The sequence below is a fragment of the Nothoprocta perdicaria genome, unplaced genomic scaffold (genome assembly GCF_003342845.1).
Source record: "Nothoprocta perdicaria isolate Ctin4 unplaced genomic scaffold, notPer1 scaffold_58, whole genome shotgun sequence".
In the NCBI taxonomy this organism is placed as follows: Eukaryota; Metazoa; Chordata; class Aves; order Tinamiformes; family Tinamidae; genus Nothoprocta; species Nothoprocta perdicaria.
The window spans coordinates 3,650,104-3,716,760 of record NW_020455843.1 but is presented as its reverse complement, the minus strand read 5'-3'; the positions used below and the strand labels follow the sequence as shown (position 1 = coordinate 3,716,760).

General features: G+C 45.3%; 1 long non-coding RNA gene across 2 annotated transcripts; it reads right to left on the bottom strand.

Annotated features, from left to right (window-relative positions):
* Positions 1-18,757: 18,757 nt before the first annotated feature.
* On the bottom strand, positions 18,758-23,182 carry LOC112955557. Of its 2 annotated transcripts, XR_003250905.1 has the most exons (5): positions 22,950-23,182; positions 22,723-22,821; positions 20,322-20,421; positions 19,592-19,703; positions 18,758-18,773 (listed from the first exon to the last, which is right to left on the bottom strand). It is a non-coding gene; the product is annotated as an uncharacterized LOC112955557 (long non-coding RNA). The 2 variants fall into 2 exon arrangements; XR_003250906.1 differs by lacking the exon at positions 20,322-20,421.
* Positions 23,183-66,657: the final 43,475 nt, after the last annotated feature.

The following is a 66,657-nucleotide window of genomic DNA, read 5'->3' as shown; positions in this document are numbered from 1 at the left end:
TTCCTTTCCTTTCCTTTCCTTTCCTTTCCTTTCCTTTCCTTTCCTTTCCTTTCCTTTCCTTTCCTTTCCTTTCCTTTCCTTTCCTTTCCTTGTAGGAGTCTGATAGCAAAACCTCTGATTAAGTGCTAGCAGACCTCAAGCTCTCCAGGCTGATCTCAGCCACCAAATCAGCACTAATTCCCGGGGTGAGAATGCAAACCAGACAGTGCACAAATAGGTAAAACAACTGCAGCTGCTTCAGATGCTACAAGGTCAACCCCCTCCTGCTCTGTTCATTGGGCTGCTTAGCCATGGCTGGGGAGAGGATGTGTGTCCTTCTGCCCCTCCACACATGGCTCGCATCTCTGCCCATCAACAAAACCGGAGCACGTTGGTGGCTGACGTGATTGCAAGAAATCAGCTATTCTGTACAGGTTTTGAGTGATCCCTGTAGTTTGGGCTTGGGGCAGCGCTTCCTGGTAATTCCCATCACATCTCAGGGGATGGCACGAGGCAAGGATTGTCCCGGTAGGATATTTGGCTGTAGCCTGGTTGTTCGAGAGGAAAAGATAATTTAAGGAAATGGCTGAGATCTGGGACATGCCACTTGACTTCAGACAATAGGCCCTGACCAGCTTTATGGAGTGCCAAGGGTGTTCCAATACCAAACCTAAGCAGGTCAAGCTAGAACCCTCCCTGACACATCATCGTCATGGGATGCCCATGGTGTCAATTGGTCCTGTTCCTATGCAGGCAGTCTAAAGCACGGCCGTCTATAAAACCCTTGTGTGTCTTACGAGGTTTTTCAAGAAAGAACTGGCCGTATGTGAGCTGCAGTGATTGCTCACCTGCAAGACCTCAGGTGCATTCCTGAGCTTGTGCTTAAGGGCAGTCAGAGCTCTTGAACTGCCCCTTCATGATGTGACCAGCCCCATAGACCCCTTCTCAGCTCTAGCTCAATTCTCATGGCTGAGCTAGGTGCCCATACCCGTTTCTTCTTAGGCTGTGATCTTAACCACATAGCAGTCAACAGGAATACCATCGTGCTGCCCATGCCTTCAGAGTAGATGACTTCTATTAAAGGAATTGAAATGTATTAGACCTGCATAGATCTATGGGGAGACACATCTTACTCTTGGAGGTGCTTCTCTTAATCTGATCTCTCCCACCATTCTTTGGAAATTATGATTGTATCATAATCATGTTTCCCAGTTTCTCCTGGCAGTCCCCATTCTAGATAAACCCTTTCAAAGTTCAAACTGAGGAAGCTGGCACTGCTCTAAAACATCCCGCAAATGGGCTGAAAATCCCCAGGCCTCTTTATTCTCATACTCGGTGAGCATTTTGTGCTAAACAGTCATAAAATGAAGAAAAAAGAGAAAGTTTTCTGAGATGTCTTGCAGGGATTACTGGAGTGCAACAGAAATCAAGGCGATCTCTGCAGCCCATAACCACTTGCTGAGGGGAGGTTAAGGTTGCTGAAAATCCTATTTGACCTTCTCAATGGAGTTAATGAGTCAGAAGACTTCCTGTGGATAATCCAATGAGGTGGATAAAAAGGTCCTGAACTTCTTGGCATGAAGCCAATGCTGGAGAATTTCCTTGCCCTCTAATCCCCACTAGGAGAACAGCAGAGTCCCGTCTTCTCCCAGGATTTTATGATGTTCTCATCATTGCCTTTGAGTTTTCCACATGGACTTTTTTTTTTTTTTTTTTTTTTTTTTTTATGGTACAACGCAAATATTTAAGAAATCAGTCTCTGGAGAGGCCAGCATCATTCTGCTGACTTCTTCAGGGAGGAAGATGACTGACTTCTTAGACAGTCTTGGATGGTTATGGTGATATGAGTTGAGCCCTGTCTTAACTGACTTTTGATTAATTATTGTGTGCAAGTGGCCTTTATCACATAGCCCAGCTCTTAAGGTTGAGGGCCCCATTTAGATAAAAGTTACTGACAAGTTTATAGGTCTTGCAGCCCTCTAGATTTATGGACTCTGATAACATTCAGAATTTCCTAATCCTTTAGCTTTTGTTCAGATGACAAACCTGCATTGACACCATCTTATTCATGAGCATTCATGGACTCTTCTTGACCAGTGTCATTCGTTTCAAATGTTGGGCGTCTCATCCCATATATAGGCTTCTACACATTTTTGAGGTGTAATGAGTTTCCATTTACTCCGATTGCACTCAGAGGAAAGATAAAATCTCATTTCAGAGGAGAAAACTAAAACTAGAGCTTCGTTACTGAGTTCTGCAGCAAGTTAACTAATGCTGACAAGATAGTTCCTAGAACTGATGCAGAAAAAGGCTGCTAAGATCATCAGGAGAGTGGAGAGCTGGTCTGATGAGAGGTGAATAGAATAGCTCGGCCGGTTTAGCTTAGCAAATGAAGGGTAAGAAGGGTTCTAATTGGTGACCAGAACTACATCTGGGAGTAATACGCCAAGGGGGAGACAGCTATTAAAGCTAAAGGCCAGTGTTGGCACAAGAACAAAGGGATGGGAAACTGGCCATGGATAGAAATCAGGCAGTTTAAGCATCAGAGAAGAGAAATCCTGGAAAACCTTCTTACAAGGGCAGCCTGCAAAGCAAAGAGCTGGATTTGCTGGCTGGGCCATACAAGACCACCTGATTTCTAATTATAGCAGAATCAGGTAAACATCATTGGTCACTGACACAGACTGAAGGTGCTAACCCACTGTACACCTTCTCCTGGATATTGACAAAGAAAGGACCGTCTCCACCCTTCCAGGTCTCTGGAAAGCTTGATGCCAACTTGAGCCTGTGCCCTGAAACCATGTGAAGCTACTGCTCCTCTGATTAATCTTTTCTCTGTTGTCAGGTTTCCAGAAGCTTTGGGATCATTATCATCATTCATTGGTGTCGTTAATAGTGAGCAATAAAAGCTTCAAGTTATGAGACTTTGTCCTTACAAGAACTCTGGAATTACGAATCTCACTCCCAAAGCCCCTCCTCACCTCCCCATCCCTAGCTGTTCCTTACAAAGTCAAAGAACTATTTATGCAGAAAATGGACATGAGGAGACTGTAGAAGCTTGGCACTGGCCTTCAGACAAATGCAATCCTTTCTCTTCCCTTCCTTCTTCAACTCGGAATTTGCTCCACCGAAGCAACGCTCAGCTCTGCCTAATCCATCCCTGACAGACGTGTATTTAACTGCTCTCAAAGATCTCTTGAGAAGGACAGCCCACTCTCCCCCTAGGCCAGAAGTCCCCATTTTTTTAACCATCTTTACTGTTAAAAGGTTTTCCTTTATCTCAATGTCTCGCCTGGATTTTCCTTGCCACAGTATAGGCTGGGACTGTTTCATTCTGCCCTCAGTGAATGTGGAAATCAGTCTGGTTTCTCCTTGTCTGCACTCCGTTTCTACGTGTTATAGTATGCCCATGTCCTACAGACTTGGTTTCAAATGCTGATATCACCAATATCTCAAAAATTCAGTTGCGGAATATTCTTTAGCCTGTAATTCATGACATTTTATTTATACATTTTCCTTCTAGCTTGATTTCTTTTTCCTTTTTGGTGATCCTTCCCCCTGCCTTGCCTTGCCTTTTTCTTTACAGCACACTCAGGTCACATATTCAAGCTTTCCTAAGCGGCTTCAAGGGCTCAAGACTTCTCTAATGAAAGCTGGAATCTTTGCACAACCACTTGCTTCCAGATGCCGGGGATTACAGTAAAACACTAAATATTGCAGGACTTACGGTACTATTGCAAGAGTTGGCAGTGCTGAAGAAGCAGGTCAGGACTGAGAGAAAGGGAAAAAAAAATGGGAGAAAATTAAGAAAAGGGCTAATTAGGGTGAATACCAGGAAAGGAATTTCAGGAAACAATACTTTCCAATAAATTCTCTAAAGCTATGGTGAAGTCTGAAGAGAGAAAGATGGGATCAGTGTGACCAAAGCCCTGCAAATGTGCTGTCAGGAACATTCCTGTCATTGGGCTTTAGCAAGAAATGCCTTTTCTTGTCCTGTTTTCCATTGATCTTTCTCCCTTTCTTTCTGATTACTGGATTTTTTTTTTTAACATTTTTTTTTCTCTCTTTTTTTTTCCCTATATATAAAAAAGTTGCCAGAGCATGATCTAATCTACATGTTTGCTAATCCTATCACTTCACACATTAGCCTGGAGATCAGGATGTCTGCAGAGGATCCTCAGGGTATCAGAGAGCCAGCATTTGTTCACACCAGTGGAGCACATCCAGCACAACAAAACAACAGCTACTGGAAATAATCGGAGCCCCGTTCCAAATGGTTGTTTGAAAGCTTATTTGGAAATCTCATTCCATTCTTCAGTGATCATAAGAACAACACTAGACAGGTCAGACCAATGGTCCATCTTACTTAGTGGCTTCTCTCTATTGGAGGTCCATAGCAGATGATTAAGAAAGAATATAAAAATAGGACAAGCGTAGAAGGATAGTTTCCATGGAAAAGCCCTATAGCTCAGAGACCTCTGAACAGGGCTCAGATTTTCTTTTTGTATTTAATATGGTGCATTATTATATCACAAAATTCATATTTTTTAATAATTTTCAGCTAATGGAGACTTGAGAGACTTTGTTGACCTCTTGTTTCTTCTTTTAGTCTTTCAGGCTTTGGCTAATGAAGGGGCACGGTTTAACGACGGTAAATTCACCTCGGCAGTAAACACATGCATGAGAAGTGAGCATGCAAGCAAGGGAACTGCTCCTATGATATCCAGAGCCCGCTAAGCCCTGAACAACAATTGACCTCCGGTTTTGGAATTCCATGGTTAATAATCTATCATTTCCTCCTCCTTAACTGATGTCAAAGAGAGTCACCAAGGAGCAAGTGCCCCTTCAGGGGTCCTTAGCATGTTACTCAAGGGTGGCTACACAATGTGCATCTCTGCCAGCATCCGTGACCATGCCAGGAACCCCCTGAAACCAAAAGACCTCCTACCACGAGGTCTCAGAGACAGGTGTGGAGGCGGCCAGAGGGTATTTTACCTCTCTCAACACCACCGAAGTCTCAGCACAATAGGGGCAGGGTTCAAGGTCAGTTCTTTCTTATTTGAGATCTGATTAGGCAGCTCCTCAGCATGGGTCCCAATTTAACTCCGTTTCAAGGCAAGGAATCAAGCAGGGGAGATTTTTTAAGCTAAATGATCACTGGCCCAGAAGTTGTTCCGCCTCAACATATGTTTTTTGGAGAGCCATGGGAGCGCAGGTCATTAGAGGGTGACCTGTCAAGTTAAATCATTCATTGATAGTACCAACCAGTCAGATATCACACAGCAATATTGTCTTTTACAACTGAATTGAGGTGCTGCATTTTCTGCATTGTTATTTTGGTGGCCTTGCTTAGATGCTAAGGTGGGTTTGGAGATATCTATCTGCCTTCTAGTGTAGAGATGCTATAGATGCAGAGGTGCAAACTTCTTCCTTCCCCTGTTTCCAAGGGGAAGGAAGAAATTCCCACTTTGTCCTAGGAAAGTAAAGGAAAGTCAATGCTCTCAGTCTCGCCCATCCTACCTGATGTGCCTTGGTGTATGTTGGCACTGCCTTAATGTCCATTCACACACTTCTGGGACAAACCCATCAGCTTTTTCTGAGATGAAACACGGTTTTTACTCATCCTAGAATCTCAATCCGCTCCAACAGCCAGGACATGCTGAGATCCAGGGCTGGTCTGAGTGCAACACGGTGTGCACACAACAGGTCTGCTCTAGAAGAGACTTGTTCGGGCAGCAATGCTCCAGGACACTCCATGCTCCTTAGGGCACGTCAGTAATCCAGTTGCTTCCTGAACTCTGCTGAAGCTACTCAATACATTGGCAATTGGGAAGGGACAAGGTTTTGGTGTTTGGTTCATGCAAACTGTGAGATTCTAGTGAGACTGAACAAAAAAGACTTCAATTTTACTCCAAAATGTATTGACGACCTGCAAACAAAGAGCTTCTCTGCAGCTGTTTCCAGAACCCATGGGAGACTTCACTAGTCCTTAGAGACACTGATGGTTGGTTTCTTTGGTGGGTGTGCATCGGCCCCCAAAGCTTCTGTTTTTAACACATCAGAGCAAAGCCCTTATTTACCTGCAGAAGTGGCCTAGACTAGCATCCTGTTTTCCATCTGGAGACAAACCATCTGCAGGCCTATAGTGCTATAACTGCGTGATAAACGAAGCCTCATTTTGCTGCACAGGTCTGGCATGAATCTGTAGCAGGTTCTATTCTATTTCCTTGTAAACAGGAGGTTTTTGAAAAGCGAGGAAAGCTAAGACACACCGAATCGGGACTATATCCACAGAGGAGCCAAGGAAGGTCTGTCCTGCAGACCCACTGACAGGGAAATCTAAAAGCCCAGCTTGACACATAACACCAAGAAAGCTGTATTATCCAGGAGATAGGCCCTGCTTCCAGGAATTCCACACAGTCCCTGTGCAGGAGCACAGCAAGGAGAATACACATTTTATGAGCAACTCACATTTTCATTCTGTGGGCTCTTCAGAGCTGGTTCCTGTGCACAAAACCCTTTGTTCTCGCAATGTGAACTTTTGTTCCCCGAGGATGAGTCAATTAAACAAACACAAAAGAATGCTGGCTAAAGGGCTTCGGGGACTGAAGAACCTACCACAAGTTCAGCTAGAGCTAAGGGCGGGTTATATACGGGCTAAATTTGACTCGAGAATTTCTTGGTGAAATACAGTTTTCTAAGACTTTCTCTTTCAGCTGTAAATCGACATGACTGCATCAGAAAATGCATCCACACTAATTTTAAATGGAAAAAGGGTCATCATATCTCTCTCTTTCCCTGTCTGTAATGGACGAGGGCAAGAAATCAAGATTACATTACAGAAGGGAACATCTAGATAACACGCACGAGGAAAGAAGATGCTTCTTCCTGGGAAGTGGGAATTCCCAGGTCAAAGTCTGAAGGGGGCCATCTCCAAAAGTGGAAATTTGTAAGATGAATTTTGCAGAAGATCTGCCATTTTAATCTTGGCATAAAGGAGAAGCTTTAAATTATATTTAAATATGTGTCTTCCAGTAGTTTTCCAGTAGTGTCTTATGTAGTCTTCCAGTACTACTTTATACAAGCATCTGATAAATCCTAACAAATACATTTATCCTTTTAAAATAATAATTATTCTTCACAAAGATAATTTTTCTTCTCTAAAACATGACCGCTGTAGATTTCTGTTTGCACATCCACAACTGAAGAAGCCCAGATACATAGAAGAACTACTTAATATTGCTTGACTTTCAACTTGCTGAAGTTACACAGTATGAAATCCAGCTTTCCTCTCAGTGTGGACACCCAGCAGCACATGACATGAGCTCCAGATCAATAACGTGTCATGATGGTGAGCATATTGCAAGGACGCAAGACCTAATTCTTCAATAGTTATGTCAGGAGGCCAGCAGTAAATCAGAGGTAGGGTGTAACAGACCCAGTCTCACAGAAGACATACAACATCTCTAGAATCACATCCTATTCCTCGGTGTATCCTTTATTTCCCATTTGGTTGGTCACTGGACCCTCTTTAGTAAGAGTTGCCTTCAGATGGTGCCCATAATTGTGCCCCACGGGAAGGTTTTGAAAAGAATGCTCTTCACCCAGGTTGACTAGTCTTTGCCTAAAAAAAATAAGAAAAAAACCCATACACACGTGCTCACAAATACTTTATGTATGGAGGGGTTAAAAATCAAGTTGAAGGCAAAATCCTCTTTCTTCAATGGGCCCTCACTGCTTACCCAAGTTATTTATCATTTCTGATTGGCTTTTCTATTCGCCCCAGAATTGTACCTTTGATGTCCTTTGTGGTAGCATTAATGCCTTCAGTGTCAGCACTCTGCTTTGTCCCAGTTTGTGATATTCTAGGTATGTGGTTTAAGAAAATCTGAGAATATGGCTGATTTGTTTCACAGCACCATGAAGACACAGACAGAAGTTTTCTGTTGCTTTTGTCTTTAGTGCAGCAAAAGCTTTGGATCGGGACCACGGTAAAATCAGTCCAAATGGAAGATGACAGACAGCATCTCTCTGGGTGACTGCTGCAGCGTCTCCCTTCCATCCAGACTTGACACAATTATAAAAGCAGGAGGCTGAAGACAGAGTGGTTTGGTTCTTAGGCATTTTTGTGGGCCCTTATTCCTTTTAACTCGAAACTTTAATCCATTGCTGAGGCCTCTGGGTTCTCCTCCCGCTGCTCCTCATGTTCCATGGGATGAGTCAGGGTTGAACAGTGCAAACACTCAGAGCTGCAATTGCCAAAGATAGACTTGGATTTGGGTTGCGAATCATGGCACACGGAGTGCCTTTCACCACAGGATCCAACCAGTCTCTGAGGCTTGCATGAACGCAAGGCAGACCGTCTTGGTCCAAGACTAGTTTTCCAAGGGAACCCAACACTAAACTGTTTCTGAATACCTGCAACCTCCAGAGCTCTGCTTTGCAGGTGCTATTCATACGAGTTAGTCCCTACACGAAGTACTTGTACACAAAGTACTTAGCGTCTAGAAAGGCCAGAGGTGAAAACAAATGCCGATGTCCTCAAACTGACAGGAGGTGAATGCAAAAAAAACCTTCTATGGGCTACTAATCCATCTCTTGAGACACCTAAATATGAAGAGGGGGGCTGACTAAGAGCCTCCCTGGGCTAGTCTGCCTCCCTGGAGAGCTGATATTTCCTCAAAGGAGAAAAGGAAAACGTCCACATCCAGTGTCCATGTCTGACCTGTGAGAAACAGATTTTCCCAGCTGTTTCTCTAACAGAAGTACCAGTGATTACTGAATTTTGCAGCCAAAATTACACTGACAATTAAAAATGCATGCTTTCATAACCAACTACCAAAAATCTTTTGTCTATCTGTCTTTAACTTGTGTGGCATCTATGCTTCTGAGATGTCAGGACCAGCGATCTAGATTCTTTTGTGGAAGGGGATATCTGACGTAGCATGTCGCTGCATTGACCTGCCACGTCTTTGCTGACACTTATATTATCTGTCCTATCAGCCAAGCAATGCTGTGAGAAGCCATAAAGAAGAGAAAGAAATGTCATTTGGTCTGCTGCCAAAATCTCCATGTTTCTCAGAGTGTCATATAAGAAATCTGGTGCAGTGCTCCTTGTCTGGTCCCCAAGCCCCTGAGGATGGAGATGTCTAGGAGGCAAGTTGTCCCTCCATGGCTGAGGAAGCTTGGTGGGGTGCAGAAAGAACCTCTGCCTTGCTCCCAGAGAGCTCTGAGAAACAGATGCTGGAAAAATGTGTGACAAAGTCGTGCCCTGGAAAATTATGAATGTTGGGGGAAAAAAAAAAGAAATAAATAAAAGGAAAATGAGCTCAAGCCGTTCCAGATTTTGCGGTAGCAGAAGTCCGTGGGAGGATTCCAGAGGAGCTGCAAGGCTTGGTAGATAGCTCCCTCAGGCAGTGTGCGGCCGGGCAAAGCTGCCGTGCTTCTTCACGCACTGCTGTGTCCTCGAGCTGCTCCACCACTCAACAGCAATGGGATCAGACAACCCTTTCCCCTTTGAGGGCTACGGGCAGGTCATTTGGCTGGTTGCATAACAGGCAGCCAGGCTGCTAAAGCCAGTGCTCATATCTCGTCCCACCCATCAATTTGGGCTGTTGGTGAGTGATGTCAGCTACAGATACGCCACTTCCCTCCTGGAATTTCCCCCTTTGAAAAATAGTCTCCTGCTTTCATGTGGTTTTGATCTGGATGCTGAACTGTCCCACTGATTTCTGTCATTTCACCCGTTCTCCAGTTGCTGATTACAATTCAAGACAGCTTTGGAAGAACATCTGCACTCTGCTTGCCACAGTAGGACTCTAAGCTGGACCAAATCAATTCACCAGCATTTCTGTGCACTTGAAGGAACTTTGCCTTTTTCCATACAGGACATTTCACTACCCCTTCTCCACTGTCAGAGGGAAATAATTTGATGGATGCAAAGTGCTTCAGCCAGTGACTTGGCAATCCCATGGACTCCGTGACTGCTGGTAGTGCTGAATCTGGAATTTAGGTTCGTCTTGCTTATAGACAACCTCTTTTACCTAAACTGGTCCTCTGGATCTGAATCTCACATGCCCAGTGTCTGGTTTCAAAACATTCCTTTGGGAATGCCACTGGCACAGAGTGCTTTAAGTGAAATTTAGGTTAAAAACAAAAACTTTACAGCAATTTCTCTGATCCTTGTCTGTAGCTCTCTGTTCAAGCTCTTCCTGCAAGGAGAAGCCGATGACCTACAGCTACGGAATAATCTTGATGATGAGAGCAATTCAGCAAAAAAAGACAAAGGATTTATGATATAATAGTCTCTTACTTTCACTTTCATTTTCCCTTCCATTCATGGTTCCTCTGCTCTACACCCTTCCTTTTTCTTCCTTCTCTCTCTCTCTGTTCATCCCTCTATCCAACTGAACTGTCTGTCATCCTCATTTCATAACTATCTGGAGCACTGGTTCCCTCTCTAGAAGTTAGTCTACATCCTCCCTTTAAAGTCCCTTTTTAAATACCCAGAGAAACCAGCATTTTGATGAAGTAATTTGCCATGTCCTAAAACTGGTCACCTGAGATAAAATCGTGTGGATTAAGCATTTCTCTGGAGAAAGAAATGAGACTAGTAGCATAAAGTTGACACCCAAATTTCAAGTGGTTGGAGGCAGTGAGGCAAAGCCTATCCTAGGTACCTTCTTTAATTGAGTCCTAAAAAATTAAAAGATATTTACTATAAGTGACTTCACTGTGACATTTTGACATCTTGAAACCTGGCCATGAGTTTGAATAGAAAGGCATAAAACATATACTTTTAAATGTTTTTAAAAAGCAGCCAATAAGAAAGAGGTTTGAAAGCTTGAAGACCACATCCTGAGTTTGCAATAGTGACATTTTAAAAGTGATTTTTAAAATAAATTGTTAGTTACTAGTCACGATTAGTGCCATAGTGCCCATGATACCAAGGTTGGGAACAGAACCCTGTGGCATTGATAAGGATTTCAAGAATCATGAAAATAAAGAAAACACTGAATTATGTCTGCATTTATAAATATATAGCATGAGCACATATAAGGAAGAAATAGGATACAAATGGGACTAAGCTTGCAGACCATAGCTGTTTAGTCTAGAGCTTGGAAGACGTAGGAGACAAATGATATCAGTACCCAAATACATGAAAGCCAGCTGCAAAGAGGGGAATAATCTTGTCTATATGTCAGCTGGGGACAGAATAAGAAGTCATGGCGTTAAATCACAGAAAGGCAGGTTTAAGTCTGACAGCAAAGAGAGAAGAAAATAAAAGAGATTTTTTAATGATAAGTGATGACTGAGTTGGGTTGTCTGAAGAGATTTGGCTGGAGTTTTCTACATGCATGCTAGACAGGCAGATATCCGTCGGGAATTGCTGAGATATTCCTGCACAAGTTGCATCAAAGAGGAGCTAGATTAGGCAGTTTACTGATGTCTCTCCCAGCCCCACGCTCCTATGCTATAATATCATTTTTAACAGCAAATTATGCACTTCCACATGTCTGGAGTGCAGCCTTGTGCCCACCCCAGACAAGCAAGGCCCACGTTTCTGAGCGCCCTGTTTCACAGAAGCTGCTTGCCATCCATGTGGACTTTGAGCTATTAAGCACCCCAGAGAGGAATCCAAAATCTCCCTTGACGCAGCTTCCGCGGTGCCGTTGTTAGTGTTATTCCATCTGCAGATCATTCCTGAAGGTCTCTCTCGCGCTCTCCCTTCGGCCTCCCGAGCTTTGTGCCAAAGGGGATCAGGGCAGCAGTACAATTCCCATTCACAAAATCCTCCTCCTCCAGCTCTAATGGCAGCCTCCACCTTGCCAAGAAAGCTCTTTAGAGCCCTGGGAGCCGGCTTTGCCTTTATTAAAGACATTTGTCACAGCCGGATCAGAGTGTTTTCATTTAAGTTCATCTGCAAATTTCGTTGATCCAAATCAATTTCTTCTCCCCCCACACACTACTTGACTCATGAGGAAGGCTTCTTAATGTCAGGCATGTGATAAGGAAATATGGTAGAGACTGACAAGATTTCTGCAGGCTGAAAGGACCCTGGAAAATAGTTTTAGCTAGCATCAATTAGGTTCCTTGCACAAAATTCAATGAAACTTTTTTTACTGCTTTTTTTTGCTGCAGTTTTGGAAACTTCTGTGGATAAGTATGTTAATGCCGTGATTTCCAGCTTGTGGTCCATGTACTCCCAGGGGTCCATCAGTAACTTCTAAGGGGCCTAGAAAAGAAACTTAAGCATCTTTTCAGTATGCTGAGATTTATGTAGAGGGCAACGCATTCACATTGGATTAAAACAGAGTATGTATTTTGAAGAAGAAACAGTAAAGATGGATGGTTGTATGGATGATTGGATGGATGGATCAATGGATCTATTCATAATGCATCTCAACCATAGCCCAAGTGAAAAATGTGAAAAGTACAGTCCTGTTCTTGGGTCATGCTGACGAAAGGGCTGGAGGAGAAATGAGATGGTTTACATGACAGATAGAAGAGAATGTACTGGACGGACTGGACACAGGCCGTTACTCCCATCTACTTTATGGAAAAGCCTTCACAACCACAACTCTCTAGGTCTCCCTCATTTACTGCACAAGCCTTGCCTCCTCTACAGCCATATAGAGACTGGTGGAAGAAAGAAGATGCTGTGGTATGAAGTCAGCCTTTAGACTGACAAGTCACCAAAGCCCCTTGCTAGTGTTTGCCTTTGTGGCTTCTTCTCCCGGCAGTGACCTGCCTAGACCACGTTGGATGGGCCCAAGAAAATAGCATGTCCTACTCGGGGGCTAACTACGTGCAACCTTCCCATCCTTTTCGCTTCATGCTTGCTTGGTTGTTTATTTGTCTTCCAATTGCCTCCTTGAAGTTTTTTAAACCAACCTAAGGAGGGTTAAGTCCTGGGATGAAGGAAGGAAAATAAACTTGGGTAGAGTTTAATAGCCATTGCTAAGGGCAATCAACTGATGAGTGTAAACAACACTCTTGACCTGAAAACCTCCATCTATTTCAAAAGGAAAACATCACTCATTTGACCATATGAGGGCACAATCTCCTTATTTTTAGGATTCGCAGCTTAATCTACAATGCATATTGTTTGAAGTCTGTCTCAGCGCATTTGCTCATAGTAACTCCTGCAGCACACTGTGCAACCGCAGCAGCTGCTGCTGGTGAGCAGCAAAGCCCACACGGGCAGCACAGGAGGGCTGCAAGAGAAGTTCAGATGTGGGCAACGTGATGGGCCTCATCCTCCCTTGGTCTGGTAGAAGGAGGTCCCTTAATCTTGCTGTGTAGTCACATCCTGTTAGAGCAAAAGTACGTTGCCCCGGGTAAAGGTGCAGGGATGATGAGCAGAAAGGAGAGCAGACAGGTTCCCTACAAACCTCATCAGGAGGGAATGTGGAAAAAAAAAAAAAAAAAACCCCAAGCTCAAACTGCTTAGGAAAGGACTCTTCAAGGGGGCTGGGGTTGTCTTTAGAAGACACCAGTTCAGTGCTTGACCTGTTCAGATGAGGACCATTACGAATCCTTGGTGTAGCCCTGAAGACAACAGGCAAATGCCGCTCCGGAGCTCTGTGCCGTCAGCAAGGGATCCCAATCAACAGTGCCTTCAAGCAGGCAGGAGATCGCCCGTGAAGCAGCAGAGCTGCCCTTGTCCCTGTCGGCCTCTTCCTGGCAGCCCCCTGCTCCATCCCCAGGCGGTTCTTCCTCTGTTCTCTCCTCACTGCCATGAAGCACCAGCATTCCCCATTCCCTTCTTTTGCTCCCAACATCTGGAACGTCTGGCACGTCTGCCTGTGGAGAGGGCATCGCTTCGGGGTCGCCTCCAAGCCCTCCCCTCTGCGCCGCTTGTCCACCTCTCCAGCTGCCCCGTCCAGCTCCATTTGAAGGCAGTTTTCCCCAAAGATGCGATATTAAATAGAACCAGCTAGCTTTATCCCAAGCAGTTCTCAGTAATTGTACAGATACTTTCTTTTTTCTTTTTTTTTTCTCCTATGATGTATTTTGAAGGGAAGAAGCAATAGTGCAAGTGATTTACAGGATCAAGAATCCTCTGCTGGAAACAGGAGACACACGTGTGGATCATTTCACTGGGGCCATTTACTTCACTATCACTGACAGTTGCCGTCCCCAGAATGACCTTTTCATTCCTCCCTCCCTCCCCCCCCATGCTTTTTTTTTTTTTATATGGGTCAAAAAGGAACAAGGGAATAGAAACATAAGGAATAAATCAGAAAAAAAATATCCTTCCCAGCTTTTCCACTGTGCCTGTGGAGTTAGGTCTGATTTTTTTTTTTTTCCCTTGGAAACAGAACTATTAAATTTGAATAAATATTCTTTTTTTGGGGGGTTGTTGTTCATCTTTCTCAGTAAGGATGGTTTGCACTGCTCTGTTAACACCAACACCCCTCCGCTTCATCCCGGATCGCCCCTTGGGTTGGAAGGTCTGGGTTTTGGTGGCACTTTGACAGCTTCACAAGACAAGCGTCGGAAAGGTCACCGGGGACTGGAACAGTGAGTCAGGCAGGGAGAGGGGGTAGCGAGAGGAGGAGAGGAAGCCAGTGCTTTTCCGATTGAAAACCTGCCACCAATCATGCATGATTCAATGGCAAAATGAATCCCAGGCGCTTCGTGTTGTTGTTGACATTTACTTAGCAAGAAGGGTTGACGGGCAGATTTAATCGGGTTGGGACGGCTCACGTTTAAGTCAAAGTGACCAAAGTGCAATATTAGAAATGATTGAAGTGGGAACCTTTTCAGATTACTCATTGGCTATCACTTCCAGAAGCCATGTGGTAAACCGAAAATATGCGGCATGAATGGCCCAGCTCTTTTAAGGAATGCATCGATTTAGCAGAGACGGGGTATGTTGCTAAATTTAAGCTCCAGTCTTTCTCAGGCTGGGAATAAGCGTTGCTTTGCAAGGCTGCGGGGTGAGCGTGGACGCGTGGGGCTGCCTTGGGTGGCAGCTCATGCAGTTGACACCTTGGCTCCATGCGAGAAGCATGGCCTTTGGTGTTTCCTGCACTTCCAGCGTGCAGCCTCCTCCCGACCTCAACGGGATGTCCCAAAGGCAGAGGGGAGCAAGGCTTTTGTTTCATTGGTACCACCTCATAGCACCAGGCTTCAGACACAGGGGACATGTATCTGTCTTGTGGCTTGGAAACAACCTCACGTTGTTCTTTTGAGAAGGGAGGGATGGAGATGGTGCTGAGGATCTGTCCAGTTAGCCAAGCTCTCCTGTTCCAGCCCTCGGGTGGCTTGGCTTGCACATGCATCTTCACAGAAACACAGAATCATCACAGAAACACAGAATGGTTAAAGTTGGAAGGGACCTCTAGAGATCATCTAGTCCAACCTTCCTGTTTTATGGCAGCAGAGGAAGCAGATTGGAGAGGAGACCAGAGCAGGGGAAGACAAGGAATGAGCATTATCCTTCTTGAAGATGGGAGATGCAGTGGTGCTGGGGCACAGACGGACAACGTTCTACAGCAATTGGACAGTCAAAGCACAGAGCAACGTCTGCATAAGATTCAAAGGACAGACAGATTTGGTTATAGATGTGTAGGCTGACAGACAGGCTTCCAAGGAGGGAAAAAAAAATAAAACTCAAAAAACTGAGTCACAGAAGGAGAGAAAAAGAGCTAGATGGAAAGAGGGATGACTTCCAATGGGACTGAGTGGGGACTCTAGAACTCAGCTGTCCCAAGGCTGGCATCTTGCCCACAGGAACATCTTTCATTCATGCTGATGACTACCTGGCTTTCTCTTAATGCCAGTTTCTTTGCATGCGCACCCTGCTCTCTCAGAGCATCAGTGCATCCTGCATTCCTTCTCCTACTTGGTCAAAGAAAAACAGAAGAACCATGTTAGCTCTGCCTCTCTGAGATTCAGCTTTTCTTTTAAAGCTTTTATTTGTGACACCAGGAACTAATGAAACCAAGGGAAGACGAAGGGTGGTTGCATTTCACAGCAGTCACTGCTCTATCTGTGATCTCTGGTCTGCCCCTGCCTGTGACCCGTTTCTCTAATGGAAATGCCAGGATTTGGAGTGAGCTTGAGTTGCCAGTCATACCTGCTTGCTCCTGACCTTACCTGGTTGACCTTCCATCCTTGTTCTGTGCTTCCAACCCGATGTTGGGCATGACCGATGGTGGCCATGGCCTTCCTGGAGCTCTGTTCCCAGGCCATTTTAATGCTCTTTCCGACAGTGCCGAGCCTTTCGTTGTCCCTCAGGCCACCCAGGGCTCTGCGGGGTGAGCCCTTGCTGGCACACAAGTAGGTATGTCCTGGGCCAAATAAAACAGAGAAGCTTAAAGTGCGATCCGGAAGCCTGGGCTCACAGGAGTGCAGCAGGCTGAAACAGGAAAGAGGTTTAATTTAAGGGACAAAGTAGCTCATTAAGGCTTGAAACCCCTTTTAAAAAGTGAAAGAAATAAAGAAAAAAAGAAAAGTAAAGGAAGGAGAGAGCGACTGCTTTAAGCCAACAAGCTGGGACAACTGGAAGGTGGAAGGTTTAACTTGACCCCGAAGGAAAACTCAAAACAGATGGGTTGCAAAGATGACTGAGATGAAGACAGAGCACCCTTGGCCCTCTCAGTGCACCTAATGTTCCTTTTTCAGGGAAAATGCTTTTCTGGATTTCCACGGCTTCCACTTTGCTGAATTTTTGCTCCTTGTGCTTCAATAGTGTCATTGTCTTACCATGACACCATCCCCAGAAAAGCCAGGCATATCTTCAATGAAAAATCGGGTAGTGGGAGATTAAAATGTCTGAGAAGCTTGGCTTTAAAGGTGAAAAGATTGGGGGAACGTCAACCAGGGAACAGCAATAATAATTAAACCCACATACACAGATATCAGTCTGCCTCTCTGGAAGGCTGATGTTCACTCCAGAGTCAGATGCGTCCAAGAAGCATTACAAAAAGACCAGTTTCTGCACAGGTTCATCACAGCATTAGTCGATTTTTGTACAAGTGCTCGTACGAGATTAGCTAGAAGCAGAGCTAACAGGGTTGTGTTCAACCTACATATCCTATTCCTGCCATAGCAGAGCTCTCTTACAGGAGAAAAGTCCTCCTCTAACCCCTTTTGGTTGCTGCGTGATGAGGTATGTGTGCAGAAAGAGCACAAGTGAGCTTCCACAGTCCACGCTTGGCTTAGTTTCACTGAATTTCACTCAAAACCTCCAAAACTTAGACTCTTAGACTCTTTTCATGTAGAAATTAAGAGGTGAACCAGCAACTTATTTGTCCACAGAAACACGCTGGTCAGAATGAGTTTCCTATTAGAAGGGATGCATTGCAGCGCGATTGACTTGATGGGTTGATCCTCCAGTCCTTACTACTCCTCTGCAGCAATTCACAGCAAGCAACACCTAATGAGCAAAGCAAACTGTGCTGTCTGCTTTTTTTTCATCATTTGAAATTCAGTTGCCTAAGCAAATATCTGGTGCCTTTCCAGAAAAGTTTGCCTTAAGTTCTCTATTGTACTCACCAGCCCTATATGGTGAGCCTAGGGTCAGCCTGGGGTATCCCAGGGTGAGCCTAAGGTCAGCCTGGGCTATCCCAGGACATGTCAAATGACATTGGATGCCTGTGTTTAGCTAACCGAGCCTTGTCCTGGATTTCCTGTGCTTGTGAGCATTGCCAGAGAATCTCGGAGGAAAATTCTGAGGAACCAGCGCTGTAAAGATCAGAGTCTCCGCCTCGGCTCTCCCAGGGCACGTAGCTTATGTTGTGACCTTGATTACCATTTTGTAGTCCTTAAACTAGGTTCTAGTTAATGAAGAAGATCTAAAGAACTTCTAAAGTTCCAAAGAACACCACTGTTGCTTTCTTGCTTTGCCCTTTCATCAGCAAAGGTTATCCTCTGAGATGTCCATGGCCTAGATAAGGCAAATGAGGGAAATATTGACATCCTTCCTTTGAAGATGAGGAACTGAGGTGGAGAAGGATGTGTTGACCGGTACTAGGACACCACAAGCTAAGAGGGTAACATGCACTTACTAAATCCCATGTGAGCATCCTCCAAGCTCGCAGACCCCTGGGTAAGCACAAATGCTAGGCCAGAGTGGGATTTCTTTCAGTTTCCAGATTAGCTGCATTGCCCGCATGGCGAAGAAATTCAGTCATGGCCTCTGGGCCGTATGGAGGTGAGCAATGCTGCATAAACACCAAGAGAAAGGAGTGAATCCGTGCCCGAAACCTGGCAGCTGGGAGGAGGTCATGAACTCAGCTGGCAGCCAGCATCTTTCAGAGCCCCTCCTGTTCATGGGTAGCCCCAAAACAACATGTTTTGATCCCTCTGTTCTTTTCTCATCCCCTCAACTGGTTACTACCTTTTCCTTTGCTTCAAGTTGCAAATGCCTCTCTTTTTCCCTCGTGGTTGGGGCTGCGAGAGGGTAATGGAGGCAGCCGTATTGCCAGGTCCTTTCGTTTGCCTTGGCCCTCTCCTTGGCTTGGCCAGCTCTTCCTTTAACCGCTTGCTTTGGTGTTCTCAGCGTCGAGGTGCCGTTCGCCAGGCGCCTCACACATGCGTTAAGCAAACAGAAGAAGAGGTGTTACAATAATTGGGATGAAATTATAAACCACGCGAGCAAGGAGGTACGGACGGGAGCAAGAGAACGACGGAGGTCTACGGGCTTCAGGGCGAGTCTTGAGCAGGAGGTGAAAAGAACTGAGAGGCATCAAGAAAAGATGACCTGGCAGAAGTGTGTGTGAAACAGAAAAACACCAAGTTGAAGGCTATTAGCAGCGAAGGCATCTGGATAAAATTACAGCCTAAGAGTGCACGAGAGAAAGAGAGAGAGAGAGAGAGAAAAAATCTTTATTAGATCCACCAACAAGCCATGCTCTGTTTTAAGGAAGAAGTACACAAATCAAGGGGTTATTTTTATTCTCAGAATGAGCTCGTTTCCCAAATGAAAGACTTTCTCCACCTCTTTTTTTTTTTTTTTTTTTAATTCCTTCTTTCGTTCTTTCTTCCTACTCAAGCCCTGTGGAAAAATCCCCTGATCCCAATTTTATGAAGACCATAAAAAAAACGCTTGGAAATCTATCCTGGCAGATGCCGGTGGGACTGGTGTTTGAGGCTTACACTTATTGGGTCTGATAGACAGGGGGAAAGAGAGGGGTAGCAAGGCAGTCGGAAAAGTACTCTGCTTTAGAAGTGTTCTCAACGGCCTATTACTTTCTTAAAGGTCAGCTGGGTGGAGTCACAGCGAAGGGAAAAACACAGGGATGGAGAACATTGCGGGCTGGCTGAAGCGAGGAGACTCTTGGTGTCATCTCAGAGCCCTTTTTTCTGGTAGAGCAGAGGGCTTCAGCAAGAAAAAAAATGAAAAAATGAAAAAAGAAAAAAAAACCACACCCAGAAAACAAGGCTTCCCTCATTTATTTTTAAATCAAAAAATGTCTCACTGAGTGAAGTGCATGGATTCAAAAAGAACCTGATGCCAAATTTCCCCTAGCTGCTCTTTAAGCCCAAGTCTAAAATATTAGATCTGGGGAAAGGGCTCATCCTCCCATCCTCCTCCATCACAGCCAATGTCCCTTTGCTCTCACGGATAAAAAGTCTATTTTTTTCCACCTCCCCTTACCTCGTGGCAAAAAAGCATGTGATATCCCAGGCTTGTTTCAGGCTTTGATGCCAACCTGAACCACAGAGAGATGCCCCTTTGATACTGGTCCTCCAGGCTGAGATTTTCCCGCCTGGAATAAAAAGGGGGCAGAGAAGGGAAATGAGTTTTCTAAGGAGGAGTCTGCAACTCGATTAAAAAATAATTTTAAAAAGTATAGTTCACCTGAGTTGATATAAATCTGAATATATCTCAACTTTCCGGCATCCAAGGGCAACACTTATAGGTACCTATGTATCTGCCTTGACAGATTTCTTAGGCCATCACAGTTACTTGGCTCTGTTCACATGGAGTTAGGTAGAAAAGAGGGAGGTTGGGCGAACAGTCTGACAGTTTAACCTAAGCAGGTTGGATGTAGGATGGGAAACATGGGAAGTTCCTTTCCTGCAGTCACTCACCGGATCAGTGGCAGAGACTGAACTAGAGCTGTGCATGGGACTGTGAAGCAATGTCACTGTGAACATGTTCATCCCTGCCATTCTTGAATTTCATTCTGCAGATTTTAATTCATGATTTCATTCTCTTTCACAGATGAAGGTAGAACCTTGCTCTCTTCATGCTAAGTCTGTAGAGGTGCATGTATGCACCTGTATCTATATGTATTGCATGTGTATGTGCATGCACTTGTGCATGGCTGTGTAGGAGCTAAATAATTTCTTGGGAAAAATTTCCAAGAAATGGGTGAGCTTACATTTTCCTCGGTGACCAGTTCTGTCTTGAAACTTCATGTCATTCTGGCATTCTTAATGAGGAATGTGATAGACCATATATTCCTAGATCTTCTTCACATCCTAGTTATGAAAATAAATGAATGAAATAATCATTTTCTGCCTCTTCTTATCAATAGCAAACCAATTTGGACAAAAAGACTTCTTTGCTATCTTCATACCTCACTCTGTATCTTCCATTTCAAAAGATTTCCGAATGATGCATTTGGAGAAATTTTGTACTCAAGGAAAAAATTCTGTTACTTAGGGCAGACTTGTGCATGCCTTCATCACTATGCTGAGTATCAGGAAATATAGCCCAGTCGTGTTATCAAAGATATTCAAGTGCCTCTTTGCAGCTCTTATCTACTGTTCATTCCTCCTTAAGATCTGGTACATTGTTGAACTCTGTGCTGCGAAAATGCACCGGAAAGGACCTTCTTTTCATATTGATCCTCGTGAATGACAGTGTATAGCCTTGGCCTTGTGCCTCCCTGGCAACATTTACCACCACGAGATCACAGCACCTTGCTGTGTCCTCTGCTCCCCTTCCCACCTGCTCAGAGAATAGCAGAGGAATTTAGGAGTTTCAGCCTTTATCCACAAAATGGTCCAGAAGCTGAGCCATAGACTGACCAAGTCTTTAGACAAAAGCTGGAGCTGTCTCGGAGACAATTCTCTGCCATCAAAATAAAGCAAATCAATACAAGGCTTCCAAAAACCAAGGACTGTCTCAAACCTCTCCAGCCTCTGCTTTGTTCACTAATTTGAGCAATGGCTGAGAGAGACATAAAGCAACTAAAAATACCACCTCCCTCGACTGCAAGGAACTTCAGAAGAGGGAATAATATACAGGATAAAGCATCCTACATCAGACTATCACGGCTCTGCCTACTATAGACAGTCATCTCAACAGTGCAGCTAAAGGTGAGGAAATGATCTCCGCTCTTTGCCTTGGGGAAAGAAGCCATAGAAAAATTCCTACCAAAGGTTGTACCAAGAAAGAGCAGAAGTAGCTGCAGAGCAACAGGCAAGGGTTGCACTGGACAAAGCCAAAGGAGACATTAGACACGTCTGAACTAGGACTGCAGCAGCTGCAGGAGCAGGCTTAGCTCTGCTCAGCTATCCTAGATCCTAAGCTAGAGCTGGGTTTACACAGGGAGAGCTTGAGCGGGGGAGAGAATTTAACTGCAAATCCATTACAAGCCTTTGTTGAGTGCAGACACACTCTGCAATTTTAATTCAACCAAATCTGGTAAAAATCTTCGGTCAGTGCCAAAAGACACATCTGCCACGGGGAGGTTTAGCAGGGTGCTCTCTGCTGAATTTTGAGGGCCTGCTCTAAGTCAAAGGCACACCAGAGCTCTCCGAAGGGAGGAGGTTCCCGGAACCTTTTAACGTGGGTAAAACAATTTATTTCCCTCCCCAGTCTTGTTCTCAGAAGCTGTTTTGGCTGAACTACTTTGGCTGAAGCATCCAGGAAAATTCAGCCTATGGCATGCGCCCCACGTCTCGGTTCTCTGCTTAACTTTTGACGTTGCTGTAAGGAGCTCTGTTCAAGGCTCTGCACTTTGAATGGAGGAGTTTCAGGCAACCATATGCGTAGGCATTCCTACCTGTTCTGCCTCTAATGGCAGAACCGTAGTAAAACTTGGAAGCAGATCTGCACTTTGTGGCTTGGGCTCTTTTCCAGCACCTATCAGAGGAAGAATGGGAAATGGCAGCTTGCTTTTGCTAAGCCCAGCCAGAGCTTTTCCCCATTTGGGGAATTTTTGTACTTCCCCAGATGGTGGCATCAGCTACTTGATGACCGAGTGATCATGTTCCATTGCACTATCATTTTTGGTTGAAAACAATTTGCAGGAATTGCCATCAGGAGGATGGATTTCAGGGGTAAGAAGAAGGGCTTGAGAGAACAGATGCTCCATTCAGACCAGGTTTCCTAGGTCCAAATGCTGCTACCTCTGCCTCTAGCACAGAATGGCTTAGTTGGGAGACATGTCCAGAACTCATCTATTAGATGATATATTAGATTATATCATCTATCATTAGAGCAGGTTCTTTGGGGCCTTGCCCCTAGGTTTGAAAGGTGTGAAACACTTCTGGTAAAATCCCTGTATAAAAAAGGCAAAATCTGGACGTTGTTTCCCATCTTTCCCAAGCCTGATGGGCATAAAAGCCCTTGGTCTGAATTGCTGTAGATTGAGAATTGAGAATTGCTGTAGAATTGAGCGTAGATACCAGCGTAGCTAAAATAACTTTTAAAACATTTAGACTCAATGGACTAACCCCCATCGTAGCTCCTCAAAATTTTAAGGCAGTAGAGCCAATCCAGCCCATATATATGGTACTCTATGTTTGAGGGCTTATGTGTAAATTGCTTACCTTCTGGTTTGGCTCTGAGATTGAACAGCTCGGACAAGAAAGCCAGTAGCCATGAAACAACACTCCAGCAGAAATCTTCAGTCGATAGGAAACTGCAGGCTGTAAAGCAAAGCAGATTCTTGGTGGCAAAAGCAGCAGAACAGAAAATAGTAGGGAAAGTGTTGCATCCCCACGTGAATCTGGAGGAAGGCAGACCCCAGCTGGCAGGAGGAGGAAGTAGCACGCACATAACCCCAGGCCTTTAAATCATCCCAAACGTGATGATCCAGAGGGGAACGCAGCAAGGAAAACCCTGGTGTGAACTACTGCTTCCCAGGATGTCGCCTGGAGTGGCAGGAATGGTGAATACAGAGGGAAAGAGCACCGGGATGGAGTCACAGCTTCCAACAACTCTGCCCGCTGCATTAATTACAGCTATTACAGCTGGAGCCACTAAAGAAAGTTACTGATTTTCAACAGCTTCTATGGGAGCAAATACAAAACTTAAGGGTTTTTGTTTGTTTATCTCTCTCTCTTTTTTTTTTTTTTTCTTTTTTAATTAAAGTTAGGCTGGGAATAAGTCTGGCTTTACCAAGCTGCAGCTCCCAGACAGCTCTTTCAGTTAGCCTCATATAGCCCATCAGGCAAGTTTAGTGGCTATCAATAAGCAAATCAGATTCACATCACCTGGGACTTCACACATTTCTGTAGGAAAAGCCTGATTTAGTTTATCTGAGAAGCTGAGCTGCATTTGTTCCTGTAGTCCATTTGTTTTTGGGAAGGCTGATTTTTCCTGCACTTGTTTTCTTTGCAGATATGTTGTAGGCAGGCTTACTTATGTTAGGTATTATTTGGGTTTTTCAGTATTTTATGAAATAAATTTCAGCAGACTTTTAACTGGCATAGATAAAAATCTCAACATGCTCTAGTTGGGGTATTTTTGTGGTTTTTTTTTTCCTTCTTCCTTCTTGTTCCCTTATTTTTCTTCTTCTGGGAGAGGATATGAGAATGGCCTTTTTTTCCTTTAGTTTTTTAGTTTACATTTTTCAAATATAACTCTTTCCTCTCTTGTGAAGAAGGAGGGAAATAATTGCTTTGGATTCTGAAGTGATGGATTTCTTTTTTTTTTCCCTCCCTACAAAAATCTGAATGTTCCTTCAATGATGTTGCTAATTAAGATGCCTTTTGAAGATAGATCTAGGTGCTCTGAACAAAATTGTTATGATCTTGTGGTGAAACATTCACATTTAGAGAATTTTTTTAGCTTGAAACAGCTTTTCTTCTCTGAAGCCACAGAAGTCACCATTCTGTGACTGTCATTGTGGATGCTCACAAATTAATATCTATTGTACTTAAGTTGCTCCTCAGAAAAGCTGATATCCACTAGTGCCTGTGGCGTTGTCAGCTCAAATAAAAAACAAATGTATAATAATGAAATTATTGGTTATTTGCTGCCAAAGTGGAAGTCTCTACAGAGAAGGATCCCTCAGGGGTCTGGAATTTGACATCTCGCTTGCTGACTGGCACAGGGTAATAGGGACTTATCAAATCTGCAGTTGGTGCTGGCTGAGAATGGGGAAGAAGTGCTGGCCAACATACTGGAAGTGAAGTGAATCTAAGCTAAACTGGAGGGAAGTGGAGAAGCAGTCTGGGACAGTAGGGTGTTTTCCATGGCCATGAACAAGGTCTACACTTAGTTGAGGTTGACTGGCGTCAAGTGAGGGTGGAAGACAGCTGGTGAGGGACATTGCTGAGGGGAAAGCTCTGGGCTTTGCAGTGCGTCACGTAGTCGGTGTGAGTCAGCACCGTGCTGCTCCTGTGCTGCCCTGCGATGTATAAACAGACTCATGCTCTACACAACACATAGGCAGCGTCTCCGCTTCAGTGTTAGGACGTGTAGAGCTGAGCTATTGTGTCCTGAGCAGACCTCTGTCCTTCCAGAAGGAGAGGGAAAGAGGACAGACTAGGAGGAAATGCAATAAAACAGGGCCCATGATGACCGGGAGGAGAAAAAGGTAGTTTAATCCAGGGAAGGGTAAAACGGTCTGAATTTCAGTGTTTCTTATTGGCTTTGCAGTTTTGGCAATCTCCTTCTAGTGTAACTTTTGCTTCATTCTTTATGTTGGTATTTGTCCACTTTGAAAAATGAAACAACAGGAAATCCATCCTGTGACATTACATTGGCCTTCCTGCACCACACCAGGAGATTTGCTACTGGGACTACAAAAAATATGCATGTAAGCCTCTGAGAGGTCACTTGGCATAATCTCTCTCCTGGAAATAGGATCATCTGTCCCTAAAAGACCTCATGTTTCTGTAGAATCAGTGAAATAATGCATTACTATGGATGAAAAAAAAAAAAAAACTTAACTATTTTGCTAGTAGCATCATAACTATCTATGTCTAGTAGCCCATAACTATCTATGGGCCTCCTATGGGATATTGACACCACAGGGAATTCCCAGACGCTGCCCCAGCTTGCACAAGTATGACTTTGCAAAGAACATTTTTTGCATCTGATGAAGCCAGGATGTTTCCTTTTTGGGGTCATAAATCTCCCAAATGCATTAAACCTTTATAAGTTGTCATGTATATAGAAAGTATTCAAATTCTTTCCCCGCTGTTCTAATTTTGGATTGACTCATCTGACACAAGGCAGATGGTGTTTGTCCTTCCAAAGTGCGTTAGATGGAGAGGTTTGTTTTTCCCAGGTACAAATGGACAGAAAATGCTTTTTTTTTTTTTCTTTTTTTTCCCCATAAGAAAAAATAGCCTACAACTACTTCTCATCAATGCCTTATATTTTCATGAAAAGGCCAAAAGGAGAAAAAAAAAGGCATATAATCATTTTTGTTATTATAAAGTGATCTTTGACCGTTCCTATTTTCTGTTTATTTTTCCAGATCAGCTGAAATGTGTTCTAATGAGTTTACTCCTCCCTGGTGCTGGCCTGGCCTCAGGGAGCATTAAATGAATTGCAAGGTAGTTAGATGAGAAAGAGGACAGCAACCAAGTGCTGGTGGAATTACTGGGATTTGCAGGAAAACTTCAGTCTATGATTTTTTTTCTTTTTTTTTTTTTTAAAAAAAAGGGAAGAAAAAAAGTAAAGAAAAAAAAAGGCAGGTGTGTTCTATCAAAATTCAATATCAAACCCATTGCATAAGACTGTTATTATCACAGTAATATGTGCTACATGTGCATTGAACGTCGGGCAGTTTTAATGATAACATTTACATTTGAGTGATTTATCTAAAATACCACTAATGCAGCAATAATTCTTTTGAAGCTGTGATTCACACTACCTGTTTGCATGACTATTTGGGATGAGCTGGCTCGCCCAATGATGAATTTCCCTCTCTTGGTTTGGGAAGGAGAGTAAAGTGATTTATTTAGTGATGGACACCTACAACACGATGCCTAGTTTAAGACTAGTGAGATTAATCCCATACTTCTTATTTAAAAATGGGTTGGAGACTCCATTAGATGGTGGGAGTATCTCTACTAATGGTGACATACCCCTTGTTAAAATATATTCCATTTATTTTCCGTTTACGATACTCTATTTGACTTTCAAATATTTCTTCCTTGGCTTTTCTGGGGAGGGGAGAACGGATAAAACATCGAACTCTATGTTTCTGGCAGACTGAAAGCCATGAAAAAGGAAGACAGGATATGGCAGCATGGAGAAGTTTAATTTTGCTGTCAATCTCTGACTTTATTAGAACATTTGCTGGGTAGTAAAATAAGTTATTTCCTTAAGAGTAGTGTTATCTGTTTTTCCCTCTTTTCATTAGGCATGGGAGCAGGACTTTGCTTTTTTCTTTTTCCTCTCTCTCTTTTTAGTGATTTTTCTCCAAGTATTGGGAAAGCAGAGAGAAGAGAATTGGTTGGGAGAATAGAAAGACAAGGGAAGGAAGAATTGTGCTGCTTGTGCAGATAGTCTGTGCCTTGCTCTAGGTGCGACTTCGTGCCAATGTAATCATTTCAGTCTGGGATGTGACTTCTCTCCTGTCGGATCCAACCTGTCTCATAACAAGTGTTGCTGAGATACCGTTGTGCTGGTTTTGCCAGGTTTACTGGTGACGTGCCCATGAGAGCACATCCCCAACCGAAACAGGAGCATGGGGCAAAGCGTGCTGCTCTTGTCTGCTCGCAGCTCTCTCCTCCTGTCCTGTCTCCAGTGTCTCATTGCTGGACACTGACTGTGCACCCCAGGTGCTGGTCATACTACGTAGCACCATCTAGTGTAAAATTATACTATAAAATGACCTAGTTATTATTTTCCATGCAGGACAATAAAACGCATAGCAAATTGGCAGGGATTCCCCCCCACAAAATGCACTTTCAGGAGCTGCTCAGACCCTTGGGTGAATTTTAATGCAATTTTAGAAGGCTGAGGAGGAAGTTTACCTCTCTTGTGAGAGTCCTCAGCAAAACACCTTATGGAAATGTCCCTTTTCCTTTTCCTCTTTCCGCTAGGTATTGATGCTTGTCTAGAAGGAGAGCTTAGAGTAGACAGCAGATGTGATGGTCATGGTCTGACCTCTTTCAGTCAGCATGAGATCTCTGATGCTGGGGTGGTGTCCTTCCATCAGCAGTACCAATGGTACATCCCAAATCATCTTCTGTGACCCGTGTTATGTCCTCATCTCTGTGCTGCTCTAGATTGTGGTCAATCTAGGTCCTCCATGGGTCAACCAAGATGGGAGCAGCCCTTGTAGCACATCTACCATGTCTTTCCTCCTAACTGTCTCTGCAGCTTCCTCACAGTCTGCCTTTGCAAAGAGGGAGCTGAAGGGGAAAAACAACTGATATTTCATAAGAAAAACCCACAGAAGATCTTGGGGAAATTGCACAGCCTTTTCCCCTCCACCTGTTGAAAGCCCTTGGGAAAGGTCTTGCGGAAGAGGAGCATCCTGATAAGAGGGTGACCCGAGCACAAGCGGAACACAGATCAGGAGCATTTCATGCTGTCCTGCCCGTCCGGTTCAAGGCGACATGGGGTTTCATCCGAAGGGAGAGCGCGGCCCCCCTTTTCTCTTAGTGGGTGGTTGCATTTTTCAGGATCACCGATGATTATTCTATTTATTTTGCCCCTGTCAAAAGAGGAAACGGGTTGGCTTCTGCCAAGTAATTTTACACCTAAGTATTTCCTTCTGTTTGTCTTAAAAACAGCTTAGTATGGATGTTACCTCCAGGTCGCGGGGTGGCTGGGGGATTGGCGGAGGCTTTGCAGGGTTGCTCGGAGCACAGCTCGCTCCTGGAGGCCTGTTCCTAATTGTCTGCTGGAGGCGAGGGAATATAGAGCCCGTCCAAAATACGCCGCCTTGCAAGGACGGGGTTGGTGCCCCGGACAGGGGAGGTAACGAAGCAAACGTGCTCGGGTGCCTCGCTGCAGAGAAGCCACGGATGTGTGTGTGCGCACACGTAACAGGTCATTTTTCACTTTGCAGACTGCAAGCGCTGGTGTGGGGAGTCGCACCCAAGGGGGTAATGAAGCCATCCGGCCCAACAATGCTGCCTTTCTCCGTGCCGTGAGATAAAGGATCACCCCTGCCTGCCCGTCTGCTTGGAGGGGACTTGGTGCTGCTCAGAGGTGCCTGGAGGATGCACAGTGAGAAGTGAGTTTTCGTTCCTCATCATGCAAGCACCACACGGGTCCCCAAGCCTTGGGCTGAGGGTACAGCCCGTTTTGGGTCCTACCTACCGGTACCCAGCAGATTCATGTTCAGGTTCATGCCACCATGTGCCACTTCCAGGCACAACCTTGATGTGACCCACACCTCATTTAGACCTGTTAGTTGGCAGCACTGTATGAGCCTCAGTACCACTCTACATTAATGGAGGCTATGTATATTCAAATGAGCAATCCCTAACAGCAAGAATTGCCATCAGCAGAGAAAAGGAAGAATCCGAAATAAAAGATATAGCAGACAGGAAGAGTGGTGCTGTGAAGGTAACAAATTCAAGAAGTTGCTTTGCTGTGTCCTAATCCAGTATTTTATCCAGCAAAGCTGGATACCTAGCATGTATTTGCTCCTCTTTTTTCCTCTCTGATACCGAAAGATGGCAGATTTTCATTTTTTATAGTCACATTCCTCCTCAAAGTGTCCTGTGGGCCTGGAGGAGAGGCAGAAGATGTCACTTGCAACCCCGAAGGCCAGAGAGATTAATGTAACGCGCCCTCATCTCTGTCCATGGCTGTTATCAGGCTTCTAGGAACAGCTGCAAACAAGTGAGTTTAAAGAAACACTGAGGCTCTTCAGAAGAAAGTCCTTGATTAGGGGAGGAATTAGGGGAGGAATTAGGGGAGTCCTTGATGCAGGGAGGAAGGGGACAAGCTGTTCTCACTGGTGGCCAGCGATAGGACGAGGGGTAATGGCCACAAACTGAAGCATAAGAAGTTCCGTCTCCAGGTGAGGAGCAACTTCTTTACTGTGAGGGTGACAGAGCAGTGGAACAGGCTGCCCAGGGAGGTTGTGGAGTCTCCTACTCTGGAGGTCTTCAAAACCCGCCTGGATGCCACCCTGTGCCACATGCTCTAGGTGTGCCTGCTTGAGCAGGAAGGTTGGACTAGATGATCTGTAGAGGTCCCTTCCAACCTTAAATATTCTGTGATTCTGTGATTCTGTGAATCTGTGAATTAGGACCCCTGGCTCCAGGCGATGTGTGTGTGTAGAGGGCATTGCTCAGATTCTAGCAGCGTTGGGGTCCGGGTTGAGCACAGAGCAGGCCCAACACTCTGCAAACCCTGGTGTCCCTGGGGTGTTTTATCCAAGCACCTTATTGTAAGTCAAGGAGGCAGCAGGTATGCGGGGGAGCCCTTTTGGGAGGTGACAGGAGATGACATGTACATACTACGGTGGTAAAATGTTCCTTCCGTGTCTTCTTCCCTTTAATGAAGTAAAAAACCCATGCACCATATGAGATATCTGCTCTCTGTAGATCACTTGCTTTTCCCGTTCATTTTTTAATTTTCTGAAGTGTTAGTCATTGCCGTATCAGGGTGTAGGAATGGGATGGTTTGGGCACAGAGAGTCACAGGCTGAGGAAAGGGTCGTGAGCAATTTGACAGGGTTGCCTCGTGCTGCTCCTTTCTCCCTTGTCACCCTGTCACGGAGCAGTATTGAAACCGTTGCTCAGGGGAGGTGATTTTTATGAGAATCATCCTCCAGACGGGAGGCTTGACAAGTCGTCTCTGCTCAGAGGAAGACGGGGGAAGAGATGACAGGCCATGCTTTTCTCCCTGATAGCAGACACCCAGAAGACAGGAGAGTTTGTGTAACCCTCATCTGACCTCCAGCAGCCTCGTGTGGATTGCACTGCAAGAGAAAACTTTCTCATGAAAAACAGCAAGGACTCCCTCCTCACCTGCTATATCCTTCATGATGATTGCCATCTCACTAAACTCTAGACTAACTCAGGTAGAGCCTTGCAGGATGCTGCTGGAGTCCCATTTTCTGGTGGGGAGTGGAAAAGGAAGAGCAAAAGGAACGTTTTTGTTGTGGAGAGAATGCAAATCCGTTGGCTCTCCAGAGCTGGATTTGGAATTGCCTGGCTGTGAGTGCTGGGCCCTGTTCTGCCAAATGGAGCTTTCTCTTCCTTGTCTTTTACTTCGTTTGCTCATGAGCATCCTGGACTTTCTTGCAACAAGGGCTGTGAGGGCAACAGCCAAAGGATTTGCTTTACTTACAAGGGTGAAATCCTAGATGTCATGGCTGAAAACAGGTCCATATGGTTAAAGTGGCTTACCTAAAGTATACTTATTTGTCCACAATATTACTTATGAGGAGAGACTGAAAAGGCTCATACTCCTCAATTTTGAAAAGAGGCTGGAAGAGGTTTTTCTTTGGTTCCAGTGGGTAAAATTATGCATTGAAAAAGCTAAATCTGTCAGCAAACTAATGCAGAACTGTTATTCACCAAATCTCATAGCGTGAGAACTACAAGGCATTCAACAAAACTAACGTCCTTCACACAAGTGAAAGTACTTCTTTGCATGGAATGTAGTGGAAGTTGTTGCCTTTTGAGGCAACCAGGATCATCGAAGGATCTCGCATGTTCTCGTTCACCAACCTGTGGGCAAGACTGAGCAGCACCCAGGTCTTCGAAGCCTTGGTCCTGTGGAGCTGTGTCTGTTGGACCATGCTATCCCAGCGTGTACTCATCAGCTGTCTGACATTTTGGTGCAAACCCCTGGAGAGCAGGTGATATGAGAGGGAAACAGAGATAAAACACCTTTAGTTCAGCTCTTTTGCACACCAGCACAATCACGGTGTTGATTTTTCTTTTGGATAATACTTACAGAATACAAGAGAGAGCAAAGATAGATGGATGGATGGATGGATGGATGGATGGATGGATGGATGATGGGAAGGTCAGTAGATAAGCAGTTATACTGACAATATCATGCACTACCTTTTCTTCAGGCAAATGTGTTCACCAAACCCCTGAACACAGAGGTGAAGGCACTACACAAGTATATCTCCTTCTCTTTATATTTGTAGACAGATGCATATTTGCATGCAAGTTCTCGTACGCCATTGGGTTTCTATCTAGTCACAAGAGCAGAAGTCCTTCCTCCCCTATTGCTAGTTCACAAATGGGGACACCTACATTTAAATGCCTTTGCATAGGTATTTAGAGGGAGCTTAAGCTCCCATATGAGGCTCTGGAAAGCCAGCTAATGCACCTAGAGAATCTCTGCTCATTCATAGACACGTGAGGTTAGTTCAGCTGCCTAAAACGCAGGGGTCTATCAATGTATGGGATGATGTGGAGTGTCCCACCAGAACCCCCTTGCCAGCACACCAGATCTTGTAAATCCTATGGCGGAGCTGCCACCTCTTTGAGGATGTCTCAATGTCCTGGAAGTCTCCAGGGTACCATTTTTTGCACCCTATTGAATACCCTCTTTGGAAGGGATGACTCCTGCGACCCCAGAGAGACCAGCCTCTCTCCAGCAATGTAGAAGAAATGCAGCTGATGAAGCCAGAATCTGCTGCTTGTAAATGTGGAGGAAAAAAAAAAAAAAGAAAAAATCCCAAAAGTCCGCAGGCAGAGAGCAGTATCTGGCTCTGAAACCAAATTCTTCAGCACTCACTGTTGCATCACTATAGGAAAGGGGGGAAAACAGACGGCTCGATGCTTATAAACAAGGGCCATTGTTAAATGTACTTGAGGATTTTTGTGGAGACAGCATCAGATTTCAGGCTTCCTGCTACTAAGTAAACGCTCGCCGATATGTGGAGGCAGTTGCTGTCTCCGAATTCACAAAAAGAAGAATTGCTAGTATGTTAAAAATGCAGCAATTGCCTTCCTTCTCTGCAGTATCTGCAGTTTAACTTGCCTTGAACCAGGGTCCAAGATATGAAATAAACCCAAGAGAAACACAGATGCAGGCTCCATGGCATGAGGGATCCCTTGTTCCAGGCTGAAAGACCAGTGTGTTTATTTGTCTTGCTAGAACTTGGTTCACCTGTGCAATTTGGGCCTGATTTAGAGTAAATGGGGATGGGAATTGTGTACTGGATGTGAACTGGTGCCAGTCCAGGTCTCAGGAACGACCTGCAGCAAAATCTCATGAATGCACGAGATGGTTTGCAGCTCTGCCCGATGGCACCAGGGCGGCTTTTGGTTCTGGAGGAGCAGAAGACATTTCCAGACATGGGGAGAAGCAAATGGGATCTACCTGCCTCATCCCCTAAATTCTCCTGCTTTTGGCAGGGTGAAAATTGCAACCGTTCTTGTGCATTCACTTGAAAATGGACATTTTGGAAGCTTTGCTAAAGGTGTAGAGGCCATCTAGTTTGTGTCCATCCCATCTTTATAATCCTGATTTGCTCTGCTCTGATCTCACCTTCTTCAAAAGATGCTCTGGGCAAAACCTGTTCTGGCTGAGAGAAGAGAATGGACTAAGGCTACTTGAAGTCCCTTCGAGCTTTTAGCTCTGGTTTATAGGTTGATTTATGTATGTTTGAAATATTAAGCGAATTAATGTGTTTTCAGAAGATCTACACATGCCTTTGGGAGAACAAATGGCAGAAGGCAGCTCTATCTATAACCTAAAGACTTGAAATTGGTCTATTTTCAAGTTCTCTGCTGCTGAATGTCTCAGTATCTGCACGTTTTCCCCATGAAAACAAAAGCAAGAGTTTCCTAGAGTAAGAGTTTTTTGTTTTGTCGTGTTTTGTTTTGAGAGCATTTAGAATCAACGTGGCCAGCAAAGAGGAGGTAGTTTATTCACATTGACATTTTTTTCTATGAAACAATATCCATTCCTCAGAGACACATTTGGGCAATGAAAAAAAAAAGAAAAAAAAAGTATTTTGTGCTTGCTAGACCAGGCCTTGTTCTTGTCCTGCAGCATAAACACAATAAACACACAAGAGTGTGGATGCATGAGAAAGCATTTGCCCAGATAATCTTTGAGCTGCAATCAGGAGGCATCAGAGCTGCTGCTCCCCATCCCATGGAGAAGCCTGTGGTGGAGAGACACAAAACTCTGCAGTAGTAACACAAATATCCCATGCAACTCCCTCAAATTCTTTTTGGGGAGTTTTCAAGAGGTAGGAGGACAAATAACTTTGCTCTGGGAGAAGCATTTTGGGGAGAAGCACTTGGAGAGCTGGGGATCTGCAGACCCCAGGTCTATCGTGTCCATCAGGCAGCCTAGATGAGATCGCTGCTGTTGGTGCTTCCCCCAACTGCTCCTTGGACCTCTTCCCTGGAAACCTTCGCCCATCCTGACCTTGCGGAGCTGGAAGAAGCTGAACACAAGCATCTGAGGGCTTAAAAGCCGTTTCTGTAAGAAGGCTGCCGGGGCTGATCCAAACCATATTGGCTGCTTTGCCTTGAAAGGCCTTAATCTCGGAGGGACGGCGTGGCGGAGACTTGCGGCCTCCCAGGGCCCGTTATCTGCCTCCATAGCCCGCATCCGGGCGGGCTTAGCGTCCATCCCGCTGGACGTGCACCGTGCGAGGGAGAGCTTAGGCTGCTGGTGGCCTTGCAAGAAGCCATCGATCACGCTCCCCAAAAGCCACCCCCTGCACCTCCCCAGCAGCGGCCGGAGCCCTCACCCGCTATTCCCCCTGCACACAAACAGAGACCCTGTTGTATTAATAAAAAAAATAAAAGGGGAAGAGAGAAAGAGGAGGAAAAGCGCTCCCGAAACGCGAGGATCTGCAAGCTCGCTCAGAAGACACGTGCAGGCTCAGGAGAGGCCGGCGGCGCCCAGCCCGCACGGGGCGGCCCCGGGGCTGCTCCCGCAGTGGCACTCGCCTTGCGCCAACCACGCCGCTCCTTCCGGACAGGACCATGAGTGCTCGGCGCCCATCCGTCATCCCGCCGGCTCTCCTGTCCCGGGAACCCCGACGTGCGAGGGCTACGTCGGGCTCCGGCCCCGAGCTCTGCTCCCGTCCAGGCTCTGAGCTCATCTCTCTTTCATTACACGGTTTGTTTTTCCTTTTTTTTTCTTCCCCCCCCCCCCCCTTTTTTCACTCCCAGGCTGCTGACACGTAGATTTATAGCCAAATGTCAAAGCTCTCTCAGTTTTGGACTAGCTCTCCTTACTCTGGGAAACTTCTGGAAAAAGAATTCATGGGGCTGGAAAGGCTTAAATGCATCTGTGGCAAATTCAGCTCCTTGCTGTTAGCACCCTTCAGCAGAGCTGAATTCGGGCCAAGTTTTGTTTATTTTCCCTTTGAATCCCCTTCCCCCGCCTTTTTTTTTTTTGTTCTCCAGTGCAGAGTTAAAAAAAAAAAAAAAGGTCTGATAAGACCTCAATCTTGCTAAATTCCCATCTCTTTCTCTTCCAGCATCTTATCACAGTTCCTCCTAATTCCACCCTCTCCCTCCGCTACCTCCCCCAGCACCTCCTCAGCATCCTCATAAAACGGGCTCTCCGTGGCTGCAGGAATTTCCTTCCCATCATGATGACGGTCATGGCAGTTTAGCAGGTCCTAATTCACGCTCACATGCTCGGAGACTTGGCTACTGCTGCTCCATTCTCACCAGTCTCGGGGTGGAAATTCCTTCGGAAGCCGGAGATCTCCCTGCTGCCAGCCGGCAGGGTAATGATCCAGAACTAGAGTCACCACGTTCATGGCTAGTTTAGCAACTTATTTTATTTCCAGCACCATGCACTCCTTGCCTAAGGCTCAGAGGATCCCAGTTTGGGACCAGCAGTCCCATTTTAACCTGCAAAGGTCAGGACCCTGGGGAAAACAAGGGTAATTCATTTTTTTGAGTTTGACACTAGCATAAGGGAGAGTCTCTGTGCATTCACCCTTTCCTGAGCTGAAGAAAGCATCATGATTTCTTTCTAATTTCTTTTTTTTTTTCTTTTTTTTTTTTTCCACTAAGATCCCCGTTTAGACTGTAGGTCTGTTTCTAAAACCATTTCTGGACACCTTTCACGAAGGTGTGATTCCTACGGCTCTCCTCCCAACATGTTCCTCGTACCCTGTTCAGGGAGCACCCAATGCGTGCACAGACACCTGCATCATGCACGCTTCAAAACAGGTGTGTGGGACTGGGAGCCAAATCCCATTCCTGCAGTAGGGTGAGATGAATCCTAACACTCACTCTTATAGGAGAGGGCCATGTAGAATCCAGGCAAACCTTACTAGATGGACGCTTCTTGGTTTTATGTTGCCCCATGCTCTTCCTTGGTCTTTGCGCTGGGCTGCATGTGTTTAGCTCTCAGGAAGTCTGGAGGCAATGATCATGCCATGGTCATGGCAGAAATGACTCCCTATACCACCTCAGACCTTTCCTCCTGCTCTTCTTCCTCCTCTCACGTTCTATAGCCCCAATTTCAATGCTGAGTGAACAGGATGAGCAATAATCCTTTCCCCAGTACACTAATCATCAGAGCCATGTATATCACTTATGGTCACAAGACATGGAATTCAAGGCCCAGTCTTAGCCAGGATGACAAATGCAGCCCGGCAGCTTTGTTACTATCAGGAATCTGCATCAAAAGAGCATTAGAGGAGATGTAAAATAGAGGATGATGATGATGAATCTCTCGGGAAGTGTCAGGCAGCATGTGCTAAAGGTGTTTAACAGGTGGATGTGCAGTTGCCCCAGCAGACACAAGGACATCAGCCATGAAAGACCTTGGGAAAGGAGGAGATAAAATAAATTGAACAGACCAGGGAGGGAGAACTTGGATATGGGTAATGTGACATGAGGAAGAAAGCGGCATGGATCACCTGTGTGCCAGGGAGCTGTGAGCTGAATCCTTTGACTGGATGATTCCCATCTTGTCCTACCCTGGCAGGCTCCCTGAAAGCTAGTCAAGCTTCCCCATACAGGGAACTGCATCTTCCGAAGGAAACACGAGGTCTTGCATGAGTCAGCCTCACCTGGAAACCTTGCTGCTGCCCAGGCCAGCTTATAAGAAGAATAAAATGACTTCATTCTGTCCAAGTGGAGATCAAGCCTAGATAAAACTTCATCAAACAAAGTCAAAGAGCAGAAAACCAAGAAATACCTCATTCATGCTACCCAAAAGTAAGTCACAGATCCCACAGATGTCCTTTTCTGAAATCCTCCCGAGGCAGCAACACTAACAGCATATTCTAGTGCCATGACTCTGCTTTAGCCTGGTGCTCCAACAGGACTTGTGTGCTGTGCATGGCTGCAAGCACTGCCAGTGCCACCTTCCATGGATGCTTACACCCTGTGGTGTGAAGCTGCAGGGAATACAACAGGCTGCATCAGCCTTGCCTCAACCAGCGCTAGCCATTTCCTACATCCTGAGGCTTCCTGATGCTGGTGAACGTCAAAACAAAAGCAAATTCTTTCTTTCCTGAGGAATGTGGAGTCCTTCATCTCTGTCTCTCCCATGTTGGCCTTGGAGTTGCTGCTATGTGCGGCTCTTTGGTGGTCATTCGTGCTGCTAAACTTCTTGGCTTCAGTGTTGCATCAGCCACAATGCAAAACAAGGTGGTCACACGTGTGTCTGAGCAGTCTCACACGGTCTGATTTGTAACCTGGATCACACCAGCTGGGATTCATCTCATTTAAATGTAGGCGTCGACAGCGTGGATTTCCCCGCCTGTCATCTGGTCTTCCTGCACATTTCATGGCACAATGAGGAACTTGCAGGCTGCAATTCATCTGACTTATTTTAGGTATCTACATCAGAATGAGGCGAATCATGCCTGAAAGTTCCTTTTTGTCTTCCCCATCAACTATAAAAAATAATATAGTCTAGACTGGATTTGAGCTGCTGGCAAGACATCCATAAAGAAAAGCCAGAAGGACAGGTCAAGATTTCAATCTGGACAGAGAGGGAGCCTTATTGGAATACAGAGGTGGATTTGTGAGTCATCGGTGCAGACGGTGTGTTTGTGGACGTGATTCCCAGAAGGACGGGGCACAGGGAGAAGAAAGAGACCATGCACAAAGCCCTGCAATATTCCCACAGCAATGTGGGGAGGTAGGGAGATTCCTGCAAAGGACACCAAGCAGGAGGACTAGGAAGGTGGAAGGACAACCAAGAGAAGGAAGGATAATGGAAATCAAGGCGAGCAAGATCTCAAAAAGAAGACCATGTCTAATAGTCTTGACTGTACATACATGACTGCATGGAAGGTGTTGACAGATCAAAGGCATTTAGGCATGGAAGGCCAGCCTGGAACTTGGCTAGGAAGAGGTCAGTCAACAGTTTAATGGGAGCTATTTCAGTAGATGGAAGCTGAGTTGCAAAAGATCTGGAAGGACTGGAGATCAGTGGGTTGGGAAACACCCAAGCATGTTTGCACTGATGGGAGACGAAAGAGTGGAGAGATGCTGGAGAATAAAGCAAATTGGAGAAGAATGGAAATCAGAAGTTGGGAAGGTGCCAGTGGAGAAGGCAAGCTCAGAGAAGATGAGAAGGAAGATGAGAAAAGTTTGTGTGTAACAAAGGAGAAATAGCCATAATTTGAATCTAGTGACAACTTTTGCTTTAGATGTGATTTGACTATGCTCTGGAGCACTCGGACATGAATTTTCAGGGATATGTCGCATTTTGGATGCAATATAAAGATTCCTGCTGAAAACTGGTCTCTAAGAAAGGGAGCCTGAAATGATTTTCCTTACAGAGAAGTTGCTCCACAACAGCGAGATTCTCCCCTTTCCTCTAGTCACCTACTGCTCCTCATTCTTGGATATCAGCTACAAGACCCCACTTCTGGTCTGCTTCACTGTAGCCTTTCCCTGTTTCTCAATTCTTATAACAAATGTTCAAATTTATAGGATATGGGGTTAAATGCAAAACCTGAGTTATGGCCCTGTCACAGAGGTTTTATTTACTGACCTTTATCAAAAAGCAAGAAGCAACAAACTGAACTACTCCCTTTCCTTTTCCTTTCTATTAGCTTCCCTGGCTTGCTCAGCGTAATTTCATTGCTCTATGTGATCACAAGCTGAGTACCAGGTTCAAACATCTTCCCTCCTTTCCCTGCCAGGCCAGCTATTAACGAAAATCTAGAAATTCATGGTAAAAGCAACTGCATTTGCTTGCTTGGATTTGCTTTCTTCTTTTCTGAACAGGAGTGATGCATGTCTTAAATTAGTCATCTGCTACTTGCTGCAAGCTGGGGGAATGGTGCAGGGGGCAACAACTGTGTGTGCCCGAGATACACAAGAAGAGAGCAGGGGGAAACCACAAAGGTTTTTCGGGGACCATATGTGTATTTTCACATGTGCTAGAAGATGCATTTAACAGAATGAGGTTATTCCTTCTTTCCTCACATGGAGCAGCCGCAGCGTGGGTGTCCTGAGGAGGGATTTACGGGACACTCATCCACGGGCGCCGATGGGATCTGCCCGTGACTGGAAGCAGCCCCTCAAGAGGCACTCTGCAAAAAGCCAGACCCAGCAGCCACTCTCATAGTCCAAGAGTGCTGCAGCTCAGCCCGAGTGCGAACTGATCCCTTCATCCCTTCCCAATGACAGCCCGTCGGGATCCTTGCTGCCGTCCCACGGGGAGCATCGCTGCACAGGGTGCCCTTGTCTGGACCTGCCTGTTTCTCGTTGGTCTGACTGCTCGCCTGGGGTTGCCCTTTGGTGGTTTTTCCTTTTTTTTTTTTGTGGATTTTGTTTTTTAAGCTAGTGCCTGACCAAGCCGGCCTCAGTAACCCGCTTTCCTCCACGTCTGAATCCTCCTTTCATTCTGCTGACATCCAGATGCTAATTTGTTCTCCCCCTGACCCTGCTCCTTCCCCTCCTGATTTGAAATTAGCTTACTAAAACATGTTTTCTTTTAAGAATCCACAGCCTAATCCAGAACAAACAAAACACATTTTCGCAAACCACCAACTGCATGAACTTCTGCCCTGGCCTTGACCGCGCTCTCTCCGCCCCGCGCCTCCCGGTCCCCCCCACTCCAGCCATCACCATCTGAGTGAGGTTTCCAAGACATTTTTTTTCCCTGACGAATACAGTTGCAACAGCTCAGAAACTGCGGAATTTTTTGGCAGCCGCTGGAGATGTTATTTTATTTACTTTCCTTCTGCATGCATGGATTTGGAGCCGCGGATTTGGAGACATGCATGAAGAAGATGAATTTGCACGCTTTGGCTTTCTTCTGCAGGCTGTGCTGGAGGTGGAGAAGTGCCCTGAAAAGGAGCATTCTTCGCTCTTATTAATCTTAGGGGAGGAGCTCTTAGTACTTATTAACCTCCAGGTTTCGGAGCACAGATGGTCTGGGACTCCAAGAACTGAAACGAGACTGAGATGAGGCTGAACAGAGAAGTTAATGATTCCAACAACACACAGGCCAATAGTTGTCCTTTTTCAACATCTCCTATGAAAGGCTGGGTTGTTTTGCTGTTTACTGTTTGGGTTAACAAAACCCCCTCACTCCAGAAAGCAAAAAAAAAGATGAAAAGGGTCAAGAATCAACGTTCTGCACCTCAAGCCCCTTTCAAGAAAGGTAATGTCATGCAGGACAGGAAGGCAGTCATCATTTCTAGTATGATTACCACTTTTTAATATCACCCAAAGGTGCTGTCTCACCTCTCTGCCCTGTGATGAAGCTCTATGAGATGGCTCCATCCATGCAGAAGGTCCAGCCTCATGTGCAGAACCTCAACTCAAGGCTCCTGCTTCTTCTCGCTGCTATCAATTATCCTCTGTCCATTGCAATGATGTCCCCTGTTGTGAACTGGGAATGGCAATCACAGCCCTGGTCTTACATCTTCCAATGTCAGCAAACTAGTGATTCCTGATTTATGGGAACTCCAAATGTGACTATTTGAATAATCATTTAATGAGTCAGAATAGCCAGAATAATCGGTCCCGTCCATCCATCTGTCCTTCCTAGCTGTTTTGTAGTTTTCCTTTAGCAATTGCAGCAAAACTGGTATAATAAAAACATTGCAAGATTGTTGGTTGGATAGCAGTTTTTGCTATTTTTTTCTATAGGTGCACGATTATGTTCAGCATCTCAAATATATATATATATACACACTCATCTCCTGCAACCTTTGCTCTTAAAATGACGCTTCTAGAAGTTGTTTGTGCTGTTGGCTTTTTTTGTCCGCAGCATAATCTGCAACCTTCTGCTCCGATGTGGCTGTACCATTTTATCCAGTGATAAGTGTCAATTAAGAAAGAAGCAGAATCAAAAATATCTGCAGCATATTTCAACTTTTTGTGTAAAATACAACTTTAAAATAATTAATCCAAATCCCAGAATTTTCTTCATTTCTGAGAGTGTCTTAGATACTGGCCTGGAAGGACACTTTATCCAAACTCAAATTGTTGAGTAAAATGCAGACTAAATAGGATGAAATTGTTCAGCGCTGATTAAAATTAACAAATCAGATTAAAAGATTAAGGGACACTTTCCACCTTTTAATCTACACATCTATGAAAAAAACAGTGAAAATGCAGCCAGGTTGTCTGGGAAAGCAAGTATTGTTTTCCTAAATATTTTCATGTGTTGGAAATCAATTTTCCAATGAAAAACAAGATCAAGAGAACATTTTCTGCCTGTCCTAGCTGTCATCTCCCACTTGGAACGGTACATGCACCCTATAGAAACCATATTTCAGAGAGCTGACACAGCGTGCCGCTTGCTCGACTCACTTTTAGCTGAATCCCTGCCGTTTGCTTAAAAATCAGTGGCTGCCAGTTTACTTTTCTGTGCTCAATAGCCCTCTCATATCATTTTTCTCCAGCAGCCTTAACTTTCCTTTTCCAAGTGGAAGATTTTGTGTATTCATTTCCTGACTACGCTACTGATCTCTCCAGAACATTTTCTTTATTTGCTCGTTTATTTATTTTCCCTATCCACCTCCCTGTCCAATTTTGCTATTTTTCCTCCTCTCATCTAGATCATTAACAAAGCTATTTAACAATAATAGTTCAGACCAAACGGCTTCTCTCAGAAAACATCTAACCAATAGGTCACCTACAACGACCACCCTTTAAATATTATATACATATATACAAACAGCTGGAGTGTCCTGATTAGGGGGATGAGGGGTGTATCAATTTAATGTACTTTTATTTAGGGGCAAGGACAGAAGATAATTAGACAGATGGATAGTTAGGGAGAGGGAGGAAAGCAATGTCTACTCCTGAAAACTAAAAGTGAAGGAAAAAGGGAGGATTTGCCCCAGGGTCACAGGGAAATGAACCCACTGGATCAACCCTGATGTTATTCCTTGCTTCCCTTTGAACTTCAGCCAGATCCGTAAGGAGGAGAAATAAGGATGTATGATGGAGAGACCATCACAGAGCAGGCTAGGCAGCCAGGGGAAGCTCTTTGGGATCCTCTGGAAGATGGTTTGTCCCAACTTTGTCCAACCTTTGAGAACAGCGAAGTTTGTCCAAATCAGGCATGTCTGATGGACATCTCTGGGACATGATATGTTCTCTGCCAGGCTCATCCTGCTCTGAACCGGCACAGATTATAGATTTGAGTGTTCCTGGATCATCAGGAGAGGACCTAGCTCATCTGGAGCATCTCGAACAGATATAGCCTGGAGGTTAGCTGGGTCAAAGCATTGTTTTTTTGCTGAACTGCATAGACAACATTAGCAAGAAAAAAAATCAAAAAAATCAGAAATAGAAAAAAAAAGAAAAGAAGCAGTAATACAAAATGAGATACATCACTTGAATCCTGCGTAATTGGAGGCGATCTCCAAGGGAAAGAAGGGAAATGACGTACTGCGTGACACTACTGCTTTTTGCTGTCGAAGAGGTTCTGTAGCCTTCTGACCCGAGCCTGGCCAAGCTGTGTCATCCAAAGTTGCATTTGTCACCCGTCTTTCCCTTTGTTTATCCCGAACATCTGAGTCAGCGAATCGAGTGTCCGTCGGTTAGCAGCTGGTGCATGAAAATCGCCTCTGTGAGTGTTTAAAGACTAATGATATCTGGAGGGTGATAGCATTTGCATGACAATATTTGGGCTCAGATATGAAAAAAAGGTGATTCCCAGCCACACGCTCACCAAGTTGCAAAGTATTTTGCAGGTCAGGGGGCTATGAAGACCTTCTCTCCCCAACATACCAGCAGCTGGGCTGGTATCCCTTATCTTCGAATCATTCCTTTCTTTCTCCTGTTGGTTATACATGTTTTTAGCTGTACTTGGGGTTCAGCCTCTCTGTTCTGAGACTTGGCATCATAAAAAGAATACACCTGTGTAACTCAAGGACACTGACATATAGTCGTTTAGGATTTGGGGTCCAGGAAGCCCTAGATAGTCAAAAAGGTGGGACTGTGGAGTAAGCCAGTCCTGCATTAGCTAAATCTAGGTAGGACTGGTGAGAGCTGCATTAGCTTGAGCAAAGACCATGCAATTTCTCAAGGCAGGTCCTTCCTCTGGCATCACTCTCCACCAGAGCCAGCTATGAGGATTGCGTGCCCGCTTTCAGGGCGGAGGGAAGAGAAGGGAAGATACTCAACCCTTGCTTTCCCATCACCAAGGACCCTCTCCCGATGCCTTGAAAACTACAGCACTGCTACCTCCCCGGGGGGAAGAGATCACTGAGACCTCGGCCGTTTCCAAAATCGCAAACAGATGGGCCCCCTGGGCCACGGCTCAGCCCGAGCAGCTCTGACTCAGCCTCATGTGTCAGTGCCCAGAAGTTCAGGCTCTGCTCGGGGCTCTTCCCGTCCCAGGGGACGAGCTGCACTGCCCATAGCCGCGCTGCGTCACGCTCCCGTAAGCTAGCTGACTAACACGCCAAGCAGCATTACTTATCCTGCTTCCAGAGGAGATGAGGCCAGCGGTTCGGGAAGCCTCCAGAGGCCTCGATCAATTGGAATGGTTTTATGGTTCTGTGAACTCCATATTCTTGGAAAAGTTGGGAAGGGTTACTTGGTAGCAGTCAGATTTGTCATCCTGGTAATGGGCTTTTGTTTGTTTGTTTGTTGCAATGATTTTTTTCTTCTTTTGTTATTATTATTGTTATTTTTTTCTACAATAACTTCACTGATTAGCAGAAAGACTTTCCACTTGGATGCGTTTTCCACGAATTAAAGCATGGCAAATTCTCCCGGCCTCTAAAGACCAGGGATGAAACCCTGAGCCTGACAGCTCAGGGAACATGCTACAGGCTGTTGATCCTTTTAGTACATGGCCTTTTACCAGCAGAGCCCTGACTTCCAGTAATTTGGCCCCAGCTGCCGATCCAAGTCAACAGGCTGAACCTGACGTGGTTTCGTCAAATTCCTTTGGAATACGCATCCGGGCTGCAAACCCTCTTATTGCATTACGTGGCTGCCATGCCGACGGTCTACCCAGAGGCAAAGGGCCACCAATAAAACTATTTTGCTTCTCCAGTTAGAGATGGAGGCAAGATGGCAAGGTCAAGCTTCACGGGACAGGGTTGCCCATGGATGCAGCTGCCCCTTGTTGCATCTTGCCGTGTCTGGAAGCTTTTTTCAGGCTAAAAGGAGCAAAACTGCGACATCTTGGAGGAGAGGCACGAGCCGCCTCATTGAAAAGCCTCCTCCATGTGGAGGAAGGTTTTGGTCCCAAAGTCTGTGCTGGCATGGGGCAGGATTTCCCAGTGCCATGCCAATCCCTGGGCATGCAAAGAGGCATTGGCATGACCCGGTTTGTCCATTTGTCTTCTCTGGAATGCAAGCAGCACATGCTAGCAGAGATGTAGCTCCCAGGCACCTCTGAAGCATTGGATCTTGGATGGGCTGAGCATGTCAGCACCTCTTTTTAGCTAGGAAAAGCTGTACTTGGCAAGGCCACCTGCTTCCAGGGACCGACTCTATGGAGGAGAGCTATAGCTTCTTGCAGGCCAAGCAAGGAATTATAAAAGCACCTTGATTCTGTCCTGGACACTGAGGACAGTGCAAAAATGGCATATTGGAGCTCCAGCTTGGAGAGACCACAGGGTGGCAACAGTGACAAAAAGAGAAGCAATATTTGGTTTTGGTGGTGCCCATGTGGGCAGGTCGGTGTGCATCCGGAGAAGGGTGCTAGGATACAGAGCCAGGGCTTATTAACCTAATTAAACCACAACATGCCCAAATAGGATTGCAGAAGATCCTCAGCCTGAGGACTGGAGGAAAGGCCAGGACTTGGGCTTGCATTTTCCATCTCCTAGGAGGTCAGTGCATGGCCCTCTGCGAATGTCCCAGGGCAGGTCCCTGCTGGCCATGGGCTCACAGGGTCACCTGTGGACCCTGTGACATTTTCAGGGACCTGCCCCTGTGGACCAGGGACATTTTCACAGACGTTTCTATAAAGGAAAACACTCGTCGCAGACAACAGAGGCTGTACTCGGTCGGCAGCAAGTTCCCTGTTTATACGGGAGCCAGGCCAGCGAGGCCACTATTATCTCCTTGCCTCGGTGAAATGTCCCGCGCTGCTTTTCCGACCACAAGTGACCAGCGCGTGTCCCGTGTCTCATTCCAGGGATACCCCGCTCACAGCGGCTGGCTTTTCTGCGGCATCCCAGGTCACTGCTCCCATCCTGCGGCGTCTGGGCCGGTCTTTGTGGTGGCCCAGTTGGCCAGTGAGATACCCCAAGGCACAGCATGTGTCAGCATGCCAGGAAGAGGCAGTGTGGGAAGCCCTGCGTGCATGCCTGCTGTTTATGCGACTGAGTTTGTTTGCATGTGTCATCCCCGGGCATATAGGGACATTCCTGGGTTAACCTTTCCTCGCTCAGCACATATCCGCCTGGGAATTACTCCCTGCGTGGAATCTGCACCTTGCCACAGCCGGATCCAAAGAACCCACCTTGCATTTGGGGCTATGAAAGTTTCTTTTGCTCTGTGCTTCCTGCCTGGATGGCCCGGAGGGTTTCCCTCCTCGCAGGTACGAACGGGGCTGCATGCAGGCAGGATTCACACATGTCCATGAGCATTGGTGCACAGGCACCCGGGGTGGGCTTTTCAGAGGAACCCTGTCCCCCTGGGCTCGCAATCTTTTCTGCATTAGCATCCCTCTGATGTTGCAGCCAACGGGTTTTCTTGGCACGAGCGTCCAGGGAAGAAGCATGAGCTAGGAAGGATTTCGAAGAAACCCCACCGAAAGAGGGGAATTTTGCATGCCTGGAAGTCAAGCTCCTCCCTCTATCGCACCCCTCTCCAAATCCTCGTTCCAACCACTGCCCTCATTCAGCTGGACCGAGGCTCATTCAGCCCTGTCCACGTCTCATTCAATGCTCCACCAACCCACACAGCTGGGCTTTCCAGCCCTTGCAGAGGATTCTCTGCAAACGAGCTTCAGTCAGGAGAAATTGCTCCTCCGGGAGCCGCTGTGAGTAATCAAGTCAGGCAGCTTCCCAGCTCCTCAGTGATCACTTGGAACCCGAGAAGAGGTGGAGGGTTTTCAGAAGAAATGGTTTGCTTTATGGGGACAGATGACTCCTCGCTAGAAGAATCAGCAGGGTCATAAGCCCCTTGTCTGGATGGTTTGGACTCCGTGGCTTTGGAAGATGCTAATTTGCCTGGTCCTCCTAGGAAAATGAGTATCTCCCCACTGAGCATCAGCCTTGGGCTAAGCTCAGGGGCTAACTTTTGAGGTGGGGTGGCTGCTACTCCATGTGATGGGAAGAAGGAAAGCCATTAGGCAGCCAGAGCACTTGGAAGGTCTGAGCTTTGGTGCTTCTGGGCTCCAGTTCTTGGAGATATTGGGGCTGCTGGAGTGTTATGGTATTGGGATCAAGTTGGTAATTTCGGAGGTCTTCTCTGAAGCATCATTCCAACATCTTGATCTTATGTGATTATAACTTTGAAAATACATTTTTTGTCCATCTTATATGACTCCTAAAATGCACTGACACTGTTAGGGTCACCTTGACCTAGGAGATTCCAGAGAAGGGATCTGCCATGCCTTTGCTGGGATTTTCAGGCTGGTTGGCCATGGCAGGTTCCTTCCTTCTCCCTCATGGTCCATGGCTTATATCCCGGGAGCTTGGTATGTTTTGTTCACCGCATCTTCTGTGAGTGATCCTTTCTTCTGCACCCTTTATATCTTTCCTAGGCTTATTTGCTTGGCTTTGTTTTTGCTTTATTTTTCTTTTTCAGATAAGTTCAGCTGCCAGTGCTTGCTCTCCTTATTAACCAGGAAATCCTTCAGACAGAGGCCAGTTTTTTGAAGAGGGAGAAAATTGGGATAGGCTCCAGATTATATGTCACCAGAATGATTGCATTACCTGCTCTTATAGACCCACTCAAAAGAGAAGTGGAGGAAGAAGAGGATGGGATGCTGAGAGGCTCTCCAGCCAACTTGACTTTTCCATCAGTGCCTTTTTAAGATCACATCTAATTTTCTCCTGGAAATAACCAGAAAAATCTGCTTGGGCCAAAGCATTTCAAGAGTTTAGCAAAAGAGGAAGGAGGAGGCAGCAACTGCTTTGTGCATGTGTGATCCCAGTGTCAGTCCCTCGCATCTCCCAGCCCTATGGGGAAAAGAAAATGTTTGGGCATAATAAAAAAAATATAATAACTGGAAAAACAAAACAGAGCAGTGTGAAGTATTAGAACCAGAGAAGGCAATGGCAGCGCTCCCACTGCTGTAAGCAGGCCCAGGGCTGTAGCCTTTCTTCTCAGAATCAACCAAAGATGAGGCCTCTTCTGAGACCCCGATTAGGGAAAGCTCTAATTTCCCAGGACGTGTTGGTCCCATAGCAGGATCCAAGTGGGAAGCCCTGGCCACGTGCCAGCATCACATCTCAGTTCTCTCCTGGCTTTGCCCTCAGGGAGCTGCCTCAGCAGCACGTGGAGCTGCCAGCACTGCCTCCCGCTTACTGTCGTCCTCTGCTGCTTCATGGCTTGTCCCACCTCTAAAACCTGCTCCACAGATGTGATCCGAGCCCTTCTGCTAATGCAATGGCCCTTGTTATGTTCTGCATTTGACGTCCTTTTCCTCACAAAAATGAATGCTAAACTCAGGAATGATGAAAGAAACTTGTTCCCTAGAACCTCCCTAGGGCCAAGAACACTACTCCATGACAAAATTTATCTCCTCCTCTTCACTTCCCCCACTTCTTTTTACATGCGATGATGTTCTTTTACGTGAAACATCCATATACCCTGAATGTGGAGAGCAGATGTGGGACCTGGGCTATCTTGACCTCCCAGTGAAATGCCAGAGGCAATCCTTCCAAATCCCTGCTTGCTCTGAAGGGCTAACTCCCAAACTCTCGTGCTGGTGCAGTGTCTGTTCCCAGTGAGGTGGGCTGGCTGATGGTCTGCATGGTGGTGGGCTGCCAAGCCACACTGTGCTGAACATAACTGTTGAGAGGAACGGAGAAGAATGGAGAAGAAAGGATAGGAGGAGTGAGGTGGAGAGCAAAGTAGAGCAGAGGCACAGTGACAGTCACCAGTGCTAGTAGCTGCTTTGAGGACCCGTGCTCATGGTTCTACAAGGATTCAGCCTCCTAAAACATCTGCAAGAAGAGGCTTCCCCTATGAATCCTCTCCATACACAGAGGTGACCAAACTGCAGCAGACCCAAGGAAAAGATTACCCCTTCTTCTGCTACCAGCTCTTGCCAGGCTGAGTTTAGTTGCCTGCAGAAAGACCTACAGATCTTTCACAAGTCTGACCATCCCACTGGGTGAATGAATAGCCCACATTATAGCCTGGAAGCCAAAAAACTGGAAATCCTGGCAGCTCTCAGACACGAGGTGGGAACTCTCATATAGATTTCTGTTGACTTTATGCATGGCCATGTGCAATTGATTGATCAATTGATTGATCATGGCCACGTGCAATTGATCAGTTGCCTGGGAGATTTCAGTGCAAACCAGACACAATCCCTGAGATCAGTCGAGAGGCAGCTAAATGCAATAGCTTCAACGGCCTGTGGAAGACCCAATGATCCCCCCTGCTCCCAACTGTGTCTTTCTGTCATCCCTCTCCATTGCACTCAGGTCGTCATCTCCTGACTGTGTGTGTGTAATGCATGCCCATGAAAGTGGACAGGGAACGTATGTGTGTGTGAGTGTGAAGAGCCACGTATGAACAAGCACTTCAGAGATGCACATGCATGTCCTCGTGTGAAGGAATTGCAGCTAAACCTGTCAGCAAGCCAAATGCTTGCTTTGTGAAATGTGTGATCCACCATTTCTTGCCACTATTTTTCACAGGAAAAGAAAAATACACGGTAGGATTTGTGTTTATTTCTTGCAAGTTCTGTCTGAAATTGTGAAATTGTGTGTGACACCGGCAGCTGTCAACAGCCTAGCATTACAGACACCGAAGAAGAAAAATCCTTGCTCATTTTGCCTGTCTAACCTTCCTCCAGTCTTAGTACAATGCTGGAAACAACAATGCACACTGTATATCAGAAGACTCTGGGACATCACGTGGAGGAAACAGCAGTGCCTTGCCCTAGGCTAAAGTTTTTACACTTTTCCTTTCCCGTTCCTGCTTGGATTCTGTGCATTGCCTGCATTGTTTGGGGACAGCCTTAAGGTAACAATAATGCAGCGAGGAAGAGCTGTTCTTATGGAATTTCTGGTTCCTCAAGCCCAGGAAGTGCTGTACACAGCAAAATATTTCCTGCCTGCTGTTCTCATTCAGGGAGGTTTGAATCAAAAGCAGCCGTGATAAGCAGTAAGTGTCTGACACTTGTCCAGACCTAAACCTCAAGTTTCTGAGAGTTAACAATTATATGATAAATCCTTAATTTCATCCTCTTATTTTTTTTAGACTCTCTGAAAAGGGCATACAAACTCTCAGCTTATGCTGAAGTGTGATTAGCTACCTTTTATTTTCTACAGCTGGACTTCAGCCAAAATATCACAATTGGAATCCAAACTTTTTCTAAGTTCCGAACTTTGAGGATTTTTTTTTTTAATGGACAAATTTGTAAAGGACCAGTAAGTAATCAAAAAGTGACTTCCCTAGTAATTCTAAAATGTTATCCATTGTTTCCTACCTTGAGGCCACTGTTTTCTGGCTGAGCACTTATGTTTCTGGGAGAAATCTGATCCAATCTTGGGGAGATCCAGCCAAGAACCATCCATGAAGGTTAGTTCCAAACATAACCATTCCCCTGGTTTTGGACACTTCAAATTAATGTATTTTGGGGTTTCCAACACGTTCATTTAGGAAACCATCCCATAGATCTACGGAGTGCCAATTCTCCCTGTATCCAGACTATATGTCTCACCCACTCCATGCTCTGTAAGTGCTTGTCTCTTTTGACTCCCTTTTGTGGTTTCTGATGCCCAGGTAGACTAGGCTCTCCAGGAGCACTGGGGCTGTTGATGATTTGTCCTGGTTTCCTGATAATGGGCCATGTAGACTTTCGTCTGCATCATCTGGCAGCCATCAGTTCAGCTTTCTCAGGTCCTGGACAGTCAGCAGAGACTGAGCAACCTTCTGCTTGCTCCAGCTGGCTTGGGTCATAGGAGAGAGAGGCAGTGTGGCTTTACCAGCATGATCTGAAGCCTCTCAAAGCCAATAGCTATTACACAGGGTCCCCTTCTTCATGTGCATTTCTTGTTGCAATGCTACTGAAGGCTGCAGTAGACAGGTGGGACTGAGATCCAGGTTGAGGAGGAGCTCCTAGTTCAATGGAAAATATCCAAAACACCGTTTTGCACAGAGTATCTGGCACAGAGGTATCCAGAGATGAAATTAATTCAGTGTAAGTTTGGGTTTTGGTTGATACTCAGTAAAGGAAGGACAGTAGAAACTTCAAGAAGTGTGGGCAAGGAAGAGCCATTGCAATCATTTCACTGTGAAAAACAAGCAAGAAACAAGGCATGATGGACCCAGAACAGTTTTGTGTGGACTTGGGGATCTGTATCCTCAAACCCATCCCTAAAGAAATACTGGATAAGGAAAAGCCATTGCAAGTTCCTAGCACGAGGAGCTCCACAAGGCTGGCACAGTAGGTCCTTCACTCTCCCACCCTTGACTGCTCACATGGTGAAACCATCACACAGCTTGTTGTGGACCTTAGTGATGTGGCTTGGCAGGCTGCGTCCTTCCTCACCATTTCTTCTATTGAAGAATGGAGGAGAAATGGAAGGAGTGAAAGAAAGGAGAAACGCAGTGCTCACAGAGACTTTGAATATTAATTCTAATGTCTCTGAGCAGCTCCCTCCACAGGATCTATCTTCAGCAGTGGGTTGAACCAGAAAGTGCCAGGATTAGATAAAGCCACAAAGCAAACGCAAACACCATGCCAAAGGTTTTCTGAGATATTCCAGGCGAGGAAGGAGTGCTTTGAACTGCTGATTTTTCACATGAATTAAGCACTGGAGTGGCTGGAGAGTGATTTGTAGATACGCCGGGAGGAGACCTGGGAAAAAGGAGACAACTGTGTGTGTTTGCCTCACAGCCTCGAAGCTGCGAGATGGCATCAGCTGGCAGAATCGTAGTAATTTTCCACATTATTACGGGATAATGCAAGGTGTGCCTCAAAGCGCTGCCAGGAAAAACTGTTCCGAATTCTTATTCAGCCTTTAGTAAGGAAGAGTCTCCTTTTGCAGATTTATCTGGTATTACAGGAAATCCCCCAGCTCTGCAGAAGTCAATATTCCTTCTGTTGAACAAGGGATTCCATAAAAAAGTACTTCTCAACATGGGAATACTTCACCAAAACCTCTTTTGTGTTAAAATGGCTCTTCTGTCAAGATGAATGTTTTGAAGGGTGAAAAGAAGAATCTCTAAACTCACCCATCAAATTTTGACTTTTGAAATTGGTATATTTTAGGATATATTTTGAAGGACCAAATGATATCAACTTTTGTTTGACATTAAAGTTTTCTGGAATACAAATGCAAACATAAATAAGAATGATTGAAATAAAAATAAAAGTTCCTATTCTTTATAAAAATGTTTAAAAGCAGACAATTTCACTGAATATGAAAATCTTTTCCCATCACTATATTTTTGGCTATTAGGTCTTCAAACACTTCAACTTTTTATTGCAATTTATTGTGGGAAGCTTGCTGAGCTTTTGAAATAAACTCACAGAACAGGAAAACAATTTCACACCCAACTGTCACACTCCGTGGACAGACCATGTTCAGAAAAAGATGCTAATGTTGTGAAAAACAGCTTTCTTTGCCACATTTGGGTTTCGTAAAGCACATCATTGAAGTATGGGATTTGGAGGGATCTGGAGTCAGGTCACTCTTCTACATCACCAACAGAATTGTTTATTGAGTTGGCTTTACATGAATATGTTGTTCACATCTGCTAATAGCCCAAAGGTAATGGGCTTGTTTTAAGCCAGAGTCTGGAGAAAGTGATGTCTCCCAGGTGTCTTTAGCATTTGTATGTAGGCCAAAAATGAGAGAAGCGGAATCTACTGGGAAAGTGTTTCGTGGAAACTTCCATGGAAAATGTAGCTCTTTTCTGTCACCATTATCACGCCATGAGAATAGGCATCCACATTTTAAAGAATTGTCCCCAAATCACTAGGCAGCTCATTAAGAAGGAGCCTTATAAAAGTGCTTTCTTGTTGTGCTACCACAACTGTGAATTTTTTATGGAAAATCCATTTAAAAAGGAAAAGTCAAAATTTGACCAATGAAGACTGACTAGACTAGGAAGCTTACTTCCTAGAAAGAGGGGCATAGTGAGCTTGAAAAATCAGGGTTTAATTCATTCATTTCCGTGGTCTCCTTAAAGATCTATACTTTGCAAAGGATGGATAAGCAGGGAAACCAATAAGTGAACTGGTCTGATCATCTCTGACTGAATAACTGCTTCTCTAAAGCTAAGCATTAGAGTGGGATCTGCATTCAATACAGCTTGAAGTAAACTGCTCGTTAACAGGATGAGGTAATTGCTCGAGGACTGGGACCCCAGACAGTCTGGTTGATGCCTCCACAAACGGCCTTTTGAAGCTTTCCATCTTTCACGGGAAACATGGAACCTCTATCTTGTTTTACTAGAGGTTTTTAGATGAACTCCAAACAAGCTGCAAGTTGGCCTGGTGCCACAGTATTACTAACAGAATCTGGCAGGAGGGCAAACAAGCTAACATTGGGAAAAAAAAAAAAAAAAGAAAAAAAAAAAGCCTTGTGTTACAACAACTCGATTCTGTTGGAAAATTGCAGCCTATTGTCTGGTGCCAAGAACATCCAAATCAGGTAGATCATTGGCTTTACTTTGCGGGCAGCTTTGATTGTATAAGAATTTAATACTAATGTGTTTGGAGCCGTCACACGAAACTGAACTTCCTCGGTCATCTTATAACGTCTGGGCTCTCGCAGCAAAACAGCACGTGGCTGTGTCAGGTAGAGGGGATGGGGAACAATAGGATTACCTGGCGTGAGATCTTTTCCAGCACGTGGGCCAAGAAGGCCCGGGGCTTATCCCTTTGGCCTTCCCTAAGAAGGGAGATCAAATGCTTTGCTGTCTTAGGGATTAGGAGAGGAAAGGAGCATGATGGAACACTTCTGACAATGGAAGAGTTGGCCCTGGCAGGAGAGCTGCGGAGCAGAGGGGAGTTTATCCTGGAAAATAAGAAAGTAAGGTGATACCACAGATAGCTGAAGCCTGAGAAGTCTGGCCTGAGGTCCTGCTTGGGTCAGAAGTGGGAGCAGCGTGTTCGTATCACAAAACCCCTCTGTTCGGCTTAGCGTCACTGCGGAAAGTCCCGGGATGAGGAGCAGAGGCAGAAGAGCAGCAGAGGTGTGGTCAGGGTTTCCTATGGATGACCTGACTGCAGGTAACTCTCTGCATGAGCCCTCTCGTTCTTCCGTTCGGGGCAAGGCGGTGGCTTCAGAACAGATTAAATGCAACCCCCTTATCTTGTGTGTTCTGCACGCAGAGCGTGCAGTGCAGTTGTCCTGCCTGGGGGGATGCACAGCAGCTTGGAAGGCTGCAGGATTCCTTGTTTAGAGGTCTAGGATCTTAAAAGAAAGAAAAATTGCTAACCTAATCAGAGCCAGTCCAGAAAGAGTGTGAGAGAGGGAAGAATAGAAGGCAGATGGAAGAGAGAGAACGTGTTTTCTTCCTCTAAGACATATGTTATGGGAGAGTCCTATTGAAAAGTGCTAGTCCTCCAACAGACAGCTGAGCGTTTCTAGTTCTCTGGGAGGGAGGAGGTGCTGAGAATGTACTTCCATGCAGGCAGGTAACCTGGTGGTGTTGTTGTAGGTTTCCTATTACTATTATTGCATAGGACCTGGCTCCAAAATTCAGTTCAGTGTGGAATCGCCCTGCAGGTGGTGAAGCTCTGACTGAGGAACTGCTATTGACTACGTGATAATTCAGGTTGGAAGGGACCTCGGGAGGTCTCTAGTCCAACCTCTAGCTTGGAGTAGGTCAGTTGTGGGGTCAGATCAGGTTGTTCAGCATCCTATCCAGTCTTCTCTTGAAATCCTGCAAGAATGGAGACTGTACAGCCTCTCTGAGCAATTCTCCATCAGATGAACAAGAGGACAAAGAGGGCCAGACAATGCTGGAATGCCTATCTCCTAAATCCCATGGAAGAGATGTTCCTGGCACACCTGGATTCCAAACCAACTAACACATTCAGCAAAAACTTCAGCAGTGAGCTCAGCTTGCCTTGACTTCCTTTGCATCTGCTGCTGCACATGCAGGTGTGGGAGGCTTGGGGAGGGGGTGAAACATCCCGAAATGTCCCCTTTGGACCTGCGCAGCACTGGACGAGCACTCCAGCCAGCAGACCCGGAAAGCCCAAGCAACCTCTTTGTGCCAGAGTGGGAGGCCCATACGAGTCCTGCATCCTGCCAAGCTCTGTCTGCATCTTTCTCTGGCTGTTACCTCATCTGACCAGTCACTCCAGAGCACAGCTTGGCTGTTCTCTCGTTCCCTGACGCTTTTATCTGATTGGGTTTGGTTCCTGGCGCAGCTGCACGGCTGCTGGGTGACCTGGGGTAAGTCATTCCTTCTTGCAAAAATGGGGACAGCTCTCACAGTGGCAGGCTGTGAAATTCGCCGTGAAAATGGGGCACAAAGCCTTCTTGGTAGTTTTGATGTTAGTTTTATTGCAAAGTTCTTTGCTTTCTTTGTCTTGTGCCTACACAGTGCCTGGGACAACATAATGCTGTTGTGCCCACGCACGGTCCTTTGTCACAATTACTTCGGCTGTCCAAACTTCTGTTTGCCAAAATTTGATTTTCATGGGTTGTTGACCATGAAATTGGAGTCTCCCTGAAGTGCTTTCTCTGATGGACAAGCCTGACAATGCGCTATGTGCACAGTGCTCCACGAGGCTGTTCGGCATGGTCAGCAGCAAAAGAGCTGCTGCTGGGGTTTCTCTTTCTGAGCAGTGGCATGAGACAGGGTGGAGAGTTCATGGCAAGCATATGGGTGTTGCAAAAGCAAGAGATATGTACTGGTGAACCAGGGTTTTCTTAGCCAACCTACCATTTGCGCAGAATGTGTCTGCTACATCATGTTCTCCTTGATCAGCTCTCTTCTTTCTCAGCTCTGCACACATTTAACTCTCAAGTGCTGCTGTCCCCTTAGCAACTCCATCCCATCTGGTTCAGATCTATTCTGTTCTATCAGCTTCTCTCTTCCCGCAACCTCTTCTCCCTCTAGCAGTTATGGCTGTCTGGACTTAGTGGCTGATTTCACTGCACAATGGGAATATGAGTTATTACATAACGAATCACCTCGATGGACCTGGCTAGGATTCTGTTTCCATCCCATATATGTCTTCAAAGACTCACATGCTAATGGCAACTCATTAGCACCTTGCGTAGCTCTCTTAGGATAGGGATGGAGGAGCAAACAGGGGTACAAAGCAGCCTGTCTGTATAAATCTCTCTTTTTCTCTTTCACAAGCTACTCACTCTTCAGCTATTAAGTATATATATAAAGAAAAATGTATATTGTATTAATATTAGATTATTAGATATATTAGATATATTAGATATTATTTATTTGATATATCTATATCTATATTATATAAAATAGTAGATGTATTTTCTTTACATATACGAAAATTTTCTTTATGTAAAGAAAATGCAACCCCATTTTGAAGTTTTGATTGAAACTCATGAAAATTCCAGGAATTGTTAGCCGAAGGGAAGGCGGTTGGTTTGACAGGCAGGCAGATCCACACCACCAGGCACTGCATGCTGCTCACGAAATACTTCTCTAGTCAGGAAATCACATCACGAGACAGCTCAGAGATTCAGCACAGCAACCAAGCAGGGCCATTAGGAGAAGATGCCACAGGGCTTGCTTATTTTCCTGTCAAAACCCCATATCCCTACAGGTGTGAAAGCTCCCTCTTCCCAGAAATCCGGATGAATGGAAAGTCTTTCCTCAGCCAGTCCGATATTTATTAAATATAAATATCACTCAAAGCGCACGGATGGGGAGACAGCCTGAATGTCAATGAGTGGAAATGACCTTTCCCTGCTGAGGCTTCAGTGCAGCCATTCAAGCTTGGAGATGCGAGAAAAGATCTGAAGTCTTGTCCTGCTGAGGCAGAGAAGGCAAAATGTGTGCATGTGTGCGTATGAGAGTCCAAATAGGGTTCCAAAATATCTAGGTGGCACAGAATCCTGGCTGCAGCCTCCCGTCTGGATTTTCTTCATGAGACACTAAGGCACCAGGATTATGTATTTGTGTAAGAGAAAGAAACGGATAAAGGGTGCTTTGTTTTATTATTGTTATTTTTTTATTAAAATTAAAAGGAAAAACATATTATGTTAGGAAATTAGGAAAGCATTTGAGTTTATTTCTGGAAGGGAGTGATTCGCTCAATATCCACCCAATGTGGAAAGGGTAATTTCACGGCAAAGCTTGCAAATGAGAAGAAGGAAAAATACGGCAGTGCCACCACTATGAAACTCTTGCCCCGGGTTTTACCTTGTGCTAAACGTGCAGGAAGAGGTCCCAGAACAAAGTGGGCAGCAGCACGACTGATGGAGAGAAGAAGAATTCATCCCAGAGTAACAGCAGAGAGAGCAAAGGATGCATCAGGCTGTCCTCACCTCCAAGAAGTGTCCTTCCCCAACATGCCCATGTGCCTTGGTTGGTGGAAGCTGCTCCTTTCTGCAGGAATTCTGCAGGAAGACACTGAGTGTGGATTGGGCTCATTTCACTTTGGACACCAGGGTGCCGATGCCTCCGTGGAGCTATGGTGAGCAAGAGAAATGGCAGTTTCTGCTACACATTTGGCTCCCAGGGAAGCAGAGAGCTGGGACAGCTCAGGGAATTGCATCCTATTTCTCTCCACGGACTGCACAGCTAGTGGAGAGTAGATCAAGAAGACATAGGCATTGGTGGCATGTCCACATGCTATGTATCTACATGGGCATCTACATGCTGTCAATATCACCCAAACTTCTTGCAGGTTCTGAGAAGATTAATAGTCGGAGAAGGGGTGAAAATGAAAGGAAATGATTCGGATTAATGTTTCTGTGAAGTTGAGATTATTGTGTGAGCTCAGCCACGGCAGTAGAGTCCAGAGGAACTGCTTAAGAGAGGCTCCATTGCAGGAAAACCTTAGATCTGTGTCAGTGGAAACCAGAAAACCAAATGGTACAGCATGATCTAAAAGAAAGGAGGGTTCAGAGTCCCAGAAACAACTGATTTTCTCCTCTTATTCTGAACATGGTTTCACCCCGTGGCAGGGCCAAGCTCCAGGCTGCGTACTGATATTCCACCCTGTTTGAGGACAGAACATCAAATAAGAGAGAAAAGTGAGTGAATAAAACAGGAGAGGAAGAAGAAAGGATGCTTTTACAGAGAACGAGTCTGGCCTCATACCCCGGCAGAGCTGGGCTTGGCACAAGGCTGGGCAAAGATGGCTTCATGCCTGCTCCTCCTGCCAACTCAAGCTGGTCTGGCACTTGAAACACCTCCAGATCGGCCTCCGGGGAGCTCTAAATTATGCTCACAGCTGTCTTTGGCTCCCTCAAGGGGTTGCTGCAGCAGCCAAAGAGCCACAAAACACAGTGATTCACAACGTCATGAACCAACCTTTGGACTGCAGAGGTCCTGGATAGGGCTGTTCACCTTCTCCTGCTTTCCCCTGCCCCAGACAGTCATCAGAGTCATTGCTGCGCTGCAAGAGGTGCCAGCCTGTGTGTGAGAATCAGATGCCATCAACACCCTCTTGGCAGTGAAGCGGGATGGCCTGAGGTGGCCATGAAAATGATGCTGATGATCCTTGATACACTACGTCACCAAGATGTGGGCCTCCTTACAAAAGATATTGCAGAAACCAACAATTTGCATGCATTATAAAAACAAACAAGCAAAAGTATAGAATAAAAGTCCATGCCATGCTGGGGGACTGTTCTGGAGAAGCATCACTATATTTTGGTCCTTTTCTCATGTTCCTTCTGAAGGATCTGCTATGGGTCCGAGCTGGCGGGAGGGTGCTGGGGTTATCGAACATTTCGCTGAACTAAATGGTGCTGCTCTTTTGGTGCTATGAAAATGGATAAATCCAGAGCCCACTATGCAAAGATGGGTTGCAGAAAGGGTGACAGTGAGGAAAAGAGGGACAGCGTAGAGCTGTAGGAACTGTCAGCTCACAGGTGGTTGCTGCAAAGAGGTAGGAAAAGGTATTTCAGCCCAGGTAGGGCATGCGCAGGGCTGACAGGGCTGGAATAGGGCTTCTCCTGCCTCATCTCCTTCGCAGCAGGACGAGGGAGCAGGCGAAGCTCCACGGTGTGACCCAGATGGCTTCCAGATGTAGGGGAGATGATCAAGGAAGGGTGAGTCATGCTTTGTGCTGAACAGGGGTTGGAAAGAGGTTAAAAGGCGCCGCAGAAGGCTTTGCCGAGGACACCGGGAGCGTGATGCAGAGGTGCTGGTGACAGGAGGGAACCCTCCCAATTGAACTTGGTGTCCACAGTGCAGTGGCCTGGGTGGGAGACACCGCATTAGCCGCATGCCTCTCTCTCTTCACAAGCAAAGACCCTGTGCAGTGCAGGGAAGTTGGTTTTTAAAGGGGCCTAGATTGCCCAAAATCCAGGTTTTTGGCCTGATTCCCCTGTGATTGCATGGTCCAGCTCCACCTCCTTGGAGAAAAGAATACATCCACTTACAGATATCCCTGTAGATTCCCAAAGGAGTGTCGGTGACATGCTCCTGGAGGAGATAGGATGGCGAGTCACTATTTATTCATCAAGTTCTGGTGCATGTTAAGAAAATTGCTTCCATGCCAGAGCAAGGGATAAACACCTCTGTCTGGGGCAGCAACCAGGGATGAAGCTACGGGAAGGATGCAATTCCAGAAGTCCAGGGGACCTCTCCAAGAGGGATGGGAAAACATCATGTATCTAAGTGCCACATCCCCAGGGACTTGAAAGAGAGATTTTTGCTTTTTAATGCACATGTGAATATTGAGAATGAATTTGCAAAGGGCCACTTTGCCATGACCCCTTTCAGACATCTCCTCAGCTTTGTATGGCTGTGAGGTGCAACTTAGAGGGCTGCAAACATTATACTGTGTTTGTATCTCACTCCAAATAAGTGTATATTGGTGTCTAAATACAAATAGAAGGAAACACTGTCAAGTATCCAGTGGAAATAATGTGGTGGTTCATCTTGGAGCTCCATCATTTACCTGCTCCAAACACGTCCTTCTAGATTCTCCTCTGCTTACTCAACTCCACCTTCCTATATTCCAGGCGTGTCTTTGGCTGCTGATAAAGTCTTCATATCCTATTTTGTCCCCTTTTAGAGAAGATTATATAGCCATTGCACAGCAGAGGATATCATGCATGCAGAGATAGCGTAATTCCAAGAAAGAAGGTGCCTTTTTTATGGCAACCGGAGAGTAATAGGCTTCAGGATATGGTCACATCTGGTGTTAATTCTTCCCATGACTTGCAGTGAGAGCTGAGTGATATTTTTCTTTTCTGTTCTACTTTTTTTTTCTAGAGGTAATAGGCCTAAAATGATACAGAAATTCAGGGAATGGTTTCCTCTAGGAGAAAAATGATCCAGAGGGCGGCCTGGCCTGGCCTGGTCTTGCTTTGCCTTTTGAAAATGAAGCATTTGGGATTCTCTATTTAAAAACGACTCTCCATCACAGAACGGAATTCAAACATTCTTGCAAGGGTTAAGCAAGCTGAAAACAAAGCACCTTGGAGTGAAACAAAACAATCAGAGTTGCCTTGCAATAAAAAATACAGTATTATCTGTTCCGCACAATGGAAATAGAAACAAATCTCTCTTTTGGTCTGATGCTCAGCTGATCTGCTTTCCCGGCAGCTCAGCTGCTGCTCTGCTCACTGTTCATTGGGAAAGTGGTGCTGTTTTAAGCGTGAAACTTCTCCTTCTGCTAGTGCAGACATGAAGGGGCAGGGGGGTGCCTAAAAAGAGAATTCCCTTCCCAAACTCGGAGTACCCCTTTAAAGGGAGTACAGATGGAGACGGTTTTTTTCCTCGCAAAACCTGTCCTGTCAGATATATGGAGCTGCATCCTCTAGGCAGCACTATATATTCCGTAACACTCCCTGTGTTTAGCATTTCCTGTGCAATTTCAAGAAGGAGAAATGCAGGCCCAATGTTAATAGGTGTTACTTAAATATAATAAATCTGCAAACTGTATCACCTATTTTAATTATTTATTTATTTAACTCTTTAAAGGCTGCAGATTGATTTCTTTCACAATGTTGCTTTGACCTTTCTGAAAAACATAGACCAACCTCCCTTCGTGTGTTAATAGGAGGCTGCTCGTTTGTGACCAAACGGAATTTCCTATGAGACAGAAATATTACTCCCTTCTTTTCTTTCTTTCTTGGATTGGATAAATGGCTTTCTTTGGGTACCTTATTCACAGAGACTGTGAAATTGTCCATGAAGGGGCCACCTTTTAATACTTTCCATAAACAGTCTGTCCAAGAGTGAGATGCAGGCAAATACCCTCCAAAAGCTGTGCTTTTGGTAGCCAAGTCCAAAATGTTGTTCTTGCTGTTTAATAGATATGGGAGGGAGCTTTATAGAAGGTAAAGCTCAGATTTGCCAGCTAAAATTCTGCCCATATTTTGGTATATAACATTTCCAGTAGGTTGGATGCTGCTGAAAGCCTGGAGCTAGTCCACAACTAGCACTCTGGTGCTGGGCATTGGGTCAGTTTTGGGCTAGAAATGTTGGAGTCCAAGAAATCTGGCTGAAATGACAAGAGATATTGGAGGGCTCCTAGGAATTGCCCTCACGTCTTCCAGATCTTCCTCCATCAGCAGAACTCGTTCTTCCCTTGCAGTCTTTCTAAATGCTGAATAAAGGGGATGCCACCAATGACTTCCTCAAGATTGTCATTCTCACTGAGAGCAGTTCTTGTATAACAGGGCTGCAGAAATTGATGCAGAAAGTGGGCTGCAGCAGGGGAGGCTGCTCAATTGCTTGCAAATAAATCTCTGAATCAATAACTGTTAAGCTAAGGGGGTTTAAGAGGGATGAAGTCTTTTCCAGACCCAGGAAGGAGGATGCCCTAGGAATGTAAAGAATTCTTGAAATTAAAATTGTATTTTCCCATCCATGCGTAATTGAGATTTCTGAGCCTCCGGAGGAGTGGAACTACTATTCATTTTCTGGCCCGAAAGAAACCTCTGTGCCTGTTGATGTGTTCTGAGCACTTCACAAGCATCTGGGAAAATCCTCTCAGCTGTAGTGGAACAAGAACAACTATAGGGTTGGTTTGAACTCTCTGGCAAGAAACAAGTTGAGAAGTGAAGAGCCCAAGAGTGTGATTCTCTCTTGAATAGTGAGCAACTTCTAAAAAGGAGCTGGAAGCAATTCAGACCTTCAGCGGAGCTCCAGGGGCCGAGGAGCCCGGCTTGTAGCCCAGTGCTCATATCCAGTTTGCGTTCAGGCAGGCTGTAATGGAAAACAGCAGCCACTGATAAGTAGCAATGGCCATGCTGACAATGATCGTGAACAATAGGAAGGTTCTCACAAGCTACTGCTCTGGCAAGTCCGGTCTCCCAGGGGCTGCACAGTAGCTTCACTGGCAGTGGAAGCAGAGCATTAGAAATGCTTCTTAAGAGATGGTGGATGCATGAACAGCGAGTTGCTGCAACATCTACAGGGTATTGAGAAGCCCACAGGACCCCATCCCATGGGTCAAGGGAGGAGATAAAGCCATTAACTAGGAGCAGAGTGAGGTAAGGGTTTAATACTAAAGGCAACAACCATCATGTGATGAGGATTCATTATAGTCCAGGACCCTGCTCTGTGTCCAGAGCCCAGCTCTGGACAGGAATCCAGGCCCAGCTCTGTGTTAGGGGCCCTTGGCCAAAGTTATGGAGTCTTTCGTCTCCCTGAGTTGTTGACGTGGCCATTCTACAGAAGGGTTGTGAGAGCCATGGGTCTTAAGGCTAGTGATCTCAAGCTTTGCACAGCCAAGAAAATTAAGAGTCTCCTGCATCAAGCCCATGTCTTGTGGCAGAGCAATAGGTATAGACCAAATAGCTCCCCTTTTGCACACAGCACAAGGCTTGGCCACTAGACATATATGTTGTAGAAAACTGGGGGTGGAGGTGCAGTCTTAAAACTGTGACAAAATCCGTGTCCATTCCTTTCTGTTGACAAACACAATTGATTTCTTTTTTTCTGTTACCCATTGCTTTGAATTCGGAGTCCCTCAGGCTCAAGTTATCTGGTTTAGAAATGAAGCCAACAGTGGTGCTGAGGAGCTCCTAAAAGGAAAAATGTGGCCTTCTGTTACAGACCTACAGACCAAATTAATTTCTTGGAGAACAGTGGCTACGAGACCGGCTTTACATCGAAGCCTTATTTCATACCGATGGCTTGGCTTTGTTTGAGAGTGAATCTCCATTGTGGAGAGAATAATTCTCAGGAAGGTGTTTCTGACACAGCTGGACGCAAGAACATTTCAAGAGGAAGCCTGATTTCATGAACTTTACGGTGCAGATTAGCAGAGGATTTGGTTGGCATTCCTGGCCTAATCCTCGAAGTGCTTAGGTGGGCTTTGTGCTGGCTGTTTGCACTGGATTTGGAAAATTGGATTGGATTCAGAAGAATGACATGCTATTCCAGCTCTGGCCTGCTGGGGGAATGTGCAGAAGTCATTTCTCCATGCCTCAGTTTCCCCTACATAAATAAGACTCCTTTGGAAGTGGTTGCATTTTCCAAGTCTTAAAAAAATCTAGATCAAATGTAGACATTTTTAGTTTGGGATCTTCCCAGAGGGAGAATCCAGAGCCCCTTGCTGCTTTCCCTGGCCAGGATCTCACTGTTCTCCTTTGCTGCAGAGGACTTTCCCAGGCTGAGACGCGTGTGGCTCCTCGCGCAGATCTGCTGGAATGGGGATAAGGGGAAGGCATTACCGCAGCAGGAAACCTTTCAGATTTTTCCTCTAGAGAGAAAAGAAGAAAATAGAACAGAGAAGAGACTAAATATACACTTGGAATGACCAGTCTTTTCCCTAGCAGTGTCTCCAGCGCTTGCTGCAAGCATGTATATACATTTAAAAACGTTTCTTATCTGCACCATTGGCTGAAGAACTGCAGAGCTTTCCATCCGCTGGGGATCCTCATCTATTTCAGCCTCCTGCTCTGGAGGCTGGGTCAGGCTTCCTGAGTCCATGGGACACAGGAAGAAAAGATAGCGACCTGTTCCAGGAATATATCATTGCAGAGTAGCTGCAAATGAAATCTTGAAGGTGTCTGAGGGCAGAGGCACTTGCTCATAATTACATCCTTGTAATTATAACCATGGGAAGATTCCTGGTGCAGGAGGGTTTTGCAGGGGGATTGCAGGGCTCTCTGCTCCCCGCCTGTACGTCAGGCGTGGGGTTTGCTGCACCGTGCAGTGCACTGCGTGGGTGGTGGGTGGCAAGAGGTGCATGGACAGCACAATGCTCCTGATCGGTGGAGTGGCAGCACTTAGCATTTGACTTTAATGATCTGCAGATCCCTTCCCGGCACAGAGCTGCTTCACCCTGCTTGCTGCTGCCGGGGGCCTGAGTTTGCTCCAGATACCTTCTCCATGTTCAACAGGACTGGAGTGCAGCAAGCCTGGAGAGCAACAGGGGTTTTTAGCTGCAGACATGAGGAAAAACAGCCATTAGCAAGAGCTGTAGTCCCTGGGGTGGGCTGCCTGCATGGGGCAGAACGGCCTTTTCCTCCACGAGCAAATGTCCTCTGGTGCTGGGACTTTGAGAAAACATCTAGCAAGTCTTTGCTTCTTTGGACCCCTGCCTTCCCAGGCCTTTTTTTGATTCTCTTGGGAAATTAATATAATATGAAAAAAAAAAAAAAAAAGCAGTATGGGATCTTCCATGGCCATCAGGTCCGTTTCTCTTCCCCAAGGGTGGGATCAGCTCTACCCAAAACAACCCTGCGCATGAAGCAGCTGGCCCTAAATAACTTGCTGACAGGGGAAACCCAGGCGGGGCTGGAGATCTAAGACAGGGCCGGTGCATTGTTCAAGCCTGGCAGTCAAACCTCACACTGGCTTTTTGCTGGCATCCTTCGCGGTGATTTTTTTCCCCCAAGTGAGTTTATGGCTCAGCCAGAGGCAGTAATGTCCATGCCAGCATTTTAACAAGGCTTTCCTATAAATATTTCTCTTTTAGCTTATGATAAAGGCAATGTCTACTCAGATGGAAGGGAAGAGAACGGCTGGGGAAATCTATTTGTTTTCCCATTTAAGCAAAACCACACATCCTCGTAATTATAACCAGGGAAAGGAGCAGCATCTTTTGGCAATCATGTTCCTCTTAACTTGCTTTTTTTTTTTTTTTTTTTTTTTTTTTTTTTTTTTTTTTTTTTTTTTTTTTTTTTTTTCCTGCTGGAATTATTTATGTCCTGTTAGCTGGAAATACACAGGGCATGGTGATAGTAGAGAACAGCCTTCAACTTCTGTAATGTGAAATGGTTCCCATTTGTGACTAAAAAGAAAAACCCTAGAGAAACAAATAGAAAACAATTGGTATTATAGAACATCTGAACATCTGTAGGATTACATTAGAACTGCTGTTTGGAAAAAAAAAAAACTTATTTTTCAAAATCCCTATGTTATCTGGAGCAGGAAACACAGAGAGAAGGGTTCTCTCTGAGAACTTAATTTATTTGCATAGATGATTATGGAAAACAAACAAACAAAAAAATCCCAATGATGATGACTACCATTTGATGATACCAAAAGTGAATACATGCACCAGGGTTGGGAGAGGAAAAATCAACTAGAAAGAAAAACGCCAAACTTATAGTGATTTCACCTTATGTAAGAATCTGCAGCCATGTGGATGGTGATGTGAATTCCCTGCAGTGTTTGATGTGTTTTGCCTTCCAGCCCTTCCAGGAGACACAAAAGGAGAACCAAAGTAGGGGAAAGTTGGCTTTTCAATTTATATTTATACAACAAAAAGATGAGATAAGGCGCTTTGTAAACATTTACAAAGTAAAGGTGGCCAAGGCCTCTTGAAACCCATGAGCTCAGGGGATGTGGAAAAGCCCACTGAGGCCCTGATTTCTAGGCAATTAGGTGGCATTCTTCTCTTTTAACACCACATCTAAAAGTTAAAAGTCTACCTGAATCTAGTTACCCCCATACTCAAGGAGAAGCACCTTCAGGAGATGCCTCACTCTACCCACAGTGGGACGGACCTCCATAGGAGGTTGCCAATCTCCCTTCATCTAAAACAGAGGACCTCTACACAACTGCTTAGAAGTGATCAGGCAAGATAGATGCCACTGACTGTGAGCTCAAAGAACATATTAGCACCCACAGACCAGCTTGCAATTCGCAGTAACCCATTCTTCTCTCCAACAGATTTTATCTTCTAATAGAGAATTGCATTCTTGTTAACAAGTTAGACCAAGATCCTCTTTATTAAACTCTCACGTTCTTTGACTCATTTTATAGAGTCCTATTTTTTTTTTGTATCGTCGGATTAATTTTATTCTTGTTCTTTTTTTTTAACGGGAATTTTCCACGCTGGGGAAAAAAAACAATTAGAACTAATGATGACAAGAGAAAGAGTGCAGACAACTGGTGGCATGTTTCTGACAGCCCCGTCCTTCTGAACCATCTGGCTGCGACTTCAAGCAGCACTTCAGTAGTTTAACTCTTTTCAAGTACTCAAACACTTCCTATCCTAAACAAAAAATGTAAACCTACATCTCTCTTTGGAGGAGAAGCAACCCCAAGCTCCCCATTCCTCTGCATGTCTTAGTGAAAGGGATGCACAGGGTAAACTGCATGTCCTATGTCTTTATTACTGCCGGATCCAGGCTCAAATTTCCCAAAAGTCTGTGTGCTCACATCCCAATTTTATGCCGTTCCTTTTATAGCAAAAGAGTTGTTTTTAGGCAGAGTTGATGCAGCTTTGACAAGCATTGTCTCCGGATTGCCCAAGACCACAGGACAGACAGTTTCCTGCCCATCTCCGGTACATATGACGATTTGGCAGATGGATGGTGAATCACAGCTGGTCCCAGTGGGTACAATGGGAAAACTCCTTCCATGGGAACATTGGACCTCAAGGCTGGGCTCTTTGCCCCGAGTCAACTCCCCTTATCTTCCAGGGACAATAGATTTGCACTGGTTTTCATAGACATGAAAAAGCAAAGATTTCCTCACTTATTCTTATTTTTCTAAAGCTGTTGTGAGATCCTCTTGTATTTCCACAGGGCAGCAGGGCACTTGTGGTGTGCTGTAGATGTGCTGGTGTCTCCTGGCTGCCCGTCACTGGGACCACCAGGAGGAAAGCCCATCTCCTCCAGAAGTGCATCCAGTGGCCAACTGACACCAATGTTTAGCAAGATGCAAAGTCTCCCAAAAGACTGACTTACAGATGGAACATTCTCCTGTGTCTAGTACTGTATTTAAGAACCCTGTCCTGAATTTCCTCAGCTGCCTTTTCATGTGAATCCTGTGTGAAACCTAATAACCTTGAGACTATTTGAAAACACATGAAGATTTAAAATTACTAAGGAATTACTCCCTCACACATACAGAGTCCTGTTTCCCCCTCACAAACGGGCCCTCAAATGCTTGCAGCATGCCTGCAGAAGGGAAATTATTCCTTCCTCTGATCATTTACTTTCTATAGTTGTGAATAAACCTTAAGAACTGGCAGAGGATTATGATAAATTTTATCTGAAAAAATGCTAAAGTGCTCATCTATCTAAATCCATACCTTTCTCAGAGTGTATTGCTTTTGACAAAGAGGTCAACATGAACATTACTTGAAAAAGAAAATCAAGATTTCTCTGGTTCCAAGTGTTTTTTTCTTTTTCTTTTTCTTTTTGGAATGGAAGCTAAGAGTCTAGAAACTATATATTGTGGTCTAAACTGCAACAGAAGGTTTCCCAATTATTACATTGAAATTACTTAGCTAATCCAAATTCATTCCCCTCCTTGGTTTGTGGCTCAAGATTACATGGGAGATTTTCTTCTCTCTCTCTTTTTTTTCCCCCCTCCCTCATTTCAAGCAGGGAAGATGTTCCAAAATCTTGGGTTTTCAGGTATTTGGAAAGTTGCATTTTCTTCTGCATCTGTATCTCACAAGCGACCAAAGTCCAGTGACATGGAGAGAAGAAACAGAAGAAGAAATAGAGACTACGTGCCCACGTTCCCATGCTCTTTCCT